Source organism: Myxine glutinosa, chromosome 11, assembly GCF_964187855.1.
Source record: "Myxine glutinosa chromosome 11, kmMyxGlut1.1, whole genome shotgun sequence".
Classification (NCBI taxonomy): Eukaryota; Metazoa; Chordata; class Myxini; order Myxiniformes; family Myxinidae; genus Myxine; species Myxine glutinosa.
This window is the reverse complement of record NC_136271.1, coordinates 14,709,141-14,781,229: the sequence shown is the minus strand read 5'-3', so window position 1 is coordinate 14,781,229 and position 72,089 is coordinate 14,709,141. Positions and strand designations below refer to the sequence as shown.

The following is a 72,089-nucleotide window of genomic DNA, read 5'->3' as shown; positions in this document are numbered from 1 at the left end:
GGGGGGGGGGTTCTACCGTACTCGCAAGCCGTTCGCTTTGGCTTTGCGAATGGACCAAACCATTTCATGTAAATAGAGGGGGGGGGGGGGTTCTGTGGTCGTTACTGCCACGTGGTTTCAAAGTTTTTTTTTGTTGTTGTTGTTTGCACGCATGTTTTTTTGCACCCACGTACGGGCACGCCCTAGTAAATAAAAATTCCTACAGGAGTAGACTCGTACTATGGTGAAAATTTCCTGTCAAATGGACCAATGGATGCTGAGAAAATGACTTTTTAAAATGCAGACACTTACACATGTACGCGCCCAATCGCTTAACCCCACATTTGCTTCACGAGCGCAGGGTAATGAAGCCATGTAGCAAGTTTCAGTTGAGTATATTGAAGGGTATGGGAAAAAAGTCTAAAAAAACCATAGGTGGGATGGACAGACGGACGGAGAGCAAACCTATCGTCCCCTCCAGTGAAACCAGTTGGGGACCAATAAGGCAAAATTTTCAACTGTTAATAAAGTTCCCTCTTGAACGCAAAAGTCCTGTTTCACACTTCTACGTCCCATCGGTGTAGGTTGGAGAAGTTTTGGCTTAGGTAGGTGAGTGGGCACACCTCGGCACATCTTCTGGGAAGTGCAGCTGAAGAGCATCTCGCTTGTTGGGGGCAAAGCTTCCGGCTTGCCAGGTTTGGGAATGAGAATATGCCTTTCTGTATCAATGGAGTCTGTTTGCAGCAGAAGTAGAAGAACGTCTGTGTCTCTTGTTGAAATGACAACAGTGTCACAATCTCTATGTATAGCATGAAGAACCATTCTTGTGTCTGCTTCCTCGTGTCTCTTCGGGAACAAACCTCAGTGTTTCAATTTGATGACTGAACATCTAACTCATCCGTGAAGTCCCCGGAAGCAACAATTTCCATGTGTGCTGGAGCATTGGAAATGATTTGCTCAGACATAAACCGAGACAAGTCGGCTTTATTTTCTGGAAGAGCTGGAAAACCTGCCCATGGCTTCTGCAAGGGAACATGACGGCCTAATTCAACACGTCTGACGGGTTGAGTACCCTCACTTTTCCTGACCTTGTTCCCGACTTGATGAAACAAAGACGACAACTATCCTGTTAGGGTACAGGCACCACCGGTTCATGTTTCAAGATGGCAGCCAAATCGACTGCTCGGCAATCCTCATAAAGATGCTGCAGTATGCTTCTGTTGGCTTTCAATGGAACATGATATCAAGTTGAGAAGGTTTGGGGCATTATTTCTTCGTAGTATGTGATGGAATGGTAAGTCGTCAGACTTATTATTATTCACTCAAAACTAGTAGCTCATTCACAAAAGTTTTCCAGTTGTTTCTGTCTGTCTTTAGTATTTATCAATGTGTTTTCCACAGCTTGTGTTGCTCGGCCTTTTCACACAATGTTCCGTATTGTTTCTGCTTTTGTATGAAGTATGGACAGAAGATACGTTCAAGTTCTGGAAAGTTGCTGCAGTCAATTTTCATCTGCACTAACTTTATTTTACCTAGCTGGTGTGTTTTCTTTTGCCGAGACTTTCACCTGGCCAAATATGGCACACAGCATATGTTTGGGATGAAACGAGGTGTGGAACAGTATCCATCTGTACAATACGTTGGTGATGTTTGTGATACCATCGATTCCAAGACTGCGCTACCCAGTCACATGTAGCAATCCCATAGCTTGATCAGGAAGGCTGATACACCTGGATTGTTATTGATAAGTAATTCGGAAAATTTACATGCCCGCATATTTTATCTTTGTTTTAATTGGTTAATTATCAAATTTTACTTCGAAGACAGCAATTATTTATCTATCTATAATTCCAGTAATCTCTGTTTGTTTGTACGTTTGTACGTTTGTTTGTCTGTGACCGCTGTTTCTCGACAACCACGGGTCCGATATACTTTTAACTTGCCAGGTATATTGCTGGGGACCCGAGGATGTGCCTTTTCAAGGTTTCATATTAATCGGACAATTACTTACCGAGCTATGTCCAAAAAACGATTCAACCAATCAGAGAGCAGCGAACTATCGCGTGTGCCGAACGTGGCGGACACACTCTGCCTCGGATGGCACATTTGAGAGCGTATTCATTTATTTCACGTTTGCAAACTATGTTGGCGTTAAACTATGTTTTAAAACTAATAAAAACGAATTTGCGATTCATTCGCTTTCCTGCGCGTTTGTGCACGCGATGGCGATTTCTTTACCAAACTCCGGAAGCCGTTCGCTTTGGACCAAACCATTTCATGTAAATAGAGGGGGGGGATATAATTTTAGATATAGATATAGTACGGGCAATGCCCTAGTTTAATCAATGACAACTAGGAAAAATAGAATGACACTCCGAAGGGCGCTTACCTCCGCCAGGCTGAACAGTTTACGTTTTGTATCCACTGATAGGTCGCATCTGGATTCGGACCTGAACCACAATATAATCTAGTCCTTGAGCCAGACCAAAAGTAATGCTCCGGCGGGGGGAGTAATTCTCATTATGATTTTCCATTAGACCAATGTCTCAAGTGTCAGAAAAGGTGTGATGGACATCTGAGAACGGTAGCTTAGTGCCCGGATGGACGCCATCTTTGAAACCACCCAGCTCGAAAATGCCCATTTGGTGGGGTACATTGTTGCACGTGTATCTGGACTTCTATACTAGCTATCGATGTGCGGTTGACAACTAAATATACGTCCGATGTGTACCGTCTAAATAAAAAATAATATGAAGCATTTTGTTTTAGATTAATTATTATAAAAATCAATTATCGAAAAAAAATCATATATTTTTCAATATTTTATTATTAGACTTGTACTTTTTTTAGTGAAACAACACTGGTATGATTTTCCAAATTATGCATTGTGCTACACCGTTTATCTGTCTATAAAAATAACTCAAAAACTAAAACATATCATCCACCACGAGTTTACAACAAATAAATGTAAAGAGCCATAAAATGACTTAGGCCGCCGCTGGCATTATCTATTCTGACGATAACGCAAGTTAGGAATGTCGTACGGAGAGGATTTTAACACCATACGATATCTAATAAGCAGGCGGAAATTGTTACATAGGAAATCTGCACTTTGGTGGCCATCTTGGATTTCAAAATGGCCGCCAATTATATTAATTATTCATTACTAGAGTTTGGAAAGACGTATGGAGCTGATTTTAACACCATACGATGTATATTCCTAATAAGCAAGCGGAGGTATCATTGAACATGTCATGTTTTAGTCAAATAACACCGGTATGATCTTCCAAATTATACATTTTGCTAAACCGTTTATCTGTCTATAAAGATTTTCAGGCAATTTGGCCTGCATTATAATAGAGAACAACATATGCTATACAATATACAGTGCACACAAAGTTAATCATCAGAGTCGCCATCAGAGTCATTGGCATCCTGAGCCACGATAGCATCATCCTGCACCATGTTGGAGCATCCCTGCAGCTTACACACAACAGTGCACTTCAACCCATTCAGTATGCAGGAGCAATCTGACGGTCGACACGTCCTTCTGCATGTGCATGAGATGAGATTCAAGACGACATCTGGAGCTGGTAGACCCGCCATCCATCGGATTGTGAGCAAACCGCCATCATTGAGTTCCCAACCATGTCCTGCTGATGGTGTTGGGACGTCTGGTAGGTTTTCAAGGCTGCGTCGCCAGATAGCCGCCTGATAGTTGGCCCTAAGCGTATGCTGCATCAAGGAGTCTTCACAAGGCGGCAATTGTCCAGATTCGATCTGGCCCTTCTTTGCACAGAACATGTGATAACGGAGCGAATTAACACCGACGATCTTCGTGTTCTTGGCGTACAGCTGACACGTGAAGGCCTGAATGCTATTGAAGACGTCTGTTGGTACATTCCACGAAGATCCCAGATCTGTGAATGCTTGAAGATACAGCTCATTCGCTTGCACAAGCTTCAAAGCCTTTATCTTTCCTTGGCTAGCCAGAGCACTCACAGTGTCACACCCGCTCCATGCATGAAGCCCTGGCAATGCGCTGCAAACTCCAGACCCCAATACCGCAGCCAACTTTCCAACGTCGATCATTCTGACTCGAACCTTTGTTCCTCGTCTGATGAAGAGCTGACTATCGATGGTTCTGCTGAGATGAAGACTGATGATCAGAACGTCGGTGTCATCTGCCACTAAGATGATCGTCTTGTAGTGGGTAGCGGCGTGCTTTGCGTGGAGAAACATACGGGTGTCTGCTTCCTTGTGGCTACATTCGAGTGCTTGCACCAACTTCCACCTATCGCGGGTCAGTACCAGACATTTTTCACCACAGGTGACATACAGTGTTCTGTTGCCTAGCTTTTCGCGATTTGTTTCATGTTTCCACGACTCTGCCAGAAACACAACCAGTTTCTCCTTTGTCTGGCTGCAAGCAAGGAGACGCCGCCAGTTCATGATTTTGTGTGCGGGTCTGATCTCGCTGAAACTGATGCCTTCATTTGAACCGCGGTTCACACGCTCAGCTGCTTTGATGGATTCTTCTGTGTATGTGTCAAAGACAACATCGATGCGCTCACTGCCTTGACCAGCGTGAAGCGCTGCAGCAAGGATGCGGTCAGATAGTTCTTCGAACGTGTCGTTCTCGCCATGCATCTTTTGTATGAGAGCCATCGCATCAATTATTGTTGCACTTCGCTTGTCAACGTTCTCGGCTGGTTCCACAAGACCTTCCATGTGTTTCGCAAGTGCAGCTTTGTTCGTTTTTTTCATTGACCCATCAACGTTTGCCAAAGACCATGGTAACGGCCCTAGTGGGTGACAAAGGACAAGTTGCATGTCGAGGTTCCTTGTCTTGGCGATGAGTATCATGGTGGCAAACAGTTGTCTGTCAGCTCTCAGGACGATCTCCTTGTTTGTGCCCTTCACAACTTTCTGCTTGATCTTACCAAAGGTCTTCAAGTTTAGCTTGTTCAATGTGTCATGAAAGCCTGTTCCCTCTTCAAGACGTTTCTGGAAGCTTTGATACGCCGCTTCCCCCTTTTGCAGGGTGTTGAGTAGGTCATTAGAAACGTCCTCCCTCGCAGCCGCTCCGGTAGATATACTGAGAAGACATGACGGATCATCGGCGAATGGATTGGTCCAGTCATTTTCCAGTAGATCACAGATAGCTGTGACGCCAGACTCATCACGTTTGATGCGAGAAGTAGACAAGTCAGGGTGCTTGGCGTGAGATGTGTCGCTGCCATTCACAAGGATAGTTTCTCGTAGTTGCCTCAGTGCAGTAGCCCGATTTTCTGCAGTTAGATAGTATCGTGACACAGCCCCTTGTCGAAGACTAAAACCTCGTGTTCCTCCAGCTGTTTGCGTATCTTTGTTTACTGTTTCTTCTGTTGTCTGATCAACAGCGATTCTGGCAAATGGATTCCCTGGTCTAAGCTGTACGGAGAAGTAGCCTTGATTGAAATGCCTGTACAACTCGGGGCATGTTTCGTGGAGTTGCGTCATCTGTGCATAGTACACTGGTAGATGTCTAGCATAGTTCACCTTGTTCATTGCGAAACACCAAGGGATCACTCTTCTGACACAAGCCAAGTGAAGCATCCAGTCGCCTTCTCTATCCGCACGAATCAACCCCAGCAGGGTCTCTACCATATCAATATACATCATCCAGAAGCGAGCCAGGTCTCCATGTTTGGTTCGCAGAAAATGTAGGTATTTCGCGAACATGTCAAAGCTCTGTACACATGAATCATCATCGAGAGCAGCAGCGAGAGTCTCGTGGCAAACATCCTCCTTGATGCTGCGAATTTTGAGGTCAGTGCTTCGAATCTGGGGTTCCTTGTCAGGATGATTGCTTTCTATCCACACCTGGAAGCCCTTCCAAATGATGCGCATTAGTGCCTCGTACATCAACTTGTGGAGTCGCACAGCACGGTTGTATTGCTTGCCTTCCAGAACCCTGTTGATGGAACCTTCAGCGATTACTCCTGACTCAACAGCTACATCCCGAAGGCCTGCATCTCCAAACATTTTCCCAATGCTCGACATGAAGTTACAGATGGTATGGAAGTTCCCCATCATGAGCACGATTCTTCCATATCGATCGACATCTTTCCATGCTATTTCGGTCGCCTTAGCAAATAGTGCCTGGTCTAGCACCACCGGTATACGCTCAAGCTGAAGTGATGACATGATGTTCAGAGCTTCTCTGAGGATTTCTTGCGCTGTTGCCATATCTGTGGCAGGCGCGTTTATAGTCGGCAGGTAGCCAACTACATCTTCCGTCACCTGAACACGATCTCTAGTCATGATGTTGAAACCAGTCCACGAACTGATTGTCTGGTCGCATGGTTCCAGCATGCGAGTCATAATCCATACGTGATTTCGGCGCTGCGCAAGGGATGTTGCGCCTGCAAGAGTGTCAGAAAGATCTGCAGGCTTGATTGCAGGTGGGCCCTCTCGTTTCCCACCGCTGTATATTGGAACTAAATCGCTGGATGACGGGATAGATCGCTTCTTATCTGCTTTGGATACTGCCGATGGAGGTTGGGGCGGCAAACACGACTGCGACTTCGGTTGGACGATGATACCGTTGACGCGATGCGATGTTCCGCCACCACTCAGCGATTCCTCTAGCCTGTCGATGTTATCGAATGCTAATACAGTCGGGACCGAAGGGTGCACATGTGACGGAAGTGGTACTGTATCTTTCTCCACACTTGCTAATTTGTCTATGCATAGCGCTGTCTCGATTTCTTCCAGAACTGTGTACGAACATCCGTGCCCGAGTCGATTCAATATTCTGATGACCTCTGTATTACCGGTGAGCGTTTTCATGACCCACGGAAGTAGGACATGCTTCGATGTTCTGATGGTACCCCGGTGTACAGCATTGATGATATCTTGAGCCATCGACCATACCAGTGTGTCGGCACGCGCAGAGCTACCCCCACTCCCGCAAATCAAAGTATGCAGAAATACACGAAGAGAATCTGGTATCTTCACGTAATCTGAAGTGAGTTCTGCTGGCTGAGGCGGTCAACGTTCATTGTAATGAGCATCTTTGATCTGGTGTCGCAGTGAAGTAGCTGCACGCACAATGTTACTTTCACCGTCCGTTCGTTCAAATGCTTTCACTTCTGCTTTCAGGTTTACGCACTCTGCAGCAATCTCTCGCTTTGTCAGATTATCGGGCATCAAGTATACACGGTGTTTCACATTGAAGAAGATGAGCGATTCTCCAAACTCTCTTTGTAATGTGCGCTGCAGATTCTTCTTGATGGAGTCACGAACATCAACTGAAAATGTATCTGAAGACAGGATATCTGTTGCAACATCAACTATTGGAACAATCCTCGGGTTCAAGAACAAGTCAGTGCAAATGAAATTGAATATACATCGTATCATTTCTTTTTTCTCGATATTATCTTCAATGTCAGTTTCTACTTGAGGTTTTTGGGGCCGTGTGTAGTTTCTATAGCAGGAGAAGTGGTAGTGAGCCTCAGCTGCAACCATATCTCGTGTAGTCAATGCCAAAACTCTCTCATCATTGCGAGCTGTCGCAGCATCTCTTATTGTCTTATCTGCTCGAAGTTCAACAGCCAAGACAACTGTTTCACGGGTACGACTGCCTTTTATGAATTTTGAAGCACGCTGGCAAAAAATGCATTTGTCATCGTAGACCGTTGAAGTTGATCCTGTCTCTTCCCGTGATGATCGCCGTCGCACCGCATCGCCAGTATCAACTGAAGAACTTCTAGCTGCATTGGTCAAAGTAGCTAGGTGGTTTTTGTGAGTGAAGTCTGATCTACAAGCCCTATGGTATAATATTGGAATATTAGGAAGTTCAACTGCGCCTTCTTGGACTAGCTTTAGAATTGGATAAAAGTTTCTAACTGCGGCTGCGTCACACAATGTCTTCCAAGAACTGTTGCCCGCTGCCTTGCTTAGTTCAGAGAGTGGCGACTTCTTGCTGCACAGGATGCACGTTCCGGACTCAGGTTCAATCTTCGCCCGTTTCGCCTCGACACCGGCCATCTCAGCTGAAAGAACAAAAAGACTGACGTTAGATTACTCCGATATCCGAAAAGCTCGCCAGCTTACATAGACATACTCATCCAAGTCAGTGAACATGTTAGATGGCGCCACAATACAACTCTATAATAGAGTTGTATGTGGCGCCATCTAACATGTTCACTTTTAGTTCTTAAGCCACCCCCCCCCCCCCCCCCCTCAGAAATTAATCAGGTCACCGCAACAAATCTCAGACTGAGATATAGAGTATAGAATATAGATATAGAATAGACTGACGTCACTTTCGGCACTGGGTTCTGTGGGTTGATTATCGGCGGGAAATTCCAACTGACATAGTTTCGGTTTGTGGAAAGTGCATGCCTTTTCATATATTTTTTGTGTACACTCGTGGTGGATGATATGTTTTAGTTTTTGAGTTATTTTTATAGACAGATAAACGGTGTAGCACAATGCATAATTTGGAAAATCATACCAGTGTTGTTTCACTAAAAAAAGTACAAGTCTAATAATAAAATATTGAAAAATATATGATTTTTTTTCGATAATTGATTTTTATAATAATTAATCTAAAACAAAATGCTTCATATTATTTTTTATTTAGACGGTACACATCGGACGTATATTTAGTCGTCAACCGCACATCGATAGCTAGTATAGAAGTCCAGATACACGTGCAACAATGTACCCCACCAAATGGGCATTTTCGAGCTGGGTGGTTTCAAAGATGGCGTCCATCCGGGCACTAAGCTACCGTTCTCAGATGTCCATCACACCTTTTCTGACACTTGAGACATTGGTCTAATGGAAAATCATAATGAGAATTACTCCCCCCGCCGGAGCATTCACTTCAAAAAATGGCCGGTTGGCTCAAGGACTAATCGGCTTGTTCTTGTCACTTAACCAACTCATCTGCCTAGTTTTGTCAAAATCCGTTCATAACTTTTGGAGATATTGTGCTACACTGTAAATGGTGAAGGCCCTATCTCTCAATGGTGAAGAATCACAATCAATTCTCATATCCGGATCCGACTAGAAAAAATTTAACGAGTCTCAGACTCCAAAAATCCGACTAATCTCTGATTCTGAAAATTAGAATAGATAAAAGTCCGACTCGTCTCCGACTCCAAAAATCCGACGAGAAAAAAATCCGACTAGTCTCCGACTCCAAAAATCCGACGTCTCCGACTCCAAAACTCCGACTAGTCTCCGACTCCGGAAATTGACTCGAAAAAAAAATCCAACTCGTCTCCGACTCCAAAAATCCGACTAATCTCTGATTCTGAAAATTAGAATAGATAAAAGTCCGACTCGTCTCCGACTCCAAAAATCCGACTAGAAAAAAAATCCGACTAGTCTCCGACTCCAAAAATCCGACTAGTCTCCGACTCCAAAAAGCCGACTAGAAAAAAATCCGACTAGTCTCCGACTCCGGAAATTGACTCGAAAAAAAAATCCAACTCGTCTCCGACTCCAAAAATCCGACTAATCTCTGATTCTGAAAATTAGAATAGATAAAAGTCCGACTCGTCTCCGACTCCAAAAATCCGACTAGAAAAAAATCAGACTAGTCTCCGACTCTAAAAATCCGACTAGTCTCCGACTCCGGAAATTGACTAGAAAAAAAATCCAACTAGTCTCCGACTCCGGAAATTGACTAGAAAAAAAAATCCAACTAGTCTCCGACTCCAAAAATCCGATGTCTGATTCTGAAAATTAGAATAGAAAAAAGTCCAACTCGTCTCCGACTCCAAAAATACGACTCAAAAAAAATCCGACTCGTCTCCGACTCCGGAAATTGACTAGAAAAAAATCCGACTAGTCTCTGACTGAAAATCCGACTAGTCTCTGACTGAAAATCCGACGAGAAAACAAATCCGACTAATCTATACCATCCCTTCTCTTTCCCATAATCTTCCTTTTTCTCAATTCAATTTGTTCTATTTTTGCACCCCAGCATGGGAAGCAGGGAAAAATGGGGAAGATTTGGCCTCCGACTTGCTTTGGGTGGTACAACCACCACGAAGAGGTGTCCCGATAGTTGTATTATTATCTAGTAAAGTGGCTGTGTATGTCTACCGTTCTTAATTGTACTCACGACAAAATCTTTCCATTTTACATCAACCGCCTCTCTCAACAATCTCACCCCCAAACTCTCTTCATCGACTCGTGATATCAGACTCGTTCTGACCACTGACACCCTGGTAAAGCCACAGGCCCTCATTTTAATCGTCACCATTAATCATCACCATTAATCGTCACTAAACAAAATATTAGGACTTTCCAAATTAAGCAGCCAAACCTTATCGTTATCCAAACCAAACCAAAATAGGAATTTGCTTTTTCCTCTGAAACTACACACACTATTTAGATGAAACTTGACCACAACCTTCATCACCCATGAGGTACCAAAATTTGTTCACGGCACAAAAAACATTGGGCCCAAAGGGGATCTACGGGGAGGATGGTATTTGGGGAGGGAGAGTTTCCCCCCCAAAATAGGTATTTTTTTGTTCGTTTGTTTTATGACTACTTTAGTATGATTGTACATGCTGCCCTGTCTTCTAGCAACCATTGAAACTGGTTTAAAATACCGTGATACTATTTAAAATACCTTTCGTCGGTGTCGTATACTGCTTTATTCTACCAGGTGAGCACCCGGGGGTATTTTCCCTATTTTTTACAATTGTTGGGTCTGTACTCATTGTTTTGGTTTCTTGTGTGACACCTTCTATTCGCATCTGTCTTTGCAATATTTTTTGCAAGGTGGGTTAGGGATACCTTTTCTGGTTTGTTGTCTTAATGTTTGCTTACAAATTGGATTCGGTAGTCTGTGGCATTTCCTACGTATTTGGCCAATCCTACAGTTGTTATTCTGCGCACTTTGTTGAGCTCCATCAGGCCGCTACCACCTCCTCAACTTGGCAGGTGTATTCTCTGGATGCATTGATTTTTGTAAAACATTTTGTGGATGGTGAGCAGTTTCCTTGTTTTGATATCCAGTTTATTGATTTCTGATTGTGGCCAGTTCATTATTCCATAACTGTTCTGGAATACTGGTATCGCAAGTTGGTTTATGGCTTTGATTTTGTTCCTTGGAGAAAGGTATGTTTTCAGGATCAGCCTCGTTCTACACAGATATTCTTTGGCAATTGTTTTGCGCATTTGTTTGTGACACATTTGGTAGCCCTCTTCTACTCCGTGGTATTTGAATGATGCTTCATTGTCCAGCTCAGGTATTTGTTGTATTTGCGTCAATTTTTATGTTGTCCGTTTTTTTTGGTCGACCTTGCATGAATGTGCACTTGGCACACTTATCCAGGCCAAATTCCATTTGCATGTCGTCAGAGTACTGCTTCAGTAATTTGAGTTGTTCTGCCAATTTCCCGTTGTTTGGTACAAAGTTTTAAATCATCCATGTAAAGTAGATGTCACCTTTTTTTCTCTTTGGACGCTCTCTTATTTGACGTCAGGGTGTATCCATGTCCTTGCTCATCCATGAGGTTGCTCACTGGGTCCAGGACCAGGCAAAACAGGAGGGGTGAAAGGCTGTCTCCCTGGCAAAACAGGAGGGGTGAAAGGCTGTCTCCCTGGATGATTCCTTGATGTATCTTCACTCCTGTATTTCGATCTTCCCTTCCGGGTGCTGTAATATCAATGTGGTATTCCAAAGCTCCATTGCTTTCTCTATCAGTTTGATTATGTGGGGGTTGATGTTGTACAATTTCAAGAGTGTGTGTCTTGTCTGTCTGTGTTGTTGGTTGTTATCTCCATATGTGGGTGTGTGTGTCATCATTTTTCTTAGAGATGGCCAAACGGATCTTCATCAAACTTTCAGAGGTTCATCAGTGAGTCCCACGGAGTTTTAGGGGTGAATAATTTTTCTTTGAAAATATAGAAAAAAAAAGTTTTCTTTTTCTCTAAAATCACTCTATCGTGCCTAAGCCTTTGTAGATCTGTAAAAGGTACTATAAAATGAGCCCCGACCCCATTCCTTCGTGAGTGTAGGGAAGTATTTTGGAACCCCACAAAAAATGAAAAACAAAACAAAATTTTATTTCTTCAAAATGCCAACAGGATTAGAACAGTAGACCGGGCAACGCCGGGTACCCGTGCTAGTGTATGATAAATGAATTATGAACGTACAAAACATAATATATTATGAATGAATTATGAACGATTCGTACTTTTGCTCTAGAAATGGAAGTAATTGAATGTGCCTGCTGGTGATGAAAAATATTGTGCGTTTTCATTGGTTGTACATCATTAAGTGTTCAGTTTAAACATCCTCTCTGTCGCTCCATTCTTCACTCTGTCGCTCTACTCTCTGTCGCTCCATTCTTCATCCCTCAGATCGGTAGTCTGCAGCCTCCTCACTCTCTGCAGACCTGGACAAAATCACAGACTGGGCAAACAAGTGGAACATGTCTTTCAATCCTGACAAATCTCACACTCTTACGATGTTTCTCCGAAAAGACTGACTGGACAACCCTCCCATCCACTTTCTGAATAATCCTCTCCAAGAAGTTCTGTCACTCAAGCTTTTGGGTCTCACTATCTGCCATGATCTTTCCTGGGAAAACCACATTTCAAATCTGGCCTCCAAAGCCAGTCGCCGACTGGGCATCCTCCGTCGTGCGAAGTCCTTCCTTGGCACACCTGAGCTCCTCACCACATACAAGGCTTTCATCCGCAGCTCAATGGAATACTGCTCTCCCCTCTGGGCTGGTGCTCCTGCCTCACACCTAGCTCGTCTTCACGCTGTTGAAACCAAAGCATTCAGAATCATTGGAATCTCCCGTGATGAAGCTAACTCCAAGGGCCTCTCACTCACTCACCGCAGGCAGGTTGGTGGTCTTTCCATCTTCTATCGACTCCTCTCTGGCCTTGCCCCCCCAGCTCTCTCTGGGCTCTGTCCCACAAATATTCCGACAGGTCGCACAAGATCTGCCTGCAACCCTCTTATGGTCAAACTGCCAAAATCAAGACTCTCTGCTCACCTTCACTCCTTCATTCCTCTTTTCTCCCGCCTCTGGAACAAACTCCCTCACTCTCTTCAATCCCACTCCACCCTCCAGGTCTTTAAAACAGCTGTTCACCACCATCTCTTATCTTCCCCCATCCAAAACCTTGATCTTTTCTACCCCCGCTAATTTCACCCCAATTCCACTTTTTTGAAATACCAACTTCTGTCCTGGAAGTCCTTGGTGTCCTTGTGTTTTATACTTCTCCCTCTCCCCCCCCCCCCCCTTCCCACGCATCCTCCCCCCAAGCCCTCTCCCTTCCACACATCTCCCTGCTCTCAAATGTTGTGTTTGTGTGCTTCCCCTTCTCTCCCCATCTTGTTTTCCGCTCCCTCTTTTTATATATTTTGTTTGTCTGGTTGATTTGTTTGTGAAGTAAATGTTAGCTCTTTCACGAGCCTCGATTCAGTATACAAAAAATCCTGATGGAGCCATCCTCAAGGTGAGGGAGTGGTCTGCCAACACTGACGGGAGAATAAATAGGTGAATAATGTTATTTACAGTACAACAATACAACATGCAAATGCAGGAAATATGGGAGCGAGACTAAAAGAGGAAACGGTTAAAAGTGCAGACAATTAAATGCTAACTTCCGGGAGGCAGGAAGTCTTTGGAGTGGGATGATTACGTAGTAATGCGAAAATGACAAAATTAAGTTTCTCCCTGAAACTAGTTTTGATGTTTTCAACTGAAAATTCTTTGGTTGTGTTTCAGGAAGGATGTTTGCCATCAGTCATTAGGAAGTACATTTTCTCCATTTTCCATTCGTTGATTTTCTCCCTCGTAACTACCATCGTCAGCTAGGGGTCAAGAGGGAAAGAAAAAGCATGAGGAATGTCCCTGTTAGTAAGTGATCTCACGTTAACTCAAATAAAAAGGTAATGGTCCACATATGGCATAAGCAATGAGAACAATGCGCAGTGTCACAAATATGTCTCCGCAAAGTCGCACAACGGGCAGATGCCCTCGTTCACTGTCCTAAAAATAAACAAGTTTGATTTAAATCCCTTCAGCTGTTTTCAAGTATCACATTTTCACCAGCCATGACAGGTTTCACATCGATCGGTGAAGCAGTTTCAGAGAAGGGAATTTTTTAAATATCGGCTTTCAAGATAATATGGCTGCCACACCACGTGACATCTGACCTTAAAAAATGTACACTATGCATTTGTATGGATAGGGGATCACGTTTGTGAAGTTTCGTGTTGATCGGATAAGGTTCGTTTTTCTATCCAAGATGGCTGCCAAACCACGTGACCTATGACATCATAATTTTACTAGTACCCGACTGCAAAGCCGCAATGAGCCGGCGAAGCCAAAGCCTCTTGCCACTATTTTACCCATCACTATGGCATCAGTAGGTTAGGTAGTTGGTAGTAGGTAGGTGTAGTAGGTACCGTATCTAGTTCAAAATGACACCGTTTGCATTCTGGATGAGATGAAAATTTATAAAATTTCCTTCTTAATTAATTCGGTGAATTCCATCTCAATTTCGGATATTTCCGGCCGTGAAAAACTATCCCCTTCGGCTGCGAGATTTCGAAAAAATAATTCTTCGTACATTTTTGAATATTTGACACCGTTTTCAGCCTCCGAAACGCGGTAAAAAGCTTTTTTGAAATATTTTTAAAAATACTCGAATCTCATTGGTTCCAGTGTTTGGTGACGATTTTCGTTGAAGATAACCAGGGCCTGTGTGGGCCCGGGGAACGAGGTTGGTCTTAAAGTATTTTAATTACAAATTAGAGGTGCATAAGATTGTGAATCAAAAAAAGACGGGTGAAACAAACTCCTATTGAACTTTTTCGCAATTTTTTATGCATACTTCCACATCCGCAAGATGGCGGCCTCCATGGAGCGATTTGGTGCGGCAAAGCTTCGAAATTCTCAAAGGATCCAGCAAAATCTGGCTTTTCAACATAATACGTACATGTTCATTCACAACACCAGCTTCGCCGGCTAAAACTATATGCAACAGTGCTGTTAGATGATACTTGTAAAATTTCGCATCAATAGGGTAAGCTGTTTCCGAGATATAATTATTTAATATTTTCCTTCAATCCAATATGGCTGCCACACCATGTGACCAATGATGTTTTCGTGATCATCTTTTAATCGCCATGCCTAGTCAATGACACACGTAAAATTTCGAGTCAATCAATTTGGTGGTTTGGGAGAAGATGTTTTTTTGAGGTTTTAGCTTAAATCCAATATGGCTGCCAAACCATGTGACCTATGATGTCATAAATTTAATATTTCAATAGAAATAGGTCATAGATCATGTTCATGCAATTTCAGATTTTTAGGATAAGGAATTCGATTAAAACATTTTTGGCTGGTATCACACTTCACCCATGATGTCATCCTTATCATGCTTTTGTTCCCCATTGGGAGTACTTGACAATGTGCCAAGTTTTAAAAAATTCCATTCAGCGGTTTCTGAGAAAATATATATATTTTATTTGCGTTTAATCCAAGATGGCTGCCATACCACGTGACCTATGACATCACAATGATCACAAAAACATTCTGCATGGGTGTCACTCCTTTGCTGAAAGTTTCATCGCAATCGGATATGTGGTTGTTGAGAAAAACGAGGTTTAGCCTGTACGGATGGACATACAGACAACCTGAAAACATAATGCCTTCGGCCACCTTCAGGGGCGGAGGCATAAAAATAAGGTGATTTTGCCACTTCCCCCTATGTCTATCTCTGTCTCTGTCTCTGTCTCTGTCTCTGTCTCTCTCTCTCTCTCTCTCTCTCTCTCTCTCTCTCTCTCTCTCTCTCTCTCTCTCTCTCACACACCAACCTGTACACACAACGCAGACATATGGTTATAACTCCCCTCTCCCTCCTATACACAGTATACATTGACACTTCCACTTGGACAATGAAGTCCGCTGCTTATCTCAAAACAAGCCAGGATTTAGCATGTCTACGCGGCGTTTAAACAACATTATTTTGGCCTGACCTGTTCCATTTTTTCCCAAGAGAAACCACACAAAAGGGTACAACCTGAAAACAATAATCACTTTGTATTATAATGTGTGTGGCAGACACCTTCATGAAAATGGACCATCACACTAAAATACGCAATTTGGTCTCTGTCTTGTCTGTCTGACCACGATACATTTGGTCGTTAATTATTCAATCTCAACCAAACTTGACAGGAGGATTAAGAGTCACATGATAGAGGTTGTAGCAATTTCGTTTTTAATTATTTGCGTTTAATCCAAGATGGCTGCCATACCACGTGACCTATGACATCACAATTATCACAAAAACATTCTGCATGTGTGTCACTCCTTCGCTGAAAGTTTTATCGCAATCGGATATGTGGTTGCTGAGAAAAACGAGGTTTAGCCTGTACGGACGGACGGACAGACGGACAACCCGAAAACATAATGCCTCCGGCCACCTAATGCCTCTCTCAAAAAGTGAACACAGTTCTGTAACTGAACCTTTGCCTGCGATCGATTAGGATTATCAAAGGAAGTGCTCAGTATTGTTCTTCCTTTTGGAAAAGACGATGTAAGGAAAAGTGAAATTCCTCCATTTAAAGTCATATTCCAGAAAATGTTTTTTGACTTTTCACAGTTCTTTTTATATATACATAGTCGAGGCTCATGGAAGAGCCAGCTAGTACAGGTACACGGAATGGACCGGGACGCAGCAGGACAAAAGGAACAGCAGAGAGAGGGAGGAAACACCAACGGCAGACTTGAAGGCCAAGATGGAGGGAGGCTTGGACAACCAATAGACATGGGGATGAATGGGGGCCAGGAGGGGATGCATGATGTGGACAAAATGGATACAGAAGGAAACTCTAGAAATTTGGAAGGAGGAGGGATAAGGGTGGGGTGATGCGGCCTGTCTGCGATGGCGAAGTGATAGGCCCATAGACTCAACTAGCGGGAGATTCCAATAATCTTGAAGGCCTTGGTTTCCATGGTGTCAGGCCTTCATAGTATTAGTGTTTGCTGTGTTCATCTATCTATAATTCCAGTAATCTCTGTTTGTTTGTACGTTTGTACGTTTGTTTGTCTGTGACCGCTGTTTCTCGACAACCACGGGTCCGATATACTTTTAACTTGCCAGGTATATTGCTGGGGACCCGAGGATGTGCCTTTTCAAGGTTTCATATTAATCGGACAATTACTTACCGAGCTATGTCCAAAAAACGATTCAACCAATCAGAGAGCAGCGAACTATCGCGTGTGCCGAACGTGGCGGACACACTCTGCCTCGGATGGCACATTTGAGAGCGTATTCATTTATTTCACGTTTGCAAACTATGTTGGCGTTAAACTATGTTTTAAAACTAATCAAAACGAATTTGTGATTCATTCGCTTTCCTGCGCGTTTGTGCACGCGATGGCGATTTCTTTACCAAACTCCGGAAGCCGTTCGCTTTGGACCAAACCATTTCATGTAAATAGAGGGGGGGGGGGATATAATTTTAGATATAGATATAGTACGGGCAATGCCCTAGTAGTATTAATTCTACCAACAATGCAGAAGTATTCAGTGTTGTGTTGTAACTATCACAAGGCCCAAATCAATTTTACGATGTAATGTCCAAAAATATTTTGTGCAAAAAGATCTCAGGGGACAGGTAGGGGATCGGAAATAAAAGCGTTGGCGTTTAAAAACAACAGAACACCAAAGCAAGTTTGTACACCTGCAGGGGGTGTGTAGACATCCAGGTTGATTGGAAAACATTCCAGGAATTCAGCAATGACGCCTGAGTATTTCCTCGATGTGGGAAAAACAATAGATCACCTAGAAACTGATTATGGCTAAAATACGAACCACTAATCATCCCTTCATTCAACCATATCAAAACTGCTACCTGCAAAGTACCTTGCTGTAAAAAAAAAAAAGAAAAAAAAAGAAGAAAAGATATATATATATATATAAACAGATGTTTGGTACTACAGAACTTTAATATACAAGAAAACAAAAACGACATAATGGCAATAACACCTGAAGAGATGAGACCGAGTGCATTTATAAGCAAGTCTAAGTAACCGTGACACCGATTGGTGTAGTGTCCTTGGTCTTGGACGACAAGACCAAAACGACAAGGACCGTCGACCATTTCTTCTTCTTCTTCTGGCATTGCATGGCACTTGGATGCCAATCCCGATTGTGCAGACCGGGTATCTCGTCTCCTCTGTGCAAACGCAAAAGGGTTCTTATCGCTCCCATTAAGGTGCAGCAGTAGCTGTATGGGGCACCTTAATGGCGGTTCCCCACTGACGGTATGGAGTCGCATAATGACCGATATATATATAAACTGTGAGAAATAGCAAACACTCCACAATACGAGCAGGGTGCATCATTTCCATTAAATAAATAATAGGAAGAAATTAAATAAGTAGTGGACGTAGCTTCAAGACGGTCCACGTCTTGAATTTAAGACTTATTTAATTTCTTCCGATTATATATTGTTAGGTTTCTAGGGGGTAGACAATGATTACCTGAGAACCAGGTAGAATGTATAGATTGGTAGAATGTATGTTTATATATATAGATATATATATAAACAGATGTTTGGTACTACAGAACTTTAATATGCAAGAAAACAAAAACGACATAAATCCTCTCTATCTCTTTGCTGACGACTCCACTCTCTGCCGCTCCATTCCTCATCCCTCAGATCGGCAGTCTGCAGCCTCCTCACTCTCTGCAGACCTGGACAAAATCACAGACTGGGCAAACAAGTGGAACATGGTTTTCAATCCTGACAAATCTCACACTCTTACGATGACTCTCCGAAAAGACCGACTGGACAACCCTCCCATCTACTTTCTGAATAATCCTCTCCAAGAAGTTCTGTCACTCAAGCTTTTGGGTCTCACTATCTGCCATGATCTTTCCTGGGAAAACCACATTTCCAAGCTGGCCTCCAAAGCCAGTCGCCGACTGGGCATCCTCCGTCGTGCAAAGTCCTCCCTTGGCACACCTGAGCTCCTCACCACAGACAAGGCTTTCATCCGCAGCTCAATGGAATACTGCTCTCCCCTCTGGGCTGGTGCTCCTGCCTCACACCTAGCTCGTCTTCACGCTGTTGAAACCAAAGCGTTCAGAATCATTGGAATCTCCCGCGATGACGCTATCTCCGAGGGCCTTTCACTTATTCACCGCAGGCAGGTTGGTGGTCTTTCCGTCTTCAACCGACTCCTCTCCGGCCTTGCTCCCCCAGCTCTCTCTGGGCTCTGTCCCCCAAATATTCCTGCAGGTCGCACAAGATCTGCCTGCAACCCTCTTATGGTTAAACTGCCAAAATCAAGACTCTCTGCTCACCTTCACTCCTTTATTCCTCTTTTCTCCCGCCTCTGGAACAAACTCCCTCACTCTCTTCAATCCCACTCCTCCCTCCAGGTCTTTAAAACGGCTGTTCACCACCATCTCTTATCTTCCCCAATCCAAAACCTTGATCTTTTCTACACCCGCTAATTTCACCCCAAATCCACTTTTTTGAGGTGACTTTTGTCTTCTTTCCTGGAAGTCCTTGGTGTCCTTGCGTTTTATACCTTTCCTGCCTCCCCCCAGGCCCTCTGCCTCCCACACATCTCCCGATGTCCCTGTCCTCAAATGTTGTGTTTGTGTGCTTCCTCCCCTTCTCTCCCCATCTTGTCGACCACTCCCACTTTTATATACTTTGTTTACTTGATTGTTTGATTTGTTTGTTTGATAAATGTTAGCTCTTTCACGAGCCTCGACTCTGTATATACAAAAATTAGTGTGCTCCGACTGTCGTGAAGAAGAAGAATCACCTCGATGTACCATAAGTAGGGATCCAGTAGACCGTGTCGTGTAAGTGTTCCTTCGTCCCCATTACGAGGAGTGGGGTATGTTAATTAGCTTAGGGATTATGGCTAAATCAATCCCCTGTGTGTCAATGCCTCTAATTTATTCCCTTTGTTCCTTTTGACACCCCCACTAGACACTTGCCAAGCCAAGCAATCAACACCCTAATTAAATACACTAATATAAAAACCACCGGAAGCCAGGCATGAAGCACTGCCACTGACAACCCTGACTTTGGAAGCACACAGGACGAAAGATCCGTGAGGCCACGCCCTGAGGAGCCGTGATTGGGCAGGATTTGATTGACAGGAAAAGCCCGGGTAAGATGGCACTTGTTGATAGGAGCAGAGATGGATTACAAAGAGGTGGCACACGCTGATTGGTCAAGCAGGCACGGAGAGCATCAGAGCCTGGGTGATAAAAGAGCACTCTGGTGGACATTTTCTCTCTCTTGCCTCCTTCTGGTACTGGATGTCAAAGTGGACGGTTGTGCTTGCTCTCTGCATGGGGAAGCTTCATCGTGAACGGCCGCGTTCCGAGACTTGCTGGTGGTCGTGAAGAGGCGGAAGAGCCGCGGACGGAGAGCTGCAGTTTTCCAGGCAAGAACGACGAGTGGACGAGCGCTGCTTGCCGCTGCAGCATGACAAGGCCAGGAGTGAGCAGACGCGTGGTGAGGCCGAGCAGCACGCAAACGAGGGGACCCTGCGGCCTTGTTCCCGCCAAGAACGGAGCCGCGTCCAGACTGCACGCTCGGGGCCTGGACGATTCCTGATGAGACGCACGTGTCGAGGTGAGCTAAGTGAAATTAAACATGTTTTTATTTTACAGTTATATTTCCCGTTGTCCGTATTTCATTCTGTGTGTGGGAGCGCTCCATGTAGGAATTTTAGTGTTACCGTGTTTTATTTTGTTACCGGCATTCTTCAATAATGCCGGTATTTTTGTACAGTACATTTTCGTGTTCTTCGAGTTAATTTATCCTGGTATGAAGAGGTCGGGTGGAGGCCGTCCAGGTAAGTTCGTCATCCCCCTTTTCCCTTGCGTGTAACAAATACCGTCATCATTGGGTTGAACACCTTGGAGTAAAGCTCGTTTGGTCATCCGTGCTACCCTACGGTGTTCACCAAGGGTAGTCACGTGACTATATATATATATATATATATATATATATATATATACATATATATATATATGTATATATATATGTATATATATATATATATATATATATATATATATATATATATGTATATATATATATATATATATATATATATATATATATATATATATATATATATATGTATATATGTATATATATATATATATATATATATATTTATATATATACTGTATGTATATATATATATAGTATATTGTGGCGGACACAAAAGCCCACTGGCGTGGTGACATCATTCCACGCACCAAGTGGGCGGTGGCCACGCCCGAGGGGTAGGCGTGGCCTCATGATATACACCGGGCGACCAGCCCGGAGCATTTCAGTGTTACAGTGTAGTCTTACAATAAAGACGTTTATATGTTACCGCTTGTCCGCTTCCTCCTTGCTCACAAGCAGCGCGCGTAACGCCGCGCTTTACTGGTGACCCCGACGTGATGGCCTTGCGGACCGCCGTCACGGGCCTCCGCGTCACCGAGGTGCCGTTCGACGGCGCGGGCGTGGCCCTCTTGTGCGACGTCTCCCTCGGGCGTCCTCGCCCTATCGTGCCCGCGGGCTGGCAGCGCCAGGTGTTTGACGCCATCCACGGCCTGTCCCACCCGGGCGCGAGGGCCTCCCAAAGGCTGATCGCCGACAAGTTCGTCTGGCATGGCCTCCGGAAGGCCGTCCGCGGCTGGGCCAGGACGTGCCTCGCGTGCCAGCGCGCCAAGGTGCACCGGCACACCCAGGCCCCGTTGGCCCCGTTCATGGTGCCGGAACGCCGGTTTGACCACGTCCACGTGGACCTGGTGGGACCTCTGCCCCCCTCGCGGGGTTTCACCTACGTCCTCACCATGGTGGACCGCACCACCCGGTGGCCGGAGGCCGTGCCCTTGGCGTCGACAACGGCGGCCGATGTCGCGCAGGCTTTCATCGCCACCTGGGTCGCCCGGTTCGGCGCCCCCTCAGACATCTCATCCGACCGCGGCCCCCAGTTCACCTCGGAGCTCTGGGGGGCGGTTGCGCAGGGGCTCGGGGTCCGGCTGCACCGAACCACGGCCTACCACCCCCAGGCTAACGGGATGTGTGAGCGATTTCACCGCTCATTGAAGGCTGCGCTCCGGGCCACCCTCCGCGACGGCGGCTGGGTCGACAGGCTCCCCTGGGTCCTGCTGGGCCTCCGGACAGTGCCCAAGGAGGGCCTGCGCGCATCCGCGGCGGAGTTGGTCTTCGGGCAACCGCTGCGGGTGCCGGGCGAGTTCCTCCCCGACTCCACAGCACCATGGTCCGCGGCACGGCAGCGCTCCGCTCTGCAAGAGACCGCCCAGAGGTTCGCCCCGGTGCCAACGGCATGCCACGGGCACCCACCGACGCACGTCGCCCCGGAGCTTCGCACGGCGGAGTACGTCTTCGTCCGCCACGATGCCCATCGGACACCACTGCGGCCCCCGTACGACGGGCCTTTCCGCGTGCTGGAGACCGGGGCGAAGCACTTCACCCTGGAGATCGGCGGTACTCCTGACCGCGTTTCGGTAGACCGCCTCAAGCCGGCCCACCTCGATGTGGACCATCCACCGCCAGTGGCCCGACCCCCACGTCGGGGCCGCCCTCCTGCGGGCGGACCCCCGGCACCGCCCAGCCCCGCCGCCACGCCGCCCCCCGGTCCTGCACCCATCCCAGGGGCAGCCAGGGGCATCCCACCTGGCATCCCTGCACCCCGGACGCCGCCGATCGCCAGGGGGCGCTTCGGCCGGGTCATTCGTCTGCCCCGCAAACTGGCCCTCCAGGTGCGCGGGAATTCTGGGGGGGCGCTTGTGGCGGACACAAAAGCCCACTGGCGTGGTGACATCATTCCACGCACCAAGTGGGCGGTGGCCACGCCCGAGGAGTAGGCGTGGCCTCATGATATACACCGGGCGACCAGCCCGGAGCATTTCAGTGTTACAGTGTAGTCTTACAATAAAGACGTTTATATGTTACCGCTTGTCCGCTTCCTCCTTGCTCACAAGCAGCGCGCGTAACGCCGCGCTTTAATATCACCTTTACAGCAAAACCATTATGAGAAACTTACCAACATTGTGATATTGTCTTCCAAACAGAAAGCCAGTTCTATACTTCTGTCAGTATCATTATTGTTTTTTTGTCTGTGTTTTCACCCTTTCTCCTTTTAATGCTTCTCTTCTAGTTCTTATTTAAAAGGTATTTTCAACATACCAATCTTTATAAATCAGGTTTGATAGGATTCACACATATATCTTATACCTACATAGACAGGAGCCAGCATGCGTCACGCCGATGGAGCGGCCTCGCAGGCAGGTCACGTGTCGCAAACGGCAAACCGAATCGTAGGTGTGTCCATCCCGTCCGCAAACGGTATCCGTTGGGCGGGGCTGTGGGCAGCGTCCCAGGGCACACGAGACACAGTGAGCACGTTCATGTTGGTCCAGCACACAGTGTGTGTTACTTGGGCACACCACCTCTTTGCACGTATCTGCAACATGGAGTACACAGCGGAAATACAAAATAAATGGAGAAAAAGCAGAAAGGGTTGGATTATTGTTCATGGTTCAAAATAGAGATATTAGCTGACAAAAAATAAACATATATATATATTGTTGCGAATATGGAATTTGGCCTCCATATCCGCTTGTGAATATTCCCCTATTTCCCCAATACTCCCCAACTATCCCCAATCCCCCATTCCCTAGTCCCATTGTCTGTAAACAACAATCAGTAGAGCCGACCTTCCCCTATTTCCCCCATTAAATGTCGCACCCAGGTTCACCGCATCTCATGTAGACAACTTTCGGACATCTTGCTAGTTATTCTTAGTCTATGTCAGTTAAGGACTCGTTTCCATTAATTCTGACTCTTCGTTGCACCAGAATGTGATTATATGGCACCAGTAGTGAGTTTAGGACCTTCCCATACCTCCCCGCATCTCTTCCCCATGAAGAAGTTACAACAACAACAACTACAACAGCAGAGGGGGGCGGCGCGGCGACGGCGCGGGGAGTGTGCGTCCTCACACCGGCTCGGTTAGCCGCCATGACCATGCGCTCCGACGGGGTTACCACGAAGGGGCTGGCTGTCAGCTCCTCGTCAAGGGCGGAGCCTGGTAACCCCCCCCGCACCCAATAAGAAGGGCGGACCGATTCCATCTGGGGCGGAGCTAACGAGCCGAGGGCGTGTCACTCCCCGCCGGATATACGAAGCGACTCACCGGACGTGACGTCAGATGCGCCCCGAGCTTGAGAAGACAAGAGAGCCACCTCCGAGCGCTGAGAGACCTCCTGCATCTTTTGGGCCGCACTATCCTGTCCCTGAGCACAAGGTGCACCTTGTGCTGGCCATCGAATACCCGCTTTCCTTGCCATCAATCCCCATGTGAGTCAGTTTTTGTCCTGTTTATCTGTGGTCTGTCGGGAATAAGATAAGTGTGTCTAAGTGCCTATCTTACTATGCTGTACCTCTCATCCCTGTAATCTGACCTTCCGCCCTAATATAACCTCCTCCGGAGGTCTTGAGAACTGAACCCTTGGTGTCGTGTCATTTGAATCCCAGCCGTTGTGTCCTTTTCCTCAATTGATCTAGCGTAGCGCGATTAGTCAACGTTCGGGTGGAATCGGGTAAGTTTGTTAGGTCGCGGTCACCAACCGCTCGGTCTATAACATCTAGCCGCGATATATAACAATTGGTGTCAGGAGTGTCGGATTCGAACCTGGGACTAAATTTATTAGGCCCAAATTTTGGAACACCAATTGTACCACTAGGGTAACAATTGGTGTTGGAAGGTAGAATTCGACTCGGAGCGCGTTTCCCGCTCGAAATTATAACGGCGAAATTTGATTGTGTTTTACGAAAATAAAAACCCGAATTTTGAAAGTCGCGCTATGGCAGACCAAGACGGCTGGGGTCCGGTAGTGGAGAGTGAGGCAGGGTCGGTCCAGGACCAAATTGAGGGACGCGAGGAGAGCGAAGCAGCGAGGGTAGCAGACGCACAAATTAGCGTCGTTGCGCCCGACATGGCAGGCGCGCGAAATGGCGCCTCGCTGGTCACGGCGACCGCGCCCGCGACCGTGGCAGCGCCCCTGGTGGATTTGAACCTTTTTTTAATACAAATGAAGGCCCTTATGGCCCAGAATAGCGAACGGTAAGAACAAAAGATGGGGTCCAATAGCGAGAAATTGAGGGAGGACATGGGGGCCAATAGCCAACGGTTAGAACAAAGGATGGGGTCCAATAGCGAGAAATTGAGGGAGGACATGGGGGCCCAGATCGGAGGGGTAGGGAGTAGAATAGAGGGATTAGGAAACAAATTTGAGGGACTAGACAACAAATTTGAGGGACTAGACAACAAATTTGAGGGATTAGACAATAGATTAGGGGAAATACAGGAGGGGTTAATGGGGGTAGAAAACAGAATGGCCGCTCAAGAGAATCAAATGGAAGGGATGCAAAAGGGGTTAGAGGGGGTAGAAAATAGAATGGCTGCCCAGGAGAATCAGATAGAGGGAGTGAAAAATGGGTTAGAGGGGTTAGAAAACAGTATGGAAGGCAAATTGAGGGACATGAGGAACCAAGCGGAAAGGGAAGTTAAACAAATGGGGCAGCAGATAGAGGGGGTCAGAATGGGGGTAGAAACCAAACTGGATGCTCACAGGGAGGAAATGGAGCAGATGAGGGTGGCATCTGGGCAGGAGATGCAAGTGATGGGAGAGGAGATCAGAAGAGGAGTGAGTGAGGAGGTCGGAGGAGTGCGCGAGGAGGTGAGGCACTGTAAGGAGCGCATGGAGAAGGAGGTGAGAAAGGGGACTGTAAAATTGCAAGGTGGTATAGAGGAGTTGACGCTGGGAGTAGAACAACTGACAGTGGGACAAAAGGAGTTGGGGGACCAGGTAAAGAAGAACACAGCGGTAATAGAGGGTTTAAAATCGACACAGAAGGAGATGAAAAAGGACATAGGGGTAATTAAAAAAGAGTGTCAGACGGTACATGAGGACCTGACGAGGAAAATGGACAAGGTGGTAGAGGTGATGGAGGTTAAAGAGCGGGAGGTGCGGGAGCACATAGAAAAAAATAAAGTGGAGTTAGAGGAAGAACTTAAAGGGGCGCACGAAGAGATGAAGGAGGTGAAGCAGAAATTAGAAGAAGTGGAAGAAGGGGTGAGCGAAATTAAGAAGCGACGGAGAGAGGATAAGAAAGAGATAAAGGAGGAAGTAAAAGAATTGGTCCAAAGTCTGTGTACGGATCGTGATGATGTGCTCATTAACCGGATGAGGGATTCGCAGGTGATAGAGGAGAAGCGAAGAGAAAGAGGACCCGGTGTAAGTGGTGACCAATATGGTTGTGCGTATGATGCGCCAGGTGATTTAATAAGCTTGGGGGTCGAGATAGACCCGGATGTTCGTGAGAGGCCAAGAGTGAGGTGTATGGCTGGTCCGGAGGGTATGGAACGAGAGGTGCGAGGTGTGGGTGAGCAAGGTTGTGGTGGTATAGAATGGGTAGCGGGTTGCGGAGGGGTGACCCATGCATCGACACCAACAGGGGTAGTTGTTGGAGGGACCGGGGAGGCACGAGAGCCCCTTGGGGGTAATGTACTGTGGGGGCCCGGCCGGTTCGGCCCCGCGCTGACCCCGCAAGGGGCGACGCACGGGGTCCGGCAGGCGGGCAACGACTCGCATGCGAGGTGGTCCCACAAGGTCCCACTCGCGCCGTATGACGGCAAGAGTGATCTACGCGCGTACCTGGCGCAGTTAGACTGTGTGTGTAAGGGCAACGGTTGGGGTGAGGATGAAGGTGGAGTACACCTGGTGGCCGCATTGCGCGGCGCGGCGGCGGAGGTGCTGACGGCATTACCAGCGGGTGCTCTCACCCTGCCAGCCCTCCGCGACGCCTTAATTAATCGATTCGGCATCGAACAGCAGAGCGAGCTTGTTAAAGCTCAGCTCGCGCTGCGAAAGCGCAAGCCCCAGGAAGCCATCGGGGAACTTGCCCACGACATTCGCCGCGCAGTGGGGATCGCACATGCTAGCATGGCAGCGGATTCCCGGGAAAGCCTGGCGCTGGACCATTTTATCCAGGCCCTCCCGGACATTGAGCTCCGGCAACAGCTCGCCATGTGGCGCCCGCAGACTCTGAGCCAGGCGGCTGACGCTGCGGCCCGTTGGGAAGCAGCGAGGCCCCTGGCCCGGGGGGGCGAGCGTCTCGCAATGGCGGTCCGCCAGGTGGGACCCCCGATGGAGGGCGGACCCCTTAGGGGGCCCGCCCACGACGTGGGTCCTGACCTGGCGGGCATGGTCCGGAGGCTGGTGGACCAGCGCCTGGCGGGACCTGGACCATGGCAGGCGGCCCCAGAGGTGGCCCGCGGTGGACCACGAGCGGGTAATCCAATTCGGACCTACAGGGGGGGAAATTTGGAATTCCGGAGGCAAGCACCTTATCAGGTGAGGTGCTATACCTGCAACCGTCTGGGTCACCTGGCGCGGCACTGTCGAGCCGCGCGCCGGGATGATCCCCGGCGGTTGAGGTCCTCAACTCCGCCCAGGGGGGAGCGGGTTAGCCGACCCCAGACACCCCCCCGCCAGACCCCGGGAAACTAGAAGGTGTCGGGCACGTAGGGCGGTGTTCGGCAGCAGAGGATGGAGGAGAGCCCTCATTGACGCGACAGGTCATTTATTGTGGCCAAATTGGAACCGGTAGCCTGACAATTAGATGCAAAATTGCCGGCGTGGGGGTAGACGCCGTAGTGGACACAGGAGCTAGCGCCACGATCATCAGCCCTGTGGTCCTTGATTCGAGCGCAGGTGGCTGGGATAAGATCCAGCGCCTGCAAAATTATAGTTTGCAGCTTGCTACCGGGGTAACGGCCCCGATCATAGGGCGTGGTTCTGTGACCCTCAAGTTAGGGTCGGTAAGGAGGGAGATAGATGTTTGGGTGGCGGAGGTGTGCGACCCATGTTTAATAGGGTTGGACCTGTTGACTGCCAGCGGCTGTAAAATCGACTTGTGCTGGGGGATCCTGCAGGTGGGAGTAGAAGAGCTGCCGTTAGGGGGAGTGAGCACGGCCGAGAGAGCGGAGCTGGAGGCTTCCGAGGCCGTGACCATCCCCCCAAGGGCCGAGGCGATAGTGCCGGCCCGGTGGGCAGCTCGCCCAACGTGGCAGGAGTCCTGCGGCCTGGTCGAACCGGTGGCAGCGCAGTCCATACCGGGTTTAATCGTGGGCCGCACCCTTGTAAAAACGGACGGACCGGTAGTGGCCGTCCGAGTAATAAATATGAGTACAGAACCACGCACTATAGTAAGGGGCACGAGGGTAGCTGGTTGCACCCCAGTTGAGGAAGTCGCGACAGTGAGGGGCGAGAACGTCCAGCCGAGCCGACCCCGGGGGGAGCCTTCAATAAGAAGTATGAATTGGCCCGATCCCATTTGCGAGATGGTAAATCGTAGTAGCGTAGAGTTGGGAGGTACCCAGAGGGAGGCCTTACACAAACTGGTTGGGTCCCATTTGGACCTCTTCTCCCTGTCCACCGAGGATATTGGACGTACGGGCCTGGTGAAACATCAGATCCACACCGGTGAGGCCCGGCCTATTCGTCAGGCCGCCCGACGGCTCCCTTGGAGCAAGAGGGCGGAAGCTGACGAGCAGGTTGAAAAAATGCTCGACGCAGGTGTGATCGAGCCCTCGGGAAGTCCTTGGATGTCACCTGTTGTGCTGGTCAAAAAGAAGGATGGGACCACGCGGTTCTGCGTGGACTATCGCCAGCTAAACAACGTGACACTCAAGGACTCATATCCCCTGCCAAGGATTGATGACACCCTCGATGCCGTTGCGGGCTCAAATTGGTTCACAACTTTGGACCTCAAGAGTGGGTATTGGCAGGTGGAGATGGATAGGGCAGGGAAGGAGAAAACGGCATTTTCCACAGGTAAGGGCTGTATCAGTTTACTGTGATGCCGTTTGGTTTGTGTAACGCCCCCGCCACCTTTGAAAGATTGATGGAGCATGTACTGGGCGGCATGCCATGGCAATCATGCCTGGTGTACCTGGATGACGTCCTGGTACATGCCCAAACGTTCCCCCAGGCAGTAGCTAATTTGGACCAGGTGTTCGGGTGCCTCAGACAGGCAGGGTTGAAGCTGAACCCGAGTAAGTGCACTTTGTTTGCAAGAGAGGTGGCCTATCTAGGTCACGTGATCGGCCGCGAGGGGGTAAAAACGGACCCAGACAAAATTAAAGCGGTAGAGGAGTGGCCCGCACCACGTACCATCAAAGAGGTGCGGGGATTTTTGGGACTCTGCTCCTACTACCGGCGCTTTGTGGCGAAATTTGCGGAGTTGGCCCGTCCCCTCCACCGGCTTACGGAGAAGGGGACGCGATTTAATTGGACACGGGAGTGCCACGAGGCCTTCCAAAAATTGAAGGGGTGTCTAACATCCGCACCCCTTCTAGCTTACCCCACTAGCGACGGGGCATTTACCCTGGACACGGATGCGAGCCAGGAAGGATTGGGCGCAGTTTTGTCTCGGACACAGGAGGGCGTGGAGAGAGTGATTGGTTATTATAGTCGGGCCTTAAGTAGGCCCGAGAGAAATTATTGCATCACTCGCAAAGAGTTATTGGCTATGCTGGCTGCCATGAACCATTTCCACCCGTACTTGTACGGGCGGAAATTTTTGGTTAGAACTGACCATTCCTCCTTGCAATGGCTCCTTCGGTTCAAGGAACCGGAGGGCCAAATTGCAAGGTGGTTGGAAAAGTTGCAGCAGTACGATTTTGATGTGGCCCATAGGGCCGGGAAGGCCCATGGTAATGCGGACGCACTCTCTCGGCGTCCTTGTCTGGGGGAAAACTGCAAATTTTGTGCGAGACACGAGGAGAGGGAACAATTGGGCGATTCGGACCCGACCCTCGTTGTCCGGGCAACCCGGGTGAGAGGGCCAATTTTGCCACTAACCGCAGATGAGGAATTCGGAACTTTGGCATGGAGCACGGCCCAGCAGGAGGATCCTGTCCTGGGGCCAGTGTTCAATTGGGTCAAATTGGGGCACAGACCAAAGGGGGAAGAGGTCACCCCCCTCGGAGCACAAACAAAGGCATATTGGGCTCAGTGGCAGACCCTGGAATTGAAAGGCAACATCTTGTATCGCAAGTGGGTGGAGGTTCCCTCTGATAGAACTTCCTGGCTGGTGATAGTCCCTGACAAATTCAAGAACGTCATATTGCAACAGGTGCATGGTACCCGCTCCGGCGGCCATTTGGGCAGGACAAAGACAATATCGCGGGTACGCCGGAGGTTTTATTGGGTGAATATGGGGCGCGACATACAGGACTGGTGTCGGAGATGCGACGCCTGTACTGCCAAAAAGGGACCAGCACGGAGGATGAGGGCCCCCCTTCAATTACACCAGGTGGGGGCCCCCCTAGAGCGGGTGGCCATGGATATCCTAGGCCCACTACCCCGCACCCGCCTAGGTAATAAGTACATCCTCGTTGTGATGGACTACTTCACCAAGTGGCCGGAGGCCTACGCCCTCCCCAACCAAGAAGCAGGGGTGGTAGCGCAGGCCTTCGTGGAAGGATTTGTGTGCCGGCATGGGATTCCACAGGAGTTGCACACCGACCAGGGACGAAATTTTGAGAGCAAATTGCTAAAAGATGTGTGCAGTCTCCTGTCAATTCGAAAAACAAGAACCACGCCCTTGCGGCCACAATCTGACGGGATGGTGGAACGGTTCAACAGAACATTGATACAACAACTGGCACTGTTCACCGCCACCCGTCAGGATGACTGGGACGAACATCTCCCTTATTTGCTTATGGCCTACCGAACCAGCCAGCACGGGGCCACCGCATGCAGTCCAGCGTTGCTTATGTATGGAAGTCCTCCGCCGAGGGAGGGGTACGCACGTCACCTAGAGGAAGGCATGGAGCTAGTCCATGCCTTCGCCCGCCGCCAACTCCATCTGGCGGGGGAAAAGATGAAGCGCAGGTACGACGACCGGAGCCAGGGGAGTCAATACGCTCCGGGGATGAAGATTTGGTTCTTTAATCCCCGGAGGCGGAAGGGAAGGTGCCCAAAACTCACCTCCCCCTGGCAAGGCCCAGGAGTCGTCCTGTCGCAAATCTGTGACGTGGTCATTAAGATCAAAATGGGGCCACGAGCCCTCCCTCGGATCGTCCACGCCGACCGGATAAGACCTTACACCGGCGAGCAGGCGCCCCCGTGGATTGCCTCGGCTTTAGATGCCGAGGCGGGACCCAGTACCTCTGAATAAGGGGGGCTTATTAGTGCCAGAGGACTGGGGGTTTGAGGAGCGATGGGCCCGGTGGGTAAGGGTGGCATCCTTGCCACCCTTCCCATATAGGGGGGCAAAAGAGCAATAGCTTATGGGGTGTATGGCAGTGAAAACTAGCCCGGGTGGGTTAGGTTATATTGATAGGGCCCTAGCGAAGATGACATTAGGTGACGTTAAGTTTAGTTAGTGACTGATACCTGTAGTGGGGACGCAGGTAGATTAGTGTGGATACGTGGGAGCGCAATAGTTTAAAGGGACGACTGGGAAGCGCAAGTTTCAGAAGGGAGTAGTTAGCTGAGATGATGCTGTGTGTGTGAGGATTGAACAGGTGTGATTGCACAGGTGTGCAACTGGACAGGTGTGTGGAACAGTGTGTGAGTAATGAGTGTTGTGGATCAGCGCGAATGTGCTTGGGGAGAGAAGGGTGCAGGTGGCACCAGGTGTGAGAGCACAGGTGTGCAGGTACAGGTGTGTGGAGAGAGTTGGAGTAAGTGGTACGGAGTGGTGTGCATGGTGCGAAGGTGTGGATGGGGGAAGAGTGGACCCCTTTCACGAGTACCCGGGGCGGGTAGTGTAAGTGTTAGGTAGAGGGTATAGGTAAATTGTGGTTGGATATTGGCATTTGTGGTGCGGTTGCAGAATGGTGTTGTGAATGGGTGCATTAGTGTTGTGGAAATGGCTGGGCGTGTAGCCTGTTAGTGTGTGTAGTTGGTTGGGCACTCCACCACTGTGAGGATGTCGGCCAGGTGAGGCCGCTGGTGGGCTCTGGGAGCCGGTAGTTGTGAGTGGGTGCCTGAGGATCCCGGGTGTGGATCGGGCAGCCCAGTGCCAGAGAGGGCACCGAGTGGGGAGAGCGCCAGAGGGCCTTCCCCAGGTAGTTAGGTTAGAGTAAGGAGCAGGTAAGCTCGGAGGCAACTGCAGTGGTGGAGGTGTGCAGGTGGGTAGACCCGCTGGGAGAGGTACACGTCGCAGCCCAGAAATTGTACGAGGGCACCGGGAGATGAATCGGGGGAGTGAGACCCCAAATTGAAAAGCACCACAGTTTGGCCAATGGGAATTGGTTTTTAGAACCCATAGTGTAAGAGGGCCAATGGTTTGGCCGGAGAAAGACCCCGGGTAGTGTAAAGTTGTTAAAGTCATTTAGGAGATAGTTAGGATTGATGAACCTGTCGCACCATACGCAGCCACTTACCTGTGGTGATGATGATGACTCCACACCTGTGTTTTCTTTGTTTTGTGTTGCAGGAAGTAAGGACTGCTGTTGGATTTGTGAGACGCATCACGACGTGGATGAGACATTGGGGTGATTCCATCTCTCCCTCCTTAGGAGGGACTGATGATGAATTGGTGATGGCAAATTATGATGTTGAGTTGGAGATGGCAAATTTTGATGAGAGTTGAAAATGGCAAATTTGATTGGTTAGGAGGGAGAGAAGACGAATTTGGTTTATGGGAGGAACGGGGAAGACAGTAGGGACGTTTGTTGATTGGTAAAGTAGATGTTTATGGGTAGTGTTGTGTTTTGTGGATACAGTAAGGGGTAAGGGAGGGGCCATGTAGGTTACCTGCTGGGGGGGGGGGGGGGGGCGTACGGTAGGAACGTACCTGTCTCACCTGGTTCCCATGTGCCCCCAGTGTGCATCACCTTGTATTGCGTGCACTTTTGCGCCCTTACCATCTTACTCACTTGTCTTCTTCTTTTGTCTCCCACCTCCGAGGATCTGGCTTTGGGGTAGAGAGAGAGGAGAGAGAGGTGCTGGCTACGCAGTTGTGGGCCTGCACTTTCGCTGCTTGCTGCCTGGATCGATACACCATATGGACCGCAATGTTTGTGGCCACCCACAATGGACCGCAGTTCTTATGCGGCCAAGCACCACCCATGGATGGACCTATGGGTCAACGTGGCACCTATGCCATACAAGGTGAACCACTAACAGTTGGCCCCCTGACGGCCACAATAAAGAAATGGACGCGGTTGGCGCCTTTCTTTATTTTTCTAAGGAAGTAAGAAGGCCAAGTGCACCACACGAAGGCAAGACCAGCGGCAGAACATCGGCCGGCTGCGACACCACCGGTGATTTCTAAACACTTTATTGGTGCACCGGATGGTGCTCACTGTGTGATGGGGTGGTGCTTTTGATGCTTGGAAGGGGTGCTCTGCACATTATTAAAGGCCGTAGGCCACAGAGCACTCGTGGGTTGGTGTATCGATGCTGGCATGCGTGCTCTCTCTATGCATAACATCTGCATGTGTTCCTCCAAAAACAGGTCCTGGATCGTAGTGTAAATAGCAGCATAGTCTTGTAAATAATGCTCCCTACCGGCTGTATGTTTAGTTTGCGAATTCTTTCCGGATTCGGTTATCCTGTGGGTGTGTTTCTGTGAGGAGAAGGGTGCAACGTCGCAGGGGGACATATTTACTCATTTGTGAATATCTGTAAAACTGTCGCACTCAGGGTAGAGTTAATAGTAGAGGGAACTACATCTGAGTGCCACACTAAAATAGGTAAAAATTTATCGGGTCGGGACGCCCCGAGGGTAGAGAAGGGTGCAATGTTGCGAATATGGAATTTGGCCTCCATATCCGCTTGTGAATATTCCCCTATTTCCCCAATACTCCCCAACTATCCCCAATCCCCCATTCCCTAGTCCCATTGTCTGTAAACAACAATCAGTAGAGCCGACCTTCCCCTATTTCCCCCATTAAATGTCGCACCCAGGTTCACCGCATCTCATGTAGACAACTTTCGGACATCTTGCTAGTTATTCTTAGTCTATGTCAGTTAAGGACTCGTTTCCATTAATTCTGACTCTTCGTTGCACCAGAATGTGATTATATGGCACCAGTAGTGAGTTTAGGACCTTCCCATACCTCCCCGCATCTCTTCCCCATGAAGAAGTTACAACAACAACAACTACAACAGCAGAGGGGGGCGGCGCGGCGACGGCGCGGGGAGTGTGCGTCCTCACACCGGCTCGGTTAGCCGCCATGACCATGCGCTCCGACGGGGTTACCACGAAGGGGCTGGCTGTCAGCTCCTCGTCAAGGGCGGAGCCTGGTAACCCCCCCCCGCACCCAATAAGAAGGGCGGACCGATTCCATCTGGGGCGGAGCTAACGAGCCGAGGGCGTGTCACTCCCCGCCGGATATACGAAGCGACTCACCGGACGTGACGTCAGATGCGCCCCGAGCTTGAGAAGACAAGAGAGCCACCTCCGAGCGCTGAGAGACCTCCTGCATCTTTTGGGCCGCACTATCCTTTCCCTGAGCACAAGGTGCACCTTGTGCTGGCCATCGAATACCCGCTTTCCTTGCCATCAATCCCCGTGTGAGTCAGTTTTTGTCCTGTTTATCTGTGGTCTGTCGGGAATAAGATAAGTGTGTCTAAGTGCCTATCTTACTATGCTGTACCTCTCATCCCTGTAATCTGACCTTCCGCCCTAATATAACCTCCTCCGGAGGTCTTGAGAACTGAACCCTTGGTGTCGTGTCATTTGAATCCCAGCCGTTGTGTCCTTTTCCTCAATTGATCTAGCGTAGCGCGATTAGTCAACGTTCGGGTGGAATCGGGTAAGTTTGTTAGGTCGCGGTCACCAACCGCTCGGTCTATAACATCTAGCCGCGATCTATAACAATATATATATATATATATATATATATATATATAATCGGGAGATTAAATCAGACGCGGACGTAGCTTCAGGACGTCGATCTTTAATTGTCGAAAATTAAAGATCGACGTCCTGAAGCTACGTCCGCATCCGATTTAATCTCCCGATTATTTATTTGATGCAAATGAGACGCCCTGCTCGTACTGTGGAGTTTCTACTATTTTTCACAGTTATATATATATATATATATATATATATATATATATATATATATATATATATATATATATATATATATATATATATATATATATATACATATATATATACGAGCCGAAAGCACCCGGCGTTGCCCGGGTTCTTTTTGAATTAATTTACTACTAGAATTCAGCTTTTACTCGCGGCCGTAGAAGATTGACTTCTATAATTCAGCTCAGCTTTAAATTGCGAAATGGGCCTAACCCGGCCAAAGCGGCCTTGACGGGCCTCGCCACCCAGCCTATAACCTTCCCGGGGCCCATCCCGACATTTTTAGTTCTTTTTGAATGAATTTGCTACTATAATTCAGCTTTTACTCGCGGTCATAGAAGATTGACTACCATAATTCAGCTCAGCCGAGGTGGGCCTCGACCGGCCTCGCCACCTAGCCTATAACCTTCCCGGGGCCCATCCCGACATTTTTAGTTCTTTTTGAATGCATTTACTACTATAATTCAGCTTTTACAGCGGTCGTAGAAGATTGACTACATAATTGAGCTCAGCTTTTAATTGCGAAATGGGCCCAGCTCAGACGAGGTGGGCCACGACTGGCCTCGCCACCGAGCCTAGAACCTTCCCGGGGCCCGTCCCGACATTTTTTGTATTGGAGGTTTTTTCCTATCTTTCACCGTTCAAGAGATTAGCTTGCGCAGACAAACAGACAAACAAAAACTTTCTTTTATAAAATAAAAAGAAATATATATATATATACACACAACTAGTCAAAAGTTTTAGAACACCTCAATGTTCCCAGTTTTTATTGAAATTTAAGCAATTAAAGTCCAGTGAATAACCTGAAATGGTACAAAGGTAAGCAGTAAACTGCTCGAGGTAAAAAAAAAAGCTTAGGTTCGCAAAAACGGGACAATAATGTAAATTGCAGTTACATTGTAGAAAAAAAAAAAGGCCTTCTTCAGGGAACAAGCAATGGGTTAACAACTTACAGCTGTTCTGCAGCAATGTAAGTAAATTAAGCCTTGAAAGTTGATGCAAACAATTCCTACAGGTGTCCCAACCTCTGCTGATTACTTGATTACAAACCCCCTGTCTGTATAAAAGCATTATTGGAACAGACTGTTATTACACCCTCTGAAGCATTATTTGGACAATATCGCACTGCAGGAAGTAGTATATTGGAAACTGGAGGAAACTCTGACAGGAAGAGGTCTGGCAGACCCAAAGCCACAACAGAATCAGAAGACATGTTTCTGAGAGTCAACAGCTTGCGTGATAGGCGGCTCACAGGACAACAGCTTCAAGCACAGCTTAACACTGGTCGAAGTAAGCAAGTCTCAGCTTCAACTGTGAAGAGAAGACTTCAAGCTGCAGGTTTGACAGGTCGAGTGGCAGTGAGAAAGCCATTGCTAAGATGGCAAAATAAGAAAAAGAGGCTTGCCTGGGCCATGAAGCACCGCCAGTGGACTACTGAAGACGGGAAGAAGGTCTTATGGACCGATGAATCAAAATTTGAAATCTTTGGTTCATCATGCAGGGTTTTTGTACACCGTTGAGTAGGCGAAAGGATGGTTCCTCAGTGTGTGACACCAACTGTCAAACATGGAGGAGGAAGCGTGATGGTCTGAGGCTCTTTTGCTGGATCCAGAGTTGGCGACTTGCACAGAGTGACTGGCACCCTGAACCAAAAGGGCTACCACAGCATTTTGGAGCGCCATGCTATACCCTCTGGTGTTGGGCTAGCGGAGCTAGCGGAGCCTGGTGTTGGGCTAGCGGCTAGGGTGCCAGCTTAGGATCCCAGGATCCTGGGTTCGAATCCCGGTCGATCGCTGAATTAACGCCAGGGGGTTGACTCAGCCTGTCATCCTTCCGAGGTCGCCTAATTGAGTACCAGTTCACTGGTAATTCCCTGCTTGTCGTAAAAGGCGACAAAAAGGGTTGGCGGCAGGAAGGGCATCCGGCCGTAAAACATTTCTTCAAAAAGGGGACCGAAAAACAACAACAACCACGGTCCCCGAAAAAGGCCAACCCCCGCTTTGCGGGGAAAAATGGCCTCTAAATGTGTTTTTTTTTTTTTTTAATGCTATACCCTCTGGTATACGCGTAGTTGGTCAGGGGTTCATCCCACAGCAAGATAATGACCCTAAACACACCTCCAGGCTATGTCAAAACTAGCTTCGTGGAAAAGAACAAGACAGCAGGCTTCAGATCATGGAATGGCCAACACAGTCTCCAGACTTAAACCCCGTCGAGCTGGTTTGGAATGAACTGGACAGAAGGGTGAAAGCAAAGCAACCTACAAGTGCAACACATTTGTGGGAACTTCTGCAACAGTGTTGGGAAGAACTTCCCGAACAATATTTGATTTCCATTGCAGAAAGAATGCCACGAGTGTGTTCGGCGGTTATATCTGCAAAAGATGACTACTTTGCTGTCAAAAATTTAAATTAAATTTTGTTAAACTAAATGATTCTATGATTTCTTTTTTATCTCCAATTGTTTATTTGTTCTATGCATGATTTCAGAGTACATTGAGACATTAAACTGCGTAAATTTCAATAAAAACTGGAAAAATTGAGGCGTTCTAAAACTTTTGACCGATAGTGTATATATATATATATATATATATATATATATATATATATATATATATATATATATATATATATATATATATATATATATATATATATATATATATATATACTGTATATGTATGTGTGTGTGTGTGTGTGTGTGTGTGTATATATTTATATATACTAGAATATAAGACCTGTTGCTTCGCTGACGGAAATACCATTCTTTGTTGCAATGGCTAATATATGGGGGGGGGGGGAAAAAAAAAAACTGATTCCTGGGGGAGATCCTGCTCTTTGTGCAGGGATAACCCATGTCACGTGTTGGCATTTGCAGTTTTGACACGCGTGTCCATGTAACCATAAAAAATATTTTGGATCACAAACACTCCCGGGAGATACCCGAATCCACTGTAGTTGGATTTATTGAAATCCGTTAATCCGTTTTCAAGTTATAATACGACAAACAAACAAACAAACAAACAGACAGACATGGCTCCATTTATGATATTATATTTATATGTGTGTGTGTGTGTTGTGTATATATTTATATATACAATACATGGCCAAAAGTATGCGGACACTCCTAATTAGTGGATTCGGCTGTTTCAGCCACACCCATTGCTGACAGGTATGTATAATCAAGCACACAGCCATGCAATCTCCCATAGAGACAAACATTGGCAGTAGAATGGACCGTACTGAAGAGCTCAATGACTTTCAACGTGGCACTGTCATAGGATGCCACCTTTCCAACAAGTCAGTTCGTCAAATTTCTGCCCTGCTAGAGCTGCCACGGTCAAATGTAAGTGCTGTTATTGTGAAGTGAAAACGTCTCGGAGCAACAACAGCTCAGCTGTGAAGTGGTACGCCACACAAGCTCACAGAATAGGACTGCCGAGTGCTGAAGCACATAGCACGTGTAAAAATCGTCTGTCTTTGGTTGCAACACCCACTACCGAGTTCCAAACTGCCTCTGTAAGCAACACCAGCACAACAACTGTTCGTCGGGAGCTTCATGAAATGGGTTTTCATGGCCGAGCAGCCGCACACAAGTCTAAGATCACCATACGCAATGCCAAGCGTCGGCTGGTGTGGTGTAAAGCTCGCCGCCATTGGACTCTGGAGCAGTGAAAACTCGTTCTATGGAGTGATGAATCATGCTTCATCATCTGGCAGTCCGACGGACGAATCTGGGTTTAGCCGGATTCCAGGAGAATGCTACCTGCCCGAATGCATAGTGCCAACTGTAAAGTTTGGTGGAGGAGGAATAATGGTCTGGGGCTGTTTTTCATGGTTCGGGCTAGGCCCCTTAGTTCCAGTGAAGGGAAATCTTAACGCTACAGCATACAATGACATTCTAGACGATTGTGTGCTTCCAACTTTGTGGCAACAGTTTGGGGAAGGCCCTTTCCTGTTTCAGCATGACTGCCCCCGTGCACAAAGTGAAGTCCATACAGAAATGTTTTGTCGAGATCAGTGTGGAAGAACTTGACTGGCCTGCACAGAGCCCTGACCTCAACACCATCGAACACCTTTGGGATGAATTGGAACGCCGACTGTGAGCCAGGCCTAATGGCCCAACATCTGTGCCCGACCTCACTAATGCTCTTGTGGCTGAATGGAAGCAAATCTCCGCAGCAATGGTCCAACATCTAGTGGAAAGCCTTCCCAGAAGAGTGGAGGCTGTAATAGCAGCAAAGGGGGGGGGGGGGGACCAACTCCATATTAATGCCCATGATTTTGGAATGAGATGTTCGACGAGCACATATAGGTGTGATGTTCGGGTGTGCACATACTTTTGGCCATGTAGTGTACATCGTGCACACGCTAATCCACGACTAGTGCAGCCGTGGTTGGTAAAGTTTTACGGTATATATGGTATGGTGAAGTTTATAAACTCTCATTTGGAGAGTACTTGGGAGCGTGGAAGACTGTAGACCAAAATAATAGTAGGCCTCATCTACTATATAAAACACAATATCAGTTTGTGTGTTTGTACAGATGTCTGTCCCCCTTCATAAGGGTAGGTTTTAAAGGCCAATATTTTAACACAAATGCGTGTTCACTACGGTCTATTTTGAGGATAAAATAAACTCGGAAAAACATTTTACATCCAAGAGTAATTATGTCTCTTGCATTGGAATTGTAGACGGTGGCTTGCAAACTGAGCCCCAAGGGCAGTGTACAGAAGCGGTTCTTAAAAATAACAATGAATCCAAGGTACAGGGAGGTGAAATTTGCTGCACGTGATGTGCAACGCACGCAGAGCAAAACGAATGTTCATTTACATTGGTAGGATGTCTAATAAATAAAGAAGTTATAAGCGCACCTGACACTAGGCCGAGGCTTCAGACTTTGGCACACTCACAAGGCTGTACCGTCGAATAAACTGTTCCAACCCATCATATTTGAAGAGCTTTTTTCCTAGTGTCTAATAAATCAGCATTGTCACATCATTGTCGTAACTTTTATTTAAATTTTCTTTTGGGGGGTGGGGGGGAGAGAGCGGCACTTGTTCCCCTTGTCCCTCTACCCTCCACTTCTGATGCCCTCGCTCGACCTTGATTTTTGGAGAATCTGTTTCAGGTTTCCGACTTCCTGAGATTTATCAATCATCAAAATGTAGTGGTTGGCTTCACTACTTGCATTGAATGTTGCTTAATCCGAAAATGTTAACTCGTCAATAAACCAGGGAAATTATGGATTTCACAACAGAAATAACACCATGAGCATTAACAAATGAATGATGCTTTCATGTGCCATTTACAGTTTACTTATATCGTGTGTACATCAAAGGTTATTGTACACCACACCTTTCCTATGCCATCTCCAGGCATTGCAAATCGTCATTGCTGGGCACCGAAGTGGGCTTGGCAGTGACGCACGCTGAAAGGGTGTACTCAGTTTTCACTCTGGTTGTTTTCTTGTTTGTTTGTTTGTTTGTTGTACACCACACCTTTCCTATGCCATCTCCAGGCATTGCAAATCATCATTGCTGGGCACCGAAAGGGGCTCGGCAGTGACGCACGCTGAAAGGGAGTACTCAGTTTTCACTCTGGTTGTTTGTTTGTTTGTTTTCTTGCTTTCTTGTTTTCTTGTTTGTTTGTCCGGACGATATCTCAGCCATCCTTTGAGCTAGGAAGCTGAAATTTCGGCACAGTAGTGATAAAGTCCTTTGTCAAAAACGCTATTTTTTGTTTTTTGAATAATCAATTAATTGAGGAGTTATTTAATTATTAGCGATTAATTAAGTACTTATTTAATTAATCAAATTTCCTTTCTCTTCTGACCATTAACTCAGTCACCTTTTGAGTTAGGAAGCTGATATTTGGACATGCCAATGACCAGGTGATTTGGCTGCAAAGGCTATTTTTGATTTATTAATTAATCAATTAATCGATTAATTATTTAATTATTCGATTAATGACTAATTTTTTATTTTTTTTTTAAGTTACAGATTCTGATGAAATGGTGGTGGTTTATGTGTTCTCTGACCGAATTGATTAATAATTTAATTTTTTAATGATTATTGTACACCGCTCCTTTCCTATGCCATCTCCAGGCATTGCAAATCGTCATTGCCGGGCACCGAAGGGGGCTCGGCAGTGACACACGCTGAAAGAGAGTACTCAGTTTTCACTCTGGTTGTTTGTTTTCTTGGTTGTTTTCTTTCTTTCTTGTTTTCTTGTTTGTTTGTCCAGACGATATCTCAGCCATCCTTTGAGCTAGGAAGCTGAAATTTCGGCATAGCAGTGAGCAAGTCCTTTGTCAAAAACGTTATTTTTTGTTTTTTGAATAATCAATTAATTGAGGAGTTATTTAATTATTAGCGTTTAATTAAGTACTTATTTAATTAATCAAATTTCCTTTCTCTTCTGACCATTAATTCAGGCACCTTTTGAGTTAGGAAGCTGATATTTGGACATGCCAATGACCAGGTGATTTGGCTGAAAAGGCTGTTTTTGATGTATTAATTAATCAATTAATCGATTAATTATTTAATTATTCGATTAATGACAAAAAATTTTTTTTTTAAAGTTACAGATTCTGATGAAATGGTGGTGGTTTATGTGTTCTGTGACCGAATTGATTAATAATTTAATTTTTTCATGATTATTATTTATTTATTTTCATTATTAATCATTTATTTATTTTCTTTCTCATTTGGCCAATATCTCAGGGACCTTTTGAGCTGGGAAGCTAATATTTGGACATGACAGTGACCAAGTGATGTGGCTATCAAGGATATTTTTGATTTATTGATTAATCATTTAATTGATTAATTATTTATTGATTAATTGATTAATAATTATTGATTAATCAATTAATTATTTAATTTTTTATTAATGACATTTAACTAAATTTCTAAAAGATACATCTTCGGATGAAGCACTTGTGGTTTAGTTATGCTATTAGCCAATTGATTAAGAAAATATTTTGTGATAATCTTTTATCGATTTTAATTATACAATTAATCAATCAATTAGTGTACACCTCTCCCTCCCAATGCAGCCTCTATGAGCTGAATTGCGGTATTGCCGGGCGCCGGAGGCGCCCCGGCAATGCCGCGCTGTAGGATATTTAATTATTTGGCATGGGGGCGGTGTACTTTGAATGTATCTGTACTTGTTATTTATTTATTTTCATTATTAATCATTTATTTATTTTCTTTCTCATTTGGCCAATATAATAATAATAAATAATAATGCATTTATTTTATATAGCGCTTTTCAGGAAGCCCAAAGACGCTTTGACAGAGTGCAAAACATAATGCATAGCAAAACATAAAAACAATTGCAAAAAAAGAAGAATCAATAGGGAAATATTCAAAGCACAAAGGAGGGAGAAGGAGAGGAGATAGTCAGGGGTTAGATGCTGTGGGTTAAATGTTGAATGCAGTGTTGAACAGGTGGGTCTTGAGTGATGTTTTGAATGTGGTGAGTGAGGAGGAGTCTCTGATGGTGTGAGGTAGCGAGTTCCAGAGGGTGGGAGCAGCGATGGAGAAGGCCCTGTCCCCCCAGGATCTAAATTTGGTCCGGATGGGGGGGGGGGGGGGGGTCAGGAGGTTGGTACCAGCAGAGCGGAGGTTGCGGGTGGGAGTGTGTCTGGAGAGGAGGTCAGCCAGGTAGGATGGGGCCAGGTTATGGAGGGCTTTGTAGGTCAAGAGGGGGATTTTGTACTGGATTCTCTGGGAGATGGGGAGCCAGTGAAGCTTGTAAAGGACGGGGGTGATGTGGTCACGGGTCCGGGAATGGGTGAGTAGATGGGCAGCGGAGTTCTGAATGTATTGGAGTTTATTGGTGATTGTTGAGGGTGAACCATAAAGGAGGCTATTGCAGTAGTCCAGACGGGAAGTGATGAAGGCGTGGATGAGGGTTTCTGCAGCCACGGAGGAGAGGGATGGACGGAGACGGGCGATGTTTTTCAGGTGAAAGAAGGCTGTCTTTGTGATCTGTTTAGTGTATTTGTCGAAGGAGAGGGTTTGGTCAAAGATGATGCCAAGATTCCGGATGTGAGGGGAGGTGGATACTGGGAAACCGTCGATGTTGAGGGCAAAGTTATGGGTGGACCTGGTGAGCGTTTTTGGGCCAATGATGATTATTCCAGATTTATCACAGTTAAGTTTGAGGAAGTTGATTTGAAGCCAGGATTTTATTTCAGTGATGCAGTTTGTCAGGATAGAGTGGGTGGCGGTGGAGATGGACTTGGTGGAGATGAAAAGCTGGATGTCATCGGCGAAGCAGTGGAATTGGAGACCATGACGGCGGATTAAGTGACTGAGGGGGGACAGGTAAAGGATGAAGAGGAGGGGGCCAAGAACTGAATCTTGGGGGACACCTTGGGGGAGGGGAGCAGTGGGGGATTTGCAGTTATTGATGGAGATGAACTGACGTCTGTCAGAGAGGTATGATTTAATCCAAGAGAGGGCAGTGCCGGTAATGTTAAAGGTGGTTTCAAGTCGGGTGAGGAGGATGGTGTGATCGATGGTGTCCAAGGTGGTTTCAAATGAAGCCTGCCGCAGAGAACGCACGTACACCAGCACCAACATCTCTAGTTCCAGCACAGTTGCCCAGTACTGAAAGTTGGGAATGTCTTCTCCTCTCTGGTGACACCAGTCTTCGAACTCAGGCAGGTCTTCTGCATCATCAGCATATGTCATACAGTGGCGTTCATACGCACAGTGTTGCAGGATGTGCAGTGCCGCTGCAGTGATTTGATGAGCTCTTCTTGTGCGGGTGACGTGGGCAGCTCGCAGGAAGGAGTCGGCCGTCCCTGGCGTTGCAATATCAGCTTGCAAATCTGCAAATCTTGCAAAAATCAAATCTCTGAATCTGTTATGGCCCAATATCCAGATCTTTTCATAATATGATAGTCTACTAGTGTGCCAAATTTGGTGCTTTCCTCCCAAAATGCACAATTGTTATGTTATATTTAGCTTAGCTGCCGGACTAATATCTCAGGCACCTTTTGAGCTCGGAAGCTAATATTTGGACATGAGTGACCAAGTGATGTGGCTATCAAGGATATTTTTGATTTATTGATTAATCAATTAATCGATTAATTATTTAATTATTCGATTAATTACAACAACAACAAAAAAAAAAATCGGTTACAGATTCTGATGAAATAGTGGTGGTTGATGTGTGTTCTGTGACCGAATTGATTAATAATTTAATTTTTTATTGATTATTATTTATTTCTTTTCATTATTAATCATTTATTTATTTTCTTTCTCATTTGGCCAATATCTCAGGCACCTTTTGAGCTGGGAAGCTAATATTTGGACATGACAGTGACCAAGTGATGTGGCTGTCAAGGATATTTTTGATTTATTGATTAATCATTTAATCGATTAATTATTTATTGATTAATCAGTTAATTATTTAATTTTTTATTAATGACTTATTTCATTAAATTTCTAAAAGATACATCTTCGGATGAAGCACGAGTGGTTTAGTTATGCTATTAGCCAATTGATTAAGAAAATATTTTGTGATAATCTTTTATTGATTTAAATTATACAATTAATCAATCAATTAGTGTACACCTCTCTCTCCCAATGCAGCCTCAATGAGATGCACTGTGGTATTGCCGGGCGCCGGAGGCGCCCCGGCAATGCCGCGCTGTAGGATATTTAATTATTTGGCATGGGGGCGGTGTACTTTGAATGTATCTGTACTTGTTAAAGTTTAAAGTTGCGTAAGAACTTTATAAACACCCTGAATATTCCTCTTCATCTTCCCACATAACTAAGTCAGAACACATACAGTCACGTGAAAAGGTAAGTACACCCCATGTAAAGTTTTGACTTTTTCAACATATTTCAACATACAGCTATTTGATCTTCATTTGCAACAATATTGACAGATAAAGGTATAATATAACAAATATCATGAAACATTTACATTTTGTAGACCATTGTGTAATTTAAATAAACATAAATGCAAATTTCGCATGTCGAAAAAGTAAGTACACCCCTACATTTATCACCACTTCAAATACCTAAAATTAGAATCAGGTGCACCAGCTCAGGTGCAAATGATTAGAACATCGTTAGAGGGGATCTTGGAGGAACCTGTCTTATTTAAACCTCAGACATTTAGTTTGGTTTGCTCTTTGTTGTTGAAGTGTGCGGCGTCACCATGCCTAGATCAAAAGAGCTCTCTGAGGCTTTCAGAAAGAAGGTTATAGATGCCTACGAGTCTGGGAAGGGATTTAAAAAGATCTCCAAACAATTTGAAATCAATCATTCGACTGTCCGGAAGATCATCTACAAGTGGAGAAGATTCCAAACAACTGCCAACTTGTTCAGGCCAGGCCGCCCCAGCAAGTTCAGCCCGAGAGCAGACCGCAAGAAGAGCTGAACTTGCGAGAGCAACTGAAACAAGTCTCTAAGAACCCCAGAATGTCATCATGGGATCTGCAGGTAGCTCTTGCCACTGTTGATGTCAAAGTGCACGAGTCTACCATTAGAAAGAGGCTGCACAAATTTGATCTACATGGGAGGTGTGCCAGGAGGAAACCTATGCTGTCCAGAAAGAACATCAGGGCAAGACTAAAGTTTGCCAATGAACACCGAGGTAAAGACCAGCACTTCTGGAACAATGTGCTCTGGACAGATGAGTCAAAGGTAGAGCTATTTGGCTACAGTATCAGAAGACATGTTTGGCGAAAACCAAAGACAGCATTTGACTACAAGAACCTGATACCAACTGTAAAGCATGGTGGTGGAAATATTATGGTTTGGGGCAGCTTTGCTGCATCAGGGCCTGGGCAGCTCACCATCATAGAATCCACTATGAATTCTTCATTGCACCAGAGGGTGCTTGAGGATAATGTGAGGCCATCTGTCGGAAAGTTGAAGCTCAACCGAAGGTGGACCTTGCAACATGACAATGACCCTAAACATACCAGTAAATCCACCAAGGAACGGCTGAAAAGAAAGAAATGGAGGTTCTGGAATGGCCAAGTCAAAGCCCGGATCTAAATCCCATCGAGATGTTGTGAGGGGATTTGAAACGAGCTGTGCATGCAAGAAACCCCTCAAACATCGCACAGCTGAAATAATTCTGCATGGAGGAGTGGGCAAAAATTTCTTCCAGTCGATGTCAGAGACTGGTAGACAGTTATAAGAAACGCCTACTTGAGGTTGTTTCTGCCAAAGGGGGAAATACCACCTATTAGGACCTTGGGGAGGTTACGTCTTTTCGAAGCTGCTCCATGCGCTCACGTTTTCGAAGCTAAGTGATATTTCTCAATTGTGTTTTTGTCGGGACTGTATCTATCTTTCGGTGTATGCACCTAAAGCGTATCTTTTGGAAAATTTTCGGTGCTAATTTTTCGTACATGTATACACAATCGTCGGTTAATGGTATCGAGTATTCTGCGGCCTAGTACTCGTAGGCTTAGACTACCGTACCGTCTCCGACCTTGTGGTTTGTTTTTCTCTCAGCGATTCGTCGAATGCGCTGAAATTATTTTCGTTCTCTGTTTCGTACCAGTCGTTCACCCCGTACCTCCTTGTTTAATATCTGTACTCACAAAAAAAAAAAAAAAACCCCCCCAAAAAAACATTTCCTTCCCAGGTCTTATTCGTTTATTTGTTGTTCTTTTTGTTCGTTCGTTCTTCGTTCGCGATCACGCGGTTAGAAATGTATAATCTCTCCCCTGAACAACTATTTTCTCTCATATATTATAACACCCTTTTCTTCTTTTCCTACAAAAGGATGCTTTCGTCTTGCTCACCAAATCTATTCATTCCAAAAAATATATATAATACCATCTCTTACAGTTCCTCCTTTCTACATTCCCTAAACTATCCAGAACTCCATCCCTCCTCCAGTGTCCTCAAACGTATTTTTGACTCGAAGGTCTCAAACTCATTTTGCAAAAAATGTTCGTTTCCCATGAATCATACACTTTTCAAAATCCAATCTCACCCCTCCCCTCCAAATCCTCCCCATCACCCATCCCTTTCAAATCTCCCCCCTTGCCCCTTCCCTCCCCTCCCTCCTAAACTCCTCCCACACTCCTCCCCTCCGAGACTCTCCCTCGCTCCTCCCCTCCTAGACTCCCCTCTCACCCCTCCTCCTCAAAGCATCCTCCCTGCTTCTTCCTCCTTCCAACTTTCACCTTCATCTCCCCAAACCTTCTGCCTGGCTCTTCCCCCTCCTCAAATAACACCTCACTGTGCCTCACCCAATCTCCATCAAACCTTTTGTCCGCCCCATTCTTCCCTTTCTCCAAGCTATTCTGAAATCTCTGACACACCTTCAACAGCTCTCCCTACCTCTTCCTCCTCTTCCACATCTTACCCTACCCCTCCCTCCCCCTGTTCTGGACCCGATGCTCCCCCTTCCTCTTCATTAACGGTATGGACCTCAAACATCCGGGGCCTTCGCTCAAACTTGACTGACCTCTCCATACAGGTTGCTTCTGACAAACCAGATGTGATCTGCTTAACAGAAACTTTCCTCCTTCATGATGTCTCTGATGCCTTGGTATCTCTCCCAGGTTACTCCCTCCTCCGGTATGATAGACCTGAGCCTCGTCCTGGAGGTGGGGTTGCTATCTTTATAAAAAACTCTCTTCCTCACTTGCCCTCCACTGCCCTCTCTCCACCTCACCCCCAGGAATACCTTTGGCTACGGCTTCCCCTTCGCTCCCACCTTTTGTTCATATGTGTGTTGTACCGTCCACCAATCAGCGATGACTCCATCTACATCTCACTGTCTGATAATATGGACCAACTTCTATCTACCCATCCCAACTCTCTCTTCCTCATATGTGGTGATTTCAATTGTCACCATGCCAGTTGGCTGGGTGTGGGTACCTCTCTCACCAGCCATGGCTCTTCAGCAAAGGACTTCTGCGACTCACTGGGACTGACACAATCTGTCAATTTCCCGACCCGGATCTCAGTCAACGGAGCATCTTCTCTTCTGGATTTGGTTATGACAAACTTCCCTGAAAATGTCTGCTGCTCTTCTTCTGCTCCAATCGGCTCATCTGATCATGTGCTTGTCAAAGTGGACATCTCTCTGACCATTCTCAGAGAGCCTCCTCAGCGTCGACGAGTCTGGCATTTCACTCAGGCCAACTGGCACGGTCTTCAAGCAGCCATCAATCATCTGGACTGGTCTCCCATCTCTACCGCCTCTGACATCAACTCATCCTGGGAATTCTTTCAAAGTAAATTGCTCTCTCTCATGCACAGATTTATACCATCTCGTCTTCAGTTGTCATACCCTTCCTCCCATCCATGGTACACGGAATCTTGTGGTGAGGCTGTTGCCCTGAAACAACTTGCTTTCGTCTCCTGGAAAGCAAATCCAACGGAAGGAAATCTCATTTCCTTTCACAAAGCCCGAAACAAGTGTGTGTCCACCCTCAGGAGAGCCAGGAAACAATATCTCACCATTCTCAAGACCGAACTCTCTTATCTGTCTCCCTCTTCCAAATCCTGGTGGCGTCTGGTCAAATCTGTTTCTGGTGTTTGTTCCCCCTCCATCCCCTCCCTCACCTCAAACGGCTTAACAGCTGACTCCGCACGTGAAAAAGCTGAATGCCTCAACTCTGTGTTTGCCTCTAAATCTTGTGTCCCAAACCCATCCCTCTCTGTACCCACCGTACCCAGTCGTACCCAGCTGCTCCTGGACTCTGTGTCCTTTCCTCCTGACAAGGTGGAAAAGTTTCTGTCAACCCTCGACTCTGATTCTGCAACTGGTCCTGACGGCATCAGCCCACGGGTCCTAAAATCATGTTCTTCTGCTCTTTCACTCCCTCTTTCTGTTCTCTTCACCCTCTCTTTTGCTCAAGGTCATCTGCCATCTGCTTGGAAATCAGCCAACATCACCGCTTTGCACAAAAAAGGTGCAAAAACAGATCCCAGCAACTACAGACCAATCAGCCTTCTCCCAATTATCAGCAAAGTCATGGAATCCATCATTGCTTCAGATATTAAATCTTTCCTCTTCTCCAATGGCTTGATCTCTGATCATCAATTTGGTTTCAGACCTGGTCACTCTACTCTGGACATGCTGCTTCTGCTTTCTCAACAATGGATGGAGGTCCTCAACACCAAACAGGAAATTAGAGCTGTCTCCCTTGACATTTCACGTGCCTTCGATACGGTCTGGCACCCTGCTCTGCTCTCCAAACTCTCCTCCTTTGGTATCCATGGAAATCTCCACACATGGCTGGCGGACTTCCTCTCTGGTCGTAGTCAACGTGTGGCCCTGAATGGGTTTCTCTCATCTCCTCTGCCTGTTCAGGCTGGAGTTCCCCAAGGTAGTGTTCTGGGCCCTGTGCTTTTTCTGGTCTTCATCAATGATCTCTCTGACTCTCTTGAAAATCCTCTCTATCTCTTTGCTGACAACTCTACTCTCTGTCGCTCCATTCCTCATCCCTCAGATCGGCAGTCTGCAGCCTCCTCACTCTCTGCAGACCTGGACAAAAATCACAGACTGGTCAAACAAGTGGAACATGTCTTTCAATCCTGACAAATCTCATACTCTTACAATGTCTCTCTGAAAGGACCGACTGGACAACCCTCCCATCTACTTTCTCAACAATCCTCTCCAAGAAGTTCTGTCGCTCAAGCTTTTGGGTCTCACTATCTGCCATGATCTTTCTTGGGAAAACCACATTTCCAAGCTGGCCTCCAAAGCCAGTCGCCGACTGGGCATCCTCCATCGTGCGAAGTCCTTCCTTGGCACACCTGAGCTCCTCACCACATACAAGGCTTTCATCCGCAGCTCAATGGAATAATGTTCCCCCCTCTGGGCTGGTGCTCCTGCCTCACACCTTGCTCGGCTTCACGCTGTTGAGGCCAAAGCTTTCAGAATCATTGGAATCTCCTGCGATGTAGTCAACGCCGAGGGCCTTTCACTCACTCACCGCAGGCAGGTTGGTGGTCTTTCTGTCTTCTACCGACTCCTCTCCGGCCTTGCTCCCCCAGCTCTCTCTGTGCTCTGTCCCCCCAATATTCCTTCAGGTCGCACAAGATCTGCCTGCAACCCTCTTATGGTTAAACTGCCAAAGTCTAGGCTCTCTGCTCACCTTCACTCTTTCATTCCCCTTTTCTCCCACCTCTGGAACAAACTCCCCCACTCCCTTCAATCCCACTCCTCCCTCCAGGTCTTTAAAACAGCTGTTCACCACCATCTCTTATCGTCCCCCATCGAAAACCTTGATCTTTTCTACCCCCGCTAATTCACCCCAGAGTCCTTGCAGTGTTCATATGTTTTAATCCTCTCCCACCTCCCCCCAAGTCCTCCCGATGTCCCTGCTCTCAAATGTTGTGTTTGTGTCCTTCCCCCTCTTCCCCCTCTCTTTTGTGTCCTTCCCCCTCTCTCCCCATCTTGTCTGCCGCTCCCCTTGTTTTTTGTGTTTTGTGTGTCGGTTTGTCTTTTTGTGTGATTAATGTTAGCTCTTTCACGAGCCTCGATCTTGTATACAAAAAAAAAAAAAAAAAGAAAAAAAAAAAGGGTGTACTTACTTTTTCCACATGCGAAATTTCATTTCTGTCGATTTAAATTACACAATGGACTACAAAATGTAAATGTTTCATGATATTTGTTATATTATATCACCTTTATCTTTCAATATTTTTGAAATGAAGATCAAATAGCTGTATGTTGAAATATGTTGAAAAAGTCAAAACTTTACATGGGGTGTACTTACTTTTTCACGTGACTGTACATACTGTTGTGGAAATGACTCTTAGTGGGTTAAATATGCTTAATACAGCATAGTTATTTGCTCAAAGTAAATGTCTCGCATAAGCTTAAAATAATTAATCGTGATATTAGATATGCGTCGCTTGTGTAATAGTTAGAGGACGTATGCCCATCTATGTCTGTTTCTAAAATTATCAACCTGTTTGGCCCCATTTATTGATGTTTAATCTTTGGAATCCACCATTTATGTTTATTTTAAGTGTGTAATAGGCCTTGGCTCAGTAGTTTAGGTTGGAAATGGACAAAGCTGACAGCCGCCCAATGGTGAGTGAGAGGGGAGTGGCCTGGCACGTCATGGATGACGCACCTGCCCGAGGAATGGGGTGACTCGACATCGAGGAGAGAGGAGAAGATGCTCGGGTGAAACGCCTGGGTCACGCACACTACCGAGCCAGAGCCACGTCTCTCTCGCTATCTTTCTCCCTCTCCTCCATGGCCAAGGACCCTGGCGGAGCGACAGGCTGGGCACATCTGCCAGACTATCGGACGACCCACAACTATTACCCACAACTTTCTTTGTGTTCTGTCATTACCCCCCCCAATCTCTCTATCATAGTGTGATGAATTAGGCCCGATAAGGACATAGTTATTTAAGGTTCCCGTTTGTTTCTTTGATTGGTAATGTGGGCGAGTATGCCGTTAGTGGGTAAGGGGATAGTGTTAGTTGCTTCAATACTTGCAAAATTGAAGATTTTCAAGTATATTGGTCGGTTGCGTTTGTTATTCTATCTGTTTGTTTGTCTGTTTGTCACTCGCCTACAGGTCACAGTTCTAAACTGATCATCACGAAACTTCACCAAGTTGTGGAGTTCGTCACAATTGAGAAGACTATTGATTTTGAGGTCAAAAGTCAAAGGCCATCTGGAGGTCCAATTTCTAAAATCGCCATTTTTCATCCGATTGACTTAGAAATTGAACAGCATTTGCAGATTGAGTCACTAAATAGGGAAACCAACTATTTTTGAGACCAAAAGGTCAAAGGTCAACTCAAGGTCAATCATCCAAAATCATCAATTTTCCTCTAAAAAACCGTCAATTGTCTTCCGATTAACTTGAAAATTGAAAAGCATTTGCAAAGCCTGCTCAGACCAATCAGCCTGCTCCCAATTATCAGCAAAGTCATGGAATCCATCATTGCTTCGGATATGAAATCTTTCCTCTTCTCCAATGGCTTGATCTCTGATCATCAATTTGGTTTCAGACCAGGTCACTCTACTCTGGACATGCTGCTTCTGCTGTCTCAACAATGGATGGAGGTCCTGAATGCCAAACAGGAAATCAGAGCTGTCTCCCTTGACATATCAAGGGCCTTTGATACGGTCTGGCACCCAGCTCTGCTCACCAAACTCTCCTCCTATGGTATCCATGGAAATCTCCATGCATGGCTTGCGGACTTCCTCTCTGGTCGTAGTCAACGTGTGGCCCTGAATGGATTTCTCTCATCTCCCCTTCCTGTTCAGGCTGGAGTTCCCCAAGGAAGTGTGCTGGGCCCTGTGCTTTTTCTGGTCTTTATCAATGATCTCTCTGACTCTCTGGAAAATCCTCTCTATCTCTTTGCTGATGACTCCACTCTCTGCCGCTCCATTCCTCTTCCCTCAGATAGGCAGTCTGCAGCCTCCTCACTCTCTGAAGACCTGGACAAAATCACAGACTGGTCAAACAAGTGGAACATGTCTTTCAATCCTGCCAAATCTCACTCTCTTACTATGTCTCTCCGAAAAGATCGACTGGACAACCCTCCCATCTACTTTCTCAACAATCCTCTCCAAGAAGTTCTGTCACTCAAGCTTTTGGGTCTCACTATCTGCCATGATCTTTCTTGGGAAAACCACATTTCCAAGCTGGCCTCCAAAGCCAGTCGCCGACTGGGCATCCTCCGTCGTGCGAAGTCCTTCCTCGGCACACCTGATCAAGACCTGAGACACACCTGAGACCTGAGAGCCTGAGCACACCTGAGACAAGGGAGGATGACAGGAGAGAGACTTGCTGTGTAATGATCAGTGTTATAAGTGGTGGTGCTGGATCATGATGTTATAAGTGGTGGTGCTGGATCTTGATGTTATAAGTGGTGGTGCTGGATCTTGATGTTATAAGTGGTGGTGCTGGATCTTGATGTTATCTTGATGAGCTCCTCACCACATACAAGGCTTTCATCCGCAGCTCAATGGAATACTGTTCTCCCCTATGGGCTGGTGCTCCTGCCTCACACCTGGCTCGGCTTCACGCTGTTGAATCCAAAGCTTTCAAAATCATTGGAATCTCCCGCGATGAAGCTATCTCTGAGGGCCTTTCACTCACTCACCGCAGGCAGGTAGGTGGTCTTTCTGTCTTCTACCGACTCCTCTCCGGCCTTGCTCCCCCAGCTCTCTCCGTGCTCTGTCCCCCAAATATTCCTACAGGTCGCACAAGATCTGCCAGCAACCCTCTGATGGTTAAACTGCCGAAATCTCGGCTCTCTGCTCACCTTCACTCTTTCATTCCTCTTTTCTCCCGCCTGTGGAACAAACTCCCACACTCCCTTCAATCCCTCTCCTCCCTCCAGGTCTTTAAAACAGCTGTTCACCACCATCTCTTATCTTCCCCCATCCATAACCTTGATCTTTTCTACCCCCACTAATTCACCCCAGATCCACCTTGTTTGAAATTCCAACTTATTTCCTGGAAATCCTGGCAGTGTCCATATGTTTATACCTCTCCCACCCCCCCCCTTCACATGCCTCCCCCCCTTCACATGCCTCCCCCCTTCACATGCCTCCCCCCCAAAGCCCTCTCCCTCCCACAGATCTCTCGATGTCTCCATGTCTCTCGGTCCCTGCTCTCAAATGTTGTGTTTGTGTCCTTCCCCCTCTCTCCCCATCTTGTCTACTGCTCCCGATGTTATTTGTTTTATGTGTCTGTTTGTCTTTCTGTGTGATTAATTTTCGCTCTTTCACGAGCCTCGATCTTGTATACAAACAAAAAAAAAAAAAAAAAAAAAAAAAAAAAGAAAAAAAGAAAAAAAAAAAAAAAAAGAAAAAAAAAGTGCCTCACTGATTTGGGAACCCCACTATTTTTGAGGTCAAAAGATCAAATGTCAACTCAAGGTCAAACTTCTAAAATCATCAATTTTCATCTGAAAAAACCATCAATTTTCATCCGATTGACTTGAAAATAGAACAGCATTTGCATATTGCCTCACTGAATTGGGAAACAAACGACTTTTTTTTAGGTCAAAACGTCAAAGGTCAACTCAAGGTCAGACTTCAAAAATCATCAATTTTCATCTGAAAAACCATCAATTTTCATCCAATTGACTTGAAAATAAAACAGCATTTGCAAATCGAGTCACTAAATAGGGAAACCAACTATTTTGGGATCAAAAGGTCAAAGGTCAACTCAAGGTCAAACTTCCAAAATCATTAGATTTCATCTAAAAAACTGTCAATATTCATCCGATTGACTTGTAAATAGAACAGCATTTGCATATTGCCTCACTGAATTGGGAAACCAACGACTTTTTTTAGGTCAAAACGTCAAAGGTCAACTCAAGGTCAAACTTCCAAAATCATCAATTTTCATCTGAAAAACCATAAATCTTCATCCAATTGACTTGAAAATATAACAGCATTTGCATATCGTCACTAAATAGGAAAACCAACTATTTGGAGGTCAAAAGGTCAAAGGTCAACTCAAGGTCAAGCTTCCAAAATCATCAATTTTCATCTGAAAAATCATCAATTTTTATCTGATTGACTTGGAAATAGAACAGCGAGTCACTAAATAGGGAATCCACCTATTTTGGAGGTCAAAATGTCAAAGGTAAACTCAAGGTCAAACTTCTAAAATCAACAATTTTCATCTGAAAAATTGTCACTTTTTATCCTATTTCATCCTCCGAGCTTTGATCAAGATCGTCAATTTTTATCTTGATGTAATGGACAATTTGCTGGATCAATTGCAACATTTTTTCAGGGGGGGGGGGGGGGGGAGGGGTGGATTTTGCAAGTATCGTGCTCTGCATGACGTCTTCTTGTTTATTTGTTGATTGCTTATTTTGTGTCCTTCCCCTATGCCATCATTTACACTTTAATAAACATACCTGGTCTCGGGGGGTGAATCCTGGTTGTCGTGGTTCTCCTTATATGATTGAAAGAAAGACCCATTAAGGGATAATTGGCTACCCTGAGTCAACACTGTACACCTGGACTGCGTCACACATCAGGCTCGCTCGGACGTGTGGTGCCTCATCGGCGTGACACTCGGTTGATTCGGATTATCAATTTGCATGACATCATGGCTTTTGGACACGTGATCGGCGAGGAAGACCCCAGAATGATCGACCATTGCAGTCATGTTGATAGGACGTCTCAGACTCTACCTGGCAACCGGAGCAACTTGCGACCATTACAATACGTCAAAAGTTATGAAAGTTTGAAGTTGTACAAGGAGTTGCTGAACACCTTGAATACGTCTCTTCATCTTCCCACATAAATAATTAAGCACACATACATACTTAAACTTAATCCGTGGATAATAATACGGTCTGTTCGCGTTCCCATTGGAACTCTTGATTCTGATGCTAGGAAACAATGATAAAATTGCATCATATATATAAAAGAGAAGTGGCTGTCCATTCGTCCGTTCGCGGTTACGCTGATTGGCTGGTATGAGGCTAGGTGCACTGTGATTGGCGTTAAGGGATGACCTCGGCTGGCAGGATGACCTCTGAGGTATGCACACTCTCCTCTAACCTGTCTAGCCTGGGTTTGAATCCCGACGCAGATATAAGCTGTAATCCTGGTTCTTCACAGACTGGGTAAATCATCAATGTGTGTCGGCCCTCCTTTGGACGTTAAACTGGGCGTTCCGTCTTCCGGCATTAGTTGATGGATGTTAATGACCCCCATGGTGTCCTTCACGAAGAGAGGGTGAGCTATCACCGGCATCCTGAAAAAAATTTACAAATCCTTGCCCAAACTACTGCTGGAAAAGGCAATGGCAAAACACCCAGTTTAGCCATTGTTCAGGAAGCTGTTTTGGCAGCACAGATGCTCAGTAACGAGTTTGGTACATCAGATATGGAATATAAGAACAAACTGAATAGCGAAGGCAAAAAAGAAAAGGTAATTAAATCCGTTTAAAAAAGATAGAGCATGGACATGTAGCGAGGGGAGAAAGGATTGGGGGAGACAGGGGAGTGGGGAAGAGACAGCGTAGTGGGAGAGAGACAGGGAGTGGGGGAGACAGGGGAGTGGGGAGAGAGAGTGGGGGAGAAAGGATTGGGGGAGACAGGGGAGCAGCAGAGAGGGGAGTGGGGAAGAGACAGCGTAGTGGGGGAGAGAGGGAGTGGGGGAGAGAGAGTGGGGGAGACAGGGGAGTAGCAGAGAGGGGAGTGGGGAAGAGACAGGGTAGTGGGGGAAAGACAGCGTAGTGGGGGAGAGACAGCGTAGTGGGGGAGAGACAGCGTAGTGGGGGAGAGACAGCGTAGTGGGGGAGAGACAGCGTAGTGGGAGAGACAGGGGAGTGGGAGAGACAGGGGAGTGGGGAGAGAGTGTAGGGGGAGAATGGAGTGGGAGAGACAGGGTAGCAGCAGAGAGGGCAGTGGGGAAGCGACAGGGTAGTGGGGGAGAGACAGGGAGTGGGGGAGATGAGAGACAAGGTAGTGGAGGAGAGACAGGGAGTGGGGGAGATGGGAGTGGGGGAGACAGGGGAGTGGGGGAGAGACAGGGAACTGTGGAGAGAGAGTGGGGGGAGGAAGGAGTGGGGGAAAGACAGGGATTGGGGGAGAGACTGGAGTGGGAGAGAGGCTGGAGTGGGGAGAGGCAGAGTGGGGAAGGAAAAGGAGTGGGGGAGACAGGGGAGTGGCAGAAAGGCGAGTGGTAGAGAGAGGGGTGTGGAAGGGGACCGGGAGTGTGGGGGCTGTGGGGGAGAAGAGTGAGGGAGAGAGGGGAGGGACAAGGGGGAGGGGGAGAAGGGCAGGGAGAGAGAGGAGGGGGATACTTTTACTTACATTTCCCGTCACTTGGAATGAGTACTCTTCCTAGTATACTATATTTTGTTCATCGTCTTCTCATGTCATTGTATTTCAGGTGATCATATTCTGATGGCCCTTCTGAACCTCCTATGCTCCCCATGGTACTTTGCAAAATGTCAGGCCTGGCCAACCAGTTCTTGACCGACTATGCCAAACTTCCCCTTCTCCAAACCCATAAGAAACTGGGATTAATTGGGGTCATTAAAAAAGTAGTAGTTGTAAGTTTCCACCTCATGACGTTAACCATGTAGTTTTTGTTGTGCAAACACTTCATACCTGCTGGTTTTATGTTCTATTTAACTTCGTTGATCATGGTTCATCTCTCTCCAGCTATATATATAAATTACTGTTCCCCTTTCCTCGTGAAATCAATGGTACACCTCAAATTTAATGCGACATTTGTACACACTAAGATTAAGATTTTTAGGACAGGATTCCCCGTGGAAGGAAAATTGCGAGGACATTCTCCCCTCCCTAACCCCTCGCTCTGTCTGACCCTCGTATTTGAAATATCATGCCATGTAATGAAATTGTGTCTAAGTTGAACCCAGGTGCTATGCTGTCTCCGACCACTGAGGGGCCTCCATAAGAACTCGGACGGACATCTCTCCAATTCATTCCTGACATTTATTCTGTGTGGTAGTGCATATTCGAATGGTGCGTATTGCTAGATGTTCCAGGCTTGCTTGTACCAACTGCCAATTCATTATTACTTCTATGATTACGGTATACTGATATTATTCTTGTTGATTTCTTACAGGTGTTGCTAGAGATGGATTCTGAATTAAACCTACTATTGGGACAATGTTGTAGATCTGATTTTTACAACAATTAATTCAGAATCTTCTCTTCGTCTTGAACGAGAACAACATGGCTCATAAGCTGATACAAGTTCCAATCTTTGGCGCGGACCCCCAAGCTCCGGACGCGTCTGCACAACTGCTACACTGGTTAAAGCTACTGACCAGTCACCTGGATGCGCAGGACGCACTCACCGATGTCACGAAGCTGGCGTTGTTGCACTCCAAAGTTAATCATACTGTGTACACGTCCATTTCTCAGTGCGCAACGTACGATACTGCTGTGGAAGAAATGAAACGTATTTACATCAAAACCCGGAGTGTGGTCTACACCCGATATCTGCTTGCGACTCGACGACAAGAACCCACGGAGACCATCAACCAGTTCGCTCAAGACCTCCGCCGATTACTGAAGGACTGTACTACCGAGACATGCACCCATGCACAAGTTTGTGATGATCTTGTGCGGGATTCTTTTGTTTCTGGCATCCGGTCACCAGTCATCAGACAAAGATTACTTGAAGAAGAAGATCTGACACTAGAAAAAGCTCTTCTGCTATCTCTTCTATACAACGAAGCGCAGAAACAAGCCGACGCGTATGACCGTCCATACGTCTGCAGGATTAACCCGACCGACACGACCAGAGAGAGCTACCACTGAGCAAGCGGCTGCTGCATCTTTGCCGGAATCGGAGACACCCGATGTGCTCGAGGATCTCGACTGGAGCGTGACAGCGGCCGTCGCTGCTGGACCCAAGCCAGGAAGTAACGCTAAGTGCTATTTCTGTGGGAATCGGAACCATCTCAAGTCAGTTTGTCCGGCTAAGGAGGCGACGTGTCATTTGTGTTCAAAGAAAGGTCACTTTGCAAAAGTTTGTCGATCATCTCCGGGCCGGCGAAATCGCTCGATGCTGAATGTGCTTCTCTCTTCGCCCGCTAAACAATCGGCGCCTCGCGCGGCCTTGATTGGAATCACCCCTCTCCATGGGCCCCGAGCTGAGCGCTCGACCTTGATGAGGCTTACCGCGCCGACTAAACAACTCGCGCAACCACAACGGTACGCGGCTCGACCGTCCTTGACAGGAATTATTTCGCCGCCCAGCACACTTCCGGGTTCGGCTTCCAGATCGGCGTCGAATCTCCACGCGTGGCATGAGCACGCTCTAGCGGCGGCACGATCGACCTACGATCTAGTTTGACTACACGACAGCAGGGATCTCCGCGCATGGCTCGAGCGACCCCTACCGACAGCCCGACCATCCCACGTTCGACTTCGACTACACGAAAGACATTAGCGGCGTCGGATCCACACGCGAGGCTCGAGCGCCACCTCTCGACGACTCGACTACTGCAAGGCCACCGGGCCTGTCCAGTGCTGTCATTCCACTCATGATTGAAGGAAAATTTGCGAATGCTTTAATCGACATGGGCTCCACTGATATTTATGTCGATTTATGACTTGTTCAGAAGCATGGCTGGCCGATTCTCGGGACAAAATGCAGAATCTTCATGGCTTCTCAAGGGCTATGGCTCAGCACTCGGGGAGAATGTCGACTAAAGCTTGCGATTAAGGGTCGAATGTTTCCGGATGTGCATTTAATGGTCTTACCAGCATTATGTGCAGAAGTTTTGCTAGGACACGATTTTCTCTGGCGACATGGGCGTTTGGAAATGGTATTTGGTGGTGCTGATACTCTTGCTGTGTGTGCTCTTGCAGGGATGGAAATTGAGCCACTGTCGCTGTTTCCCAATATGACTACTGACTGTACGCCGGTTGCTGTTAAATCGCGATGCTACTCACGGGCTGACATGCAATTCATTGCTGAAGAGACTGCGCAGCTCTTAAAGGAAGGTATTATAGAACCTAGTCGGTCGCCTTGGTGGGCCCAAGTTTGGTGGTATGAACCAAATCGCACCGCAAATGCATGGTAATCGACTATTCGCAGACGATTAATCGGTTTACCCAATCGGATGCCTACTCACTCCCGGGAATGGATTCTCTGGTACGACAGGTGGCACAGTACTCGGTATATAGCACTCTCGATCTACGTAGCGCGTATCATCAGATTCCCATCTCCGAGGCAGATCGCATCTACACTGGGTTTGAATCCGGACAGAGGTTGTACCAGTTCACCCGGCTACCTTTCGGGGTCACGAATGGGGTTGTGTGCTTCCAAAGGGCTATGGACGACCTCATTGCTAAGGAGAATTTAACCGGTGTCTTTGTTTATCTGGATAATCTCACGGTTTGCGGGTACGACAAAGAACATCATGATACTAATCTGAAGCGCTTCCTAAAGGTTGCACACAAGTATCGACTGACTATGAACGAGGCTAAATGTCGCTATTCTGCTCGAACGATAGATCTCCTGGGGTACACCGTGACCCACGGCTCTATCGCTCCGGATAAGAAGCGTCTGCGACCCTTGCTCGACATGGCCCCGCCCCACGATCGTGCTTCTTTGAAGCGCGCTCTCGGGCCGTTTGCTCATTATTCTAAGTGGGTTCAAAATTTTTCCGAGAAGCTTCGTCCACTTGTGGATTGCGATGCGTTCCCCATGAGTCACGCTGCTAAGGCCGCTTTCCATGGCCTGAAGTCCGACATTGCTGGCGCTGCTGTGTCGACGATTGACGAAAACAAGTCCTTTGTTTTGGAAAGTGATGCGTCGGATCACGCGATTGCTGCTACACTCTCTCAATTGGCGACCTATGGCCTTCTTTTCAAGGACTCTCTCCTCCGCGGAACGGAGACACTCGTCTGTCGAAAAGGAGGCATATGCCATCATCGAGTCGATCAGGCGTTCGCGTCCATATTTGCTCGGTCGATGTTTTCAAATCATCATAGATCAACAGTGTTGCCTTTATGTACGACACACAACATGCTCAACGCATTAAGAATGAGAAAATCACTCGCTGGCGGATTGAGCTCGCCGATTTCTGTTACAAAATCAAATATCGCCCGGGGCGAGATAACCTCGTTGCCGATGCTTTATCACGGCCTGCGCTGTGCGAGTCTCACCTCCTTTGAGGATCTGCGCATTCTTCATGACACCTTGTGCCATCCCGGCATGACGGGTTTCGCTCATTATGTGCGCAGTCGTAACTTGCCCTATTCCGTTGAGGATGTTCGTCGGCTTTGTCGCACTGGTTCCGTTTGCGCTGAACTCAAACCTCGCTTCTACAACCCTCCGATGGGTACGCTGGTCCAGGCCACTCGGCCGTGGGAGAGATTAGCAATGGACTTCAAAGGACCCCTGCCGGCTTCACCGGCTTCGAGTAATTCTCGTTACCTACTCACGATAGTTGATGAGTTTTCCAGATTCCCTTTTGCTTTCCTGTGCGTCGATATGTCTGCTGCTATGGTTATTCGGTGTCTGCAGAACTTGTTCTCTATGTTTGGGAATCCGGCCTATGTGCACACCGATCGAGGCGTGGTATTCTTGTCCCAGGATGTGAGGAACTTCTTGCTCCAGCATAATATCGCTTCTAGCTATACTACTCCATATAGGCCACAGGCGAATGGACAGGTAGAACGTTTTAATGGCATTATATGGAGAGCCGTTACTCTGAGCCTTAAGTCCCGCGGACTAGGACTGGACCGATGGGCTTGGTCGCTACCCGGGGCGTTAAGCTCGATCAGGACTTTATTGTGCACCGCTACAAATCAAACTCCCCACGACCGTATGTTTCGTTACCCGCGGTGTTCGGGCAGTACCCGTCCTCTGCCGGGCTGGCTTGCTGAGCCCGGACCGGCTTTTCTCAAACGTGCGGTTCGCACGAGTAAATATGACCCGCTCGTAGACAAGGTGCGCATTCTCCAAGCCAATCCCGAGCACGCTCGTGTGCTGTTACCCAATGGACGGGAGTCTACGGTCTCGGAGCGCCATCTGGCCCCATGCGGCGATATTGACGAGCTGGCTTACGGCACAGTTGATCCGACAATGGAGAATCTACCGGCTTCCCCATCGCCACATGCATCAAATCCGAATGGTTTTGTGGGGCTACCGCCATCACCCGATTTAGGCGGACATTCCGATGCGTGGGATTCTGGCCTCAGGGATGTGGTACCCGGTGTTTACCGGACCCGCGCCGGGAGAGAAATTTGCCGCCCCGACCGCTATGGTTGGACTGACTGACATGGACCGTTGCTAACTGATTACTCTGCTACTATGCTTTGCTAGCTTGATTTCAGCCCGAGCGGTAGTGCAGTTTTAACGGAGGGGAGAATGTAATGAAATTGTGTCTAAGTTGAACCCAGATGCTATGCTGTCTCGGACCACTGAGGGGCCTCCATAAGAACTCGGACGGACATCGCTCCGATTCATTCCTGTGACATTTATTCTGTGTAGTAGTGCATATTCGAATGGTGCATATTGCTAGATGCTCCAGGCTTGCTTGTACCAACTGCCAATTCATTATTACTTCTATGATTACGGTATACTGATATTATTCTTGTTGATTTCTTACAGGTATTGCTAGAGATCGATTCTGAATTAAACCTACTATTGGGACAATGTTGTAGATCTGATTTTTACAACATGCCATACATAGTTTTGGCCCCATCTCCCAATGGTGAAGAATCACTTAAAAAATTATACTAGCCGGATCTGGATCCGGATCTTCACCAAAACGGAATCGATTCTTCTTTGTCACACGCCCAACCTGTCCACCAAGTTTCGTCCAAGTCCGTCCATAACTTTTTGAGATATCCCGCTATGTATCGTTTTTGGCCCTATCTCTCAATGGTGAAGAAGCACTTAAAAAAAAAAAATTCTCATATCCGAATCCATATTCAGATCTTCACCAACATCTAATCGAATAGTCCTTGTCAGATACCCAACCGGTCCACCAAGTTTCGTCCAAATCCGTCCACAACTTTTTGAGAGATCCTGCTATGTATCGTATTTGGCCCTATCTCCCAATGGTGAAGAATTACTTAAGAAATTAAATAATTCTCATATCTGAATCCATATTCATATCTTCACCAAAATCGAATAGAATAGTCATTGTCAGACACCCAACCGGTCCACCAAGTTTCATCCAAATCCGTCCACAACTTTTTGAGATATCCTGCTATGTATCGTATTTGGCCCGATCTCCCAATGGTGAAGAATTACTGAAGAAATTGAATAATTCTCATATCTGAATCCATATTCAGACCTTCACCAAAATGGAATCGATTCTTCTTTGTCACACGCCCAACCTGTCCAGCAAGTTTCGTCCAAGTCCGTCCATAACTTTTTGAGATATCGCGCTATGTATCGTTTTTGGCCCTATCTCTCAATGGTGAAGAGGCACTTAAAAAAAAAAAATTCTCATATCCGAATCCATATTCAGATCTTCACCAACATCTAATCGAATAGTCCTTGTCAGATACCCAACCGGTCCACCAAGTTTCGTCCAAATCCGTCCACAACTTTTTGAGATATCCTGCTATGTATCGTATTTGGCCCGATCTCCCAATGGTGAAGAATTACTTAAGAAATTAAATAATTCTCATATTTGAATCCATATTCAGATCTTCACCAAAATCGAATAGAATAGTCATTTTCAGATACCCAACCGGTCCACCAAGTTTCGTCCAAATCCGTCCACAACTTTTTGAGATATCCTGCTATGTATCGTATTTGGCCCGATCTCCCAATGGTGAAGAATTACTTAAGAAATTAAATAATTCTCATATCTGAATCCATATTCAAATCGTCACCAACATCTATTCGAATAGTCCTTGTCAGATACCCAACCGGTCCACCAAGTTTCGTCCAAATCCTTCCACAACTTTTTGAGATATCCTGCTATGTATCGTATTTGGCCCGATCTCCCAATGGTGAAGAATTACTTAAAAAATTAAATAATTATTATATCTGAATCCATATTCAGATCGTCACCAACATCTATTCGAATAGTCCTCGTCAGATACCCAACCGGTCCACCAAGTTTCGTCCAAATCCGTCCACAACTTTTTGAGATATCCTGTTCAAAAACAAACAAGACAGGAGTGAAAACATAACGTTCGTCCACTTTTGGTCGCGGAGGTAGAAACACAGGTTCAGTGCAGCACTTACTCTTGCAGTTGCCGGTGTACTGAACGCTCAATGGTCTCTGTCTGTCGCAGCGTGCCCAACGCAGCAAGCACTCGTTCTGGTACGTGGTACCATCAGTGCCACACACCTGAGCGGCCAAAGAGGCATCGCACTCAGGTGCGCACACACATCGCGGCAACCTCTCCGTACTGATCTTGCACTCCTTGTCAGTGCCGCACTCGACGCCCTTGCATGAATCTTGGGGAAGAGGATGTTTGGGCCGTGGAAAACAATAGTTGGATGGATATACAAAACCCAGGTTTAAAATGACCATATACCCCGAAATTTCATACTATAAATTTACATCCCATTAAAAACCCAACATGAAGCAATGCCTGCAGATGGTCGATATATAGCCACCCCCAGCACCTCCTAAGAATCCAAACCTTTGCACGGCTGGCAATCAGGAGCACCCGTGTTAAAGAACATCCAACGAAAAATGGTCTCGGTTGAAGCGTCGTCATTGGTCCAGCTGAGCTGAGACTGCTTTCCCGCGCAACATTCCGCACGCTCCACTCCGGACATGACGAGGACGCGGCAACGACCATCGCTCGCCTGCTCCGACCAGCAGTTCCCTCCTGATGGGACAAATGGCCGTGATGGGCAGCGGTGGATTAACCCTGCTGGCATTGGTGTTTATGTGTAAGATGAATCCGTTGATCTGGTGGCATGATGGGGGAACTTTGTGGATTTAAATCCATAAGGATGACTATTGATGATGTGATGTGCATGGAATTCGAGTTTCAACCTTGGACTTAATTTCATGAAGTTCTGCTGTTGTGAGTGAATAACTATTATAATTCGTACATAGTACACAATTGGTTTGCATTTATAAGCAGTGGCTGTAAAACACACACACACACACACACACACACACACACACACACACACACACACACACACACACACACACACACACACACACACACACACACACACACACACACAAAATATTACGGATTCGTCACTTCCGTTGTTGTGGTTTTCATCCCCTTGAAACATTTCTGGTTCTATGTAGTCTACGATTTGGAAATTTTTGTGTGAAGGTTAAGAGGTGCTAACTAATAGTCACCATGGTGTTTGACGCAGGAGAGTTTGCGGCATCCCCTAATGAGGCACAGTTCCAAGCATTAAAAAAATCGGAACTCTTCATATTGGCCAGACATTTTAACTTGGAGGTCCGAGTTAGTATGAAGAAGGCAGAGATGCAGACATTGGTGGTAGAATCTCTGGTGGGACAAAGAACATGGACAGAGGTAACCTTGGATTGGTTACCCGAGGAAAAAGAAAATGTGGAGCTCCGGAAAAGAGATGCAACTGCAGAGCCAGGAAAGGTTAAAAGCAGAGGAAAGGAAAGCAGAAGAAAGAAGAGCAGGGGAAAGAGCAGCGGAAAGGAGAGCTGCAAGTGAACTCGAGGAGAGAAGAGCAGAGGAAAGGAGAACTGAAAGGGAACTCGAAGAAAGAAGAGAAAAGGAAAGGGCAGAGGAACGAAGAGCCGAAAGGGAGTTAAAGGAACATGACATGTAGTGTCAGAGGGAACTTAAACTCAAGGAGCTGCAAATAATGGAAGAACGGGAAGAGGTAACATCCATGCCGGCTAGTTCGACAACTAGTCAGAACACCTGGGATGTTGGTAGGCATGTGAGGCTGGTTCCACCCTTCAATGAAAAGGAGGTAGCAAACTTTTTTTTACACTTTGAGAAAGTGGCTCGAATGCTAAAATGGCCTGAGGAGTCCTGGACCATGTTAGTGCAAAGTGTTCTGGTCGGTAAAGCTCAGGATATTTTTTCGGCTCTACCAATTGACCAATGTGCAGATTATGAGATAGTGAAGAAAACCATTCTCAAAGCCTATGAATTGGTCCCTGAAGCTTACCGGCAAAAATTCCGGAATGACAGGAAGAGGGAGAGTGAGACCCATGTGGCGTTTGCCAGAATGAAGGAAACCATGTTTGATCGGTGGTGTGACTCGAAGGGGATTGGGAAAGACTTCAACCTGTTGCGACAATTGATCCTGGTGGAGGAATTCAAACAGTGTGTCCACGAGGACATTAAAGTACATCTGGAGGAAAAGAAGGTACCAGAGTTGTATGAGGCAGCAACCGTGACAGATGACTATGCCTTGACACACAGGATGGGGTTCCACAAACCTAACTTCTCGCCTAAAATTAGCCAGGGGAGTTATGGTACATCCGGTGTGGAGAACGAAAATTCATGGGGGCGGCCTAGAGAGGACAAATCTGATACCGCGACTTTTAGGGATCAGAAGACTACAGTTCCAAGACAGACCTATCTTCCGGGGGTCTCGAGGCAAACCACAAGTTTCTCCTCCGGGCCTACTTGCGCTGTTTGCAAGAAACCTGGAGACGATGTCCCACTGTTATGCCCTGGAAAGGAAAAATCAGGAGCGGAGTCAGACTAGTACAACTCCGAATGCATTGGCAAATGTGAGAAATCGCTCTCAAAAGGGTTAAAAACCATTTATTTCAGATGGGTTGGTGTCACTGGATGGAGACTTGACTAACCAGAGACCTGTTAGGATGTTGAGGCACACGGGAGCACATCAATCTTTGATGCTTGAGGGCATTTTGCCATTGTCAGAGAAGACGGCAACTGGTGTTAGTGTTCGTTTAGAGGGGGTTGGTGGCTGTGTTAAAGCTCCACTTCATGTCATCCATTTAGAGTCTGATTTGGTGTCAGGACCGGTCACCGTAGGTTTACAAGCCACTCTTCCTGTAGAGGGAGTATCTTTTGTTATCGGGAATGATTTGGCCGGTGGTCAAGTTTCTGGTAACCCGATGTTTGTTGAAAAGCCTAGTATGGAAAATAACACTGCACAGTTAGAGCAGGAGATTCCGGGTATCTTTCCATCCTGTACCACGACTCGTGTTATGAGTAGGAAGCATCCTGTACCCTGACGAGAAGAGGAAGTACCCTGAAACTAAGTGTCAGCACACACAAGTCAGGGATGGAGGCAGTGTTGGCAAGCTCTTTGTAAGTGGACTGAACTTCAACACAATGGAAGATGTTCTGGACTCTGTCTTCGGCAGATATGGACCGTTCTTGGAAGTGCTGCTGATAAAAGACAGGGAGACCCAAAAGTCAAGAGGGTTTAGCTTTGTCACGTTTGAAAACACAAAGGACGCCAAAAATGCAGAAAAGGATTTGGGTGGCAAGGATTTGGAGGGTCGGACCATAACAGTAGAGAAGGCAGGCCATAGGCGTCGAGGGGGCTACAGAGGAGGAAAACGTGGAGGTAGTTTCAGGGGTGGCTATGGCTCCCGGGGTGGGGGTAGTAGTTTTGGTGGTGGCCGCAGTCGATATTACTATGGAGGCTCCCAGCGTTACGGCAGCTCCCGAAGGGATGATTATCAGGGTAGTGGCCGAGAAGGAGACCGCTATTCACGTGACTACAGCGACAAGCGGTCCAACCGTGATTATTATGAAAGTTAGGAAGAGTTGAAGCACTGATTGCTGTGGAGCAGCCGAGCCAAGATTCCTACATGGATTAACCGTGAACGCCACGTTCCTAAAGGCGTCCATGTAGTGAACTTTCCTGCATGGATTAACCGTGAACTACACGTTCCTAAAGGCGTCCATGTAGTGAATACTTCCAGGCCTCACCACCCAACAACCATGGAACCTGGCTCTCAGCTCAGCCTCCTGGAAAAAGTGCTGTAGATTTGTTTGCCTTTGGATTTTTTATCACAACCCCTTAACCTTCATTCAAAAGAAACTAAAAATAAAAATCAGAGGTTGATGAGATTGAGTTTGGCTTTGCAGGGGTTCAACTTGGAAATTGAGCATGTAAAGGGCAGGGACAATGTCGTTGCTGATGCTTTGTCCAGAGTGAATTAACTTTGGAAATCTCTGTAAGTTGTTTGAAGTTTTGTTGCTTTATTTTTGGGAAATATTGATTATTGTTGCTCATGGGAATTGATGATTTGGGGTGTGAGTCTACTTTTGTTTGTTTAAAGAATTTTGCCTACAAAGAAAGTTTTCACTATGTTCAAACTTTCTTTCTTGAGGGGGGGAAGTGTTACGGATTCGTCACTTCCGTTGTTGTGGTTTTCATCCCCTTGAAACATTTCTGGTTCTATGTAGTAGTATTATTATTGTTTGAGGGAGATAGCCATTATTATTGTCACAAGGTAAAAATGTTAATGTTAAATGAAACAGGAAACCGGATCGGGAACCGGAAGAGGAGGAAGAAGAGGAGAGAAACGGAGGCGGGGCGAGTGAAGTCGGACAAGAAGCGAGTCGCTTCAAGCTCCGTAGCGAGCATTGTCGAACAAAAGTCGCGAGTGAACTTTGAGTTCCTTGAAAGGAATTCCTGCGATAGGTGTTACCGCTGGGATTGAGAAACCTGCGTGGTCAGATTTGGCGTTGGGATTCTGACGAATCATCGCCGGGTCGTTTCGACTCAAGTACGAGCCATCGGCCATTTTGACCCTCGCGCTTTGTTCATTGCAAAAGGTCTTTGCTACGCGTCAGTTCTGTCACCATCCTGTCGTCTGTAGGGGATGTGTGTGCGCAACACGGAGTTTGAAGATTAACTTGCGGTTCGCCGACTGAACAGTGAACGTTCATATCTGGAGGGCGCCTTTGGATTTCCCATTCCTCTGTGAGATTGCCTGACACGGTTTTGGACCACATGACTCTTTATGCCGCTTCGGCCGCCTACGCCTGTGAGCTGTTTTGGCAGTGTGACCGGGCCCGTCATCTGAACGGGGTTCGGGTTTCGATTTGATCTCGCTCTGACACTCGCTGGAGGGGATCACCTTTGAGTTATAGAGACATTGGGGAGTGTTCTTTTCACTCACTTGGAGCACAGTGAGTTATCTTACCCTAGCTGATGGTACCATCATAAGATGTGTTGATTGTATTGTTGATTGCTATCATTGTTGTATCGTTATTCCTGTGTGATTTTTAATACATTATTTGTTTGTTGATAACCATTGGTGTGGTTTCAATATTGATTTTGACACGGAATAACACATTTTTTTTGCCGTGGCTCCTCTCGGGGTTCGGAGGTACACCGTGACCAGGGGGTCGGGGAGGAGCACATACCAATAAACACACTCACATACATAAACACACACACACACATAAACACACACACACACACACACACACACATAAACACACACACACACATACATAAACACACATGAACACACACACACACACACACACACACACACACACATAAACACACACACACACATAAACACACACACACATAAGCACACACACACACAAACATACACGATTCGATTTTTTTTTGGATAAAAAAAAAGATTAAAAAAATCGCTCTATAGTTTTGTCTCAATATGCATGTGTTTGCATGTGTTTGTATCAATATGAAAGGTAACATAAAATGATCTCAGATTATTATGTGTGTGTGTGTGTGTGTGTGTGTGTGTGTGTGTGTGTGTGTGTGTGTTCGATTACAATATTAAATATTTTCCTTCGGGGTGTAGGGAAGTGTTTTATCCCCCAGAAAAAAAAGAAAAAATAATTGATTTCTTCAAAATGCCAAGAGGATTAGAACATCACCGCGGGCAACACCGGGTACTCCTGATAGTTTAGTATAATCGTCCATCAAATGTTATTTTTTTATTTTCGAGAAATTGATATAAATAAGTATTTATCTTTGTAACAAAGATAATATATTATTTATATATATATGTATATATATATATATATGTGCCACATTACAGTTTGATTTTGACTTCCATTGAACTATTAGAATCTCGTTCTTAGAACATTCTGAACGCTATAAGAGATACTTTAAAAATGTTTGGTCCAATGGTGCCGGTGGGGTACAAACTTGTCTCACCACAAGCAAAGAGTGATTATGAAATATAAATTATATATTAATTTATAATATAACTTCAGATAGAATGAAATCTGAAAGATGCAGAAGCACCGACTACATCAAGCGGGATCCGATGAACGCACAGAATGAATGGTAAGAAACCTAAATTACAAACACAGATCCAATCAAACTTTAGGATTTGAAATTTCTTACACATCATCTAATTGTTTAAATCTGATAAACTCCTTCATGGTCAGAAACACACAAATTCATAACTAAACTGGATTTACAGGGACAGGTAAATCAAGGTGGCTTCAAGAAATTCAACTATCTCAGAAATTGGATTCAGGAAGATTATTGTAGTCCATGACGTCATACGTTATCCATCTTGATATGTTAGTGAATTATAACATCTAAAATAAGGTGAATGAACTCGCTGGGCCAATATATTTTATCATGGTAAACACGCGTCCCTGTCGATGTAACATCACATGTACATACGTTAACCCATAGTGGTTGTCCGTGCTGGAACACGTACCCCGTACTCGGACCACCTGTAGAACTTGGAACCAAACGCAGAGGAACAGAAAGGAGATGCTCATAGTGACTGCCATTCCGCACGTCCGTCCTGCACCTTGTTATGATCTGCTTCGTTCTTACCTGGGTTTTTATAGTGTGACAGGCCCAGCCCCTGCAATGGGAGCGCAGAGGGGGGGTGAAGACGCCCAGCGCCCGCCTCTTGTACCCAGATGCCACCCATGCCCTCCCAGACCCACTGTACACAACACGGGGTGGAGGTTAAGTTCAACGAGTCTTGTTAAGACTCAGATCATTAACATGCTTATTGTGTGAATAACACACACACACACACACACACACACACACACACACACACACACACACACACACACACACACACACACACACACACCCACACACACACACACACACAAACACGTGCATAGACAAACACGCGCATACACAAACACATACACGCGCACACACACAAACACACAGACAAATATACACACACAAACACGTGCATACACAAACACGTGCATACACAAACACACACACACACACACACACACACACACACACACACACACACACACACACACACACACACACACACACACACACGCATACAAACACGGCAAAGACAAACACGTGCAGAGACAAACACGCGCATACACAAACACACACACACACACACGTGCATACAAACACGGCAAAGACAAACACGTGCAGAGACAAACACGTGCATACACAAACACACACACACACACACAAACATGTGCATAGACAAACACGTGCATACACAAACACACACACACACACACACACACAAACACATATACACACACACACACACATATATATATATATATACACACACACACACACACACACACACACACACACACACACACACACACACACACACACACATACACACCAAATGCACAAACAAACCAGCTATTTGAATTCATAAATAGAACGTCAGGTAATACAAAATGCAAGTACCTGTCAGTAATGTGACTTCTGATTGGTCATTTGTTGCACCAGCCTCTTTTGAAGATTGGGGTAAGGCAGGTGAAGGCACCTCATAGAGTCAGGCAGGTAAAGGCATGTTGCAGAGTAAGTCAGATGAAGACACCAATTGGTGTAAGGTAGGTGAATCACCTTGCACTGTAGGGTGGGTGGAGGCACATCATAGTTTATGAGGAAGGTGAGTGAGGGTCGCAGTTCGTTCGCTTACGCAGAATGACTGTCCAGGTGAGTGATGAGCAACCTCGCAACCCATAGGTGGTAAATAGAGCCTGTACTAGAAACGCTTCCCATTACTGGTGTATATTCTCTTTCTTAAGCTCGTGTGGTTCACTCTCCATTCAATAATAGTAAATTTAATTGTAACATAAAATTGAATTTAATTTATTGATTAAAATGTTATCACATGGCATGTCAAAAAAACAGGATGTCTGTCTGCATTCGTTGTTGACGTTAAATATCCCATGGTGTACTTTACGAAGAGTAGGCGAGCTATCGCCGGCACCACAAACAAATTACAAAATCCTGCCCTAACCAGCAGAGGGCACTGCATCAGCAGCACAGCGTCGCCCTCAGCCAATGATGCTACCCCACAGATTTGTGCTGCATACGAACGAAGAAGAAGAAGACCGACAAATGATTAACTAGAGAGTTCATAGAACACGATACCCCACGCTCTGTTGAAGTATATACGTCAATTTCAATTAATCACGACCCTTATTCACTATAATAAGACAATGTTGAGTCACAGTTTAGGAGATGGAGGCTTTATTGATCGTCATTGAACGCAGGGGTGTGAAGAGAATGACAGATCTGCAATCTGGTGGTGAAAGAAGGCCGCATTCCAGTGGACTGGGAACTGAGTACCCTCGCC

The 72,089-nt window shown here is 46.5% G+C and overlaps 1 protein-coding gene across 1 annotated transcript; it reads right to left on the bottom strand.

The window, feature by feature from the left end:
* Window positions 1–12,043: 12,043 nt before the first annotated feature.
* Window positions 12,044–70,300, bottom strand: LOC137436205 (follistatin-like). The gene is made up of 5 exons (XM_078786409.1): window positions 70,203–70,300; window positions 64,231–64,422; window positions 63,827–64,042; window positions 23,271–23,495; window positions 12,044–13,831 (listed from the first exon to the last, which is right to left on the bottom strand). The coding sequence occupies exons 1-5, from the start codon at window positions 70,276–70,278 to the stop codon at window positions 13,761–13,763; spliced, it is 780 nt and encodes a 259-aa protein (XP_078642535.1). The 5' UTR covers window positions 70,279–70,300; the 3' UTR covers window positions 12,044–13,760.
* Between the last annotated feature and the right edge of the window lie 1,789 nt (window positions 70,301–72,089).

Bases quoted from the DNA above. Each gene is read 5' to 3' on its own strand.
- LOC137436205 (XM_078786409.1), bottom strand. From the start codon at position 70,278: ATGGCAGTCACTATGAGCATCTCCTTTCTGTTCCTCTGCGTTTGGTTC. The intron at 64,423-70,202 runs GTACGTGTTCCA...TTGTCCCATCAG, and splicing joins ACAGGTGGTCCGAGTACGGG to GAGGGAACTGCTGGTCGGAG. The intron at 64,043-64,230 runs GTTTGGATTCTT...CTCTTCCCCAAG, and splicing joins TGATTGCCAGCCGTGCAAAG to ATTCATGCAAGGGCGTCGAG.